At 49.4% G+C, this 71,062-nt stretch overlaps 1 long non-coding RNA gene and 1 pseudogene across 1 annotated transcript; one reads left to right on the top strand and one right to left on the bottom strand.

The window, feature by feature from the left end:
• Window positions 1-36,421: 36,421 nt before the first annotated feature.
• On the bottom strand, window positions 36,422-37,052 carry LOC139604356 (uncharacterized). Its single transcript, XR_011683952.1, has 2 exons — window positions 36,894-37,052; window positions 36,422-36,654 (listed from the first exon to the last, which is right to left on the bottom strand). It is a non-coding gene; the product is annotated as an uncharacterized lncRNA (long non-coding RNA).
• A 370-nt stretch (window positions 37,053-37,422) lies between these two features.
• LOC139604344 (synaptonemal complex protein 1-like) lies at window positions 37,423-59,446 on the top strand (annotated as a pseudogene).
• Window positions 59,447-71,062: the final 11,616 nt, after the last annotated feature.

Raw genomic sequence — 71,062 nt, 5'->3', positions numbered from 1 at the left:
ACCCAGTGCAGCCGCTCAGCCAGCAGTGCCAAGCCCAGCACTAAAGCACGTCCCTGAAGTGCCAAGGCCTGGACAGCAGCCCTGAGTGAGGCCTGGACAGCAGGCCCTGAGCCAAAGGTGGCCTCTGGAGGAACCTTCCAACCAAGGGTTATCTTTGTATCTGCTCCCTGCTGAGATATGCATGGTCATTAGCACTGTGATAGATGTAGCCACTCCTTAGTGAAACATGGATGGACCTTTGTGTATTTAGAAGCCAGAGAAGGCCATGAAATCTGACATCTGGCCTTGTGTGGGGCTGAAGGATCAAAGTCAGCTGCCTTGGCTCCTCCTTGAGGCCTGGCCAGGCTTTGGGAGGGAGCCAAGAGGAGGATGAAAGCAGATGTTGGCACACTAGCAGTGCTGTCAGTTTGTTCATGCAGCACTGCCAGAGCTGGGCCCTCTCCCAGCGGGCCTGGAGCCTCAGCTGGGGCTGGAGGCACCTGCAGGAATTGCCAGTGCCCAGGAGTGGCTCTGCAGCCCTTGGCTGTGACAGCTTCCCCAGCTGCTGTGTGCATCTGGGGGATGGGAAAGGCTGAGGGGAAATGCTGCTGCATCTTTCTTAACCACTGCAGGCAATCTTTGGTGGGGATGATTGGGTGCATTGCTGAGCTGCTCCTTTTGTGATTCTTTGCTGCTCTGAACTGCAGGAAATGACACTGATTCTTTCAGCTGGAGTCTGTGTCTTTGGTGCTGACTTTGGCCACTGGTCAAACCAAACTGGCCCAGTCTGGCCAGATCCCAACCAAATGTCACTTGTTCAATGTCAATGTGAGGCATCAGTGCCATCAGAAATTCCCAGATGGGAAGCCCTTCCCTGGAGTTCCCTGGCTCTGCAGTGGGCTGAGGTGGGAGCCCCGTGGGAGCAGTGGGGCAGTCGGGTAAAAGAAGCTGCAGCCCTGGATGTCTTCAAATGCATCCAAAAACTGCACATGGAAAAGGAAAAGGACTTGTGGGTTTGGGCAGACAAAGATGAATTTGTTAAGAGTCCATTGGAAACAGCACCTTCAGAGGGAACAATTAATGTTGGAATGCTCCCACATGGAGCAAGAGCAGAAGGTTTTAATCTTGAGCTCAGCTGCATTTGTACCAGTGAAATATCAATATAATAACTAGCTATATGTATTTATTGTATATTAAGACCATAATATATATATATATGTCTGTGTATTTATATATATATGTCTGTATCTATCTGTCTATATGTATATCAATATGTATATCTACATATGAAATAGTAATAATGTGAAATAGTGCTGACAATACTAATTTGGTAGCTTTGGCTGCTCAGGGATGTAACTCTAAATACCCTACAGAACAGGATTGGCCAGGACCCTACTGTCAGTGGTCAACTTTGTGAGATTGTAGACAAAGTAAAAAGGAGGAAGGGAGGAAATTGGCTATTTCCCCAGGGTTTGGTGATACTGTGATGCAGAGTGCTTTGTCTGTTGCTGTGAAAAATACAGGGATGAAGCCTGCAGGGTTTTTCATGTCCCAGACTATGCACAAGCTGCAGGATTGGTTGAACGGGTGAAGGGGTTGTTAAAAGAGCAGTTGAAAAAATGAGGAGATGGGAACCTTTGCCCATGGAGAACCCATCTCCCAGATGTGCTCCATGCCCTGAACAATGGCCCACGGGGGAAATGGAAACCCCCTGGCTGTGCACGGCTGCCCCCAATTTGCAAATCCAACCATGGGCAGTGAGACTTGGACTGCCTGGGAAATTGTTCTGGCTGTGATGGCCCCTGGCAGGGCCAGCCCAGAGGCTGCAGGGCTGGGCCTTCATGCATTGGAATTAATGAGGATGAATTCAAAGCAAATGAGAGCCATCAATACTGAAACAGGAATTCAGATTCCTCCAGGACACTTTGCTTTGGTAACTGCTCCCTTGGAGCTTGGCCTTGCAAAGTGTTCATGTCATGGCAGGAGGAATTGATGCAGAATATCCAGGAGAAATTACAGTAATTCTGTGAAACAATAGTGACCAGGATTGGATTATTCAACCCCATGACAGGGTAGCACAATTATTGATATTGCAATTTTGAGAACGATTGTGAAAAAAGGAGCTCCAGCTGCAATCACCACCGTTTGTGGAGATAAAGGGTTTGGATGCAGCCGTCCTAATAATGGAGCCAGAGTGTGGGTCCGGAGGCCAAATGGCCCTCCCGAGGCAGCTGAAGGAGCAGCTCCTGGGAAAGACAACTCGGAGTCCTGAAAGCTGGGCAGGAACAATGGGAATGTGTCCCTGCAGCCAAGGATTGTGTGTGAGAACAAGTAGATCTGACAGGATATTGTTTTACACATGCTGCCAGACCAAATCTCCCTGTTTGCCCCAAGGGCCCCTTTGGCAAATGCTCTGATCCACGGGGCTCCATGGGAAGGCTGCTGTGACACTGAGGGACTTGCACAGGAATTGCATCCAGGAGCCTGGGAGCCCCTCAGGGACTGGGACCCGGCCCCTTCCAGCCAGAGGGGAAAGGGCCCCCCAAGCCTTGTTAGCCCCAGACAACATGGGAAAGCTGAACAGCAAAGGGCCTGGGGGCATTATTCTGGAATTAAAAAGGCGCCAGCTCCATGGACAGCAGAATTCTTGTTCCTAACTCCAAGGAGATTGAGAAAAAAGAATGAAGAACGGTGTCACTGAAGTACTACTGATGTCTGTAAGGTGTACCTTGATAGTCAGCCAGAATCTTTGTCTGCCACAAACACCTCTAGTGTTTGACCAAGGGGTTAGTCATCAAAATGTAATGATGAGTTCTGATGGATTGCTGAGCTTCTTTTGTAATTCTTTGCTAATGATGATGTGCTTTGCTGAGCTTATCCTTTTGTAATGCTTTGCAGCTGTGCATGATATAAATGCAACAATTCCTTCAGTTGGTGTCTGTGTCTTTGGTAGTGACCCTGCCCACTGGTGAAACAGGGCCCCCTCTTGCCTAAGTGTTAGCTGGGAAGGCAAAAAGCCTCCCTCCAAAATTGCCCCCTTGCTCCTTGTTCCCCCCCTTCATAGCCTGAGCATGATGTGCTCTGGTCTGGGCTGTGCCCGGGCTCAGCTGGGGTCACCTGTCCTGGCTGTGTCCCCTGCCAAGCTCCCCTGCAGCCCCAGCCCCTCCCCAGCGTGGCTGGACGAGGGGCAGGACAGGCCTTGGCTGTGCTGCAGCTCAGCAAGAACAAAACCATCTCTGCGTGCTCAGCGCTGTGCTCAGCACCCGGCCCAGCAGTGTCTCAGTGCCAGGGGCTGTGCCCTCAGTGCCTGCCAGGGCTTTCCATGGCAACTGCCAGGCCAGGTGCCCCAGGTGTCCCCCCCAGTGCCGGTTGCCATGGAAACAGTGCCCAGCCCTGCCCCTTTCTGTCTGGCTGACCTGGCCTTTGGCCCTGGCAGTGCCCTTGGCTGCTGGTTCCTGGTGCCTGAGCGGCCAGCGCGGCACAGGGCAGGTGGCCATGGCACAGCCCCCAGCAAGGGATCCCCTCTGGCTCTGGGCACTGACACCAGCCCTGAGCAAGGGGCCCAGGGCAGCTTTCCATGCCCACCAACCATCACAACGGCTCCGGGCATTGCTTGCCATGGCACCAAACCAAGGAACGGGTCCCCGTGGCCGTTGCCATGGCACCTGCTGGCACCAACCAGTGTCACTGCAATTGTGCCTGGAACAGCCCTGGCACCGCTTTGGCCTCAGGGTTGCCATGGCAGCCCAGGGCAGCAGCAGCTCTGCAGGCAAGGGGCCATGGAACCTGGCTGCAGAAATGGCTCCTGGGGCTGCTTTCCAAGGAAACCTGAAATGATGGCGGTTGCCATGGCACCCAAACCCAGCACTGGGATCCCTGCACTGTCCATGGCAGCAGCCCCTTGCAATGGCCCACTGCCTGTTGGGATGATGATCCACCCTCACAGCTGGCCCAGGGCAGGGCTGGAGTGCTCTTGGTGCCACCTTGGGCTTGGCACACACTTGAGGAGGATGTCTGTTTGCAATGGTGGAACTCAGGAGTTTTAGATGGCTTCAAAACTCAAAGAAGGAAAATCCCTCTTTGCCTCAGTGCAGCCACTTCTCCAAGCAAAGCAGCTCCCAGGTGAGTGAGGAGAGACACCATGGGCTTGGGGAATGTGGAGCAAGGTTGTCCACACTGGCTCAGAGCTCAAGGCACAGCTTCTCTGAGCAGGCCAGACCTCCTTAGGACAGTCCCTGCATCAATAGCAGTCACCTCTTGTGTAATGGGAACAGCAATAAAAGACACCCTTGAAAATAGGAATACATATTTCCTAGAAGCTCTTTGAGCTATTTCTCCATAACTTTCAAAGGAAGCCCTCCTAATGAACTGCACTGGAGCAGAGGGAAATCAAGGCAGAGCCATGGTTTGTCAGGACTTGCTTGATCCTCATGAGCCTCACTGTGCATTTGGAGCTGAGCCCTTGAACCTCAGGGCCTGGGAGGAGATTGCACAAACCTTGCCAGGAGTCAGAGTCAGAGGAAACACCCAAAGTGTCTCCAGGCATTCATGGCTCCCACTCAGGTCCCTGTCCAACAGGGCTCCTCATGGACTCCTTGGAGGAGAGAATTGGTGGCCAGGACAGCACAAAAACCTCTCAGACACTCAGTGTGGAAAGGAAAATCCCAAGTACCTTCAACACCTTGAGTGTCTCAGAGCATGAATGAGCCCCACTGAGTGTCAGTACAAAGCTCTCCAGGGACTCATTAACGCAGATAATTGGGGCCATGATTGCACAAAGCTCTCCCAGAGTCTGGATCCAAAGGGAAACACCAAGTACCTTAAAAGAACTGAAGTACCTTGAAGCATTCATGAGCCCCACTGAGTGGTGTTACTGACAGAGCCTCTGCAGGGACTAATTACAGCAGGTAATTGGAGGCCATGATTGCACAAAGCTCTCAGAGACTGCAAGGCCAAAGCCAAACCCCAAGTCCTTTGAAAAAGCTGCAGCCCCTGCAGGGAGCATTCAGGAGCCGCCAGGGCCATTGCTGAGCAAGGCTCCCCAGGGACTCCTTGCAGCAGATCCTTGAGGCCACTGGGATGTGGGCCAGGGGGGGATGCAGAGGGCAGCACAAGGGGCTGGCAGTGCCCAGCCTGGCTGGGGCTGGGCCAGGAGGCCCCAGGGCCTCAGCACAAGGTGTCTCCTCCCAGCCCTTGCTGGCACAGACCCTGCTGTGCCCCAGGGCACCAAGCCTTGGCTTCTCTTTGTCCCAGCTGCCATCAGTGCCTCCAGTTCTCTGCTCTGCCTGGGGCCTGGGGACACTTTCTCTGTCGTGTCCCTCAGTGGGAGCCACTACAAGTCCCAGAAACTTTGGAGTTGGATTCTGCCTTGGAGTTCTGCAGAGGCTTCTTCAGCTCCCTCTCAGGGCCTGATGTTCAGGGCCTGAGCACAAAGGCCCAGAGGCTCCTAAAGTCCTTGTGCTGTGTCTGTGCTGCTGAGCTGGGCCGGGCTCCTGGCCCAGAGGCAGCTCCTGGCAAGGGCAGCAGAGCTGCAGAGAGACAGCTCTGGGCAGGAGCAGCTCCTGTGCACAGCCCAGCAGGGCTGGGGCACTGCCTGCAGCCAGCCCGGGCACAGCACAGAGGCACAGAGAGCTTCAAGCAGGCAGGGCTGGGAAGGGGCTGGGAAGTGCCTGGGGCACAATCACTGCCAGCCCTTGGCACAGCAACCTCTGGCTGCAGGACAATGCAGCTGCAGCTCCTGCACTGATCTCCTAAAGCTGCAACATCCCAATGCCTGCAGACTCTGGCAGTGCATCTCTGAGGATTTCTGCTGCAGGGGAGCTTAAATGCTCATGAAGCTCTCACATGCTGATCAGTCTCAGAATATTTCCAAGACAAGGATTTTGATGGAAATGAGGCAATTTCCTAAGACTTTGTCTTCAGATTCCTACTACTGGAGAGTGGCAGGGAGGGAGGATAAATATTAAAGGATGTTTATGAATTATTAGTTATGAATTTTGGCAAGTGGTGCCTGAGATCACCAAACTGTTCCTTTTAGTGACCAGCAGGCTCACAGGAGATCCCTAATGTGTCTTCAGCCACTCTGCCCATGGACAGCAGCAGCAGCAGCTTTGCTGGAGCCATCAGGCTCAGTCTGAGCTGTCCTTTCTCCAAGCTGCAAAGAGAAGCTGCCCCCAGGCAGTGCCCTGCAAACAGGCAGGGTTCTGTCAGGCCAAGGAGAGTGCACAGAGCTTTGGGCTCTGTGAGTGCTGGCACAGAGAGATCAGGCACAGGGAAACCCCTGCAGGAGGAAAAGCTCCAGGAAGCAGAGAGAAGATCAGGGAAGGAGAGAAAACAGAACCCAGCAATGCTGTGGCAGGGAGAGTTGAGAGATGTGCACAGGATCCCCTGCAGTGCAGCCCCTCCCTCTGAACAAGCCCCCTCCCTCCTGTGCCCCAGCCAAGCCTCTGCCCTCAGGCCCGGGGCTCCAAGGTGTGCAGCCCCTCCTGTGCAGGCAGAGCTGCAGCAGAGCCGTGGGGCAGCTCTGCAGCCCCGGGCCCAGTTCCCTCTGCAGAGCACAGGGCTGGGAGCAGCTGCCCGGCCCTGGGGGCTCTGGAGGGGCACAGCTGGCTCAGGGTGACGCTGTCCCCAGGGCCCGGCTCTGGGCAATGCTGTCAGGGCAGCCAGGGAAGGAGCTGCATCTCCCTTCAGCCAATGCCAGCAGAAGGACACTTGCAAGTCCCTCTGAGATTTCAGTCCAGGCTGGGAGCTTCACCCCAGCATGCAAACCTGTCCTGGAGCATCTCTGAGTGATAAGATCCATGGGCAAAGGCAGAGGTGTTGTGACCCTGAAAATGCTGCTGGGTTGGTGGAATGAGCAACGTGAGTCCTTGGCTACAAAGGTGGAGCTGGGCTCTGCTGGATCCATCTGCTCTCACAGTACCTGGGCGTTTGTAAGAGAAACATGGGAGTCTGAACATCCTCCAGCTGAGAAAAGTGAAAGCCCAGAGGAACTGCAAACAGAATGAAGTGACAGATCAACTGTCCCCAGTCTCCACTCATTATCTTGCCTCTGGGAAATCACTCTGTTCTACCAGAGGGCAGCAGAAATGCTCAGGGTTTCTGATATCCAAGAGTACCAGGAAGTCCATGGAAGGAGCTTAAAAAGAAAACATCAGAACTCTGAAACACAAGAGCATGTCCGTGTGTGTTGCAAAGGAGGGTGTGTGGGAAGTGGCTTTGATTTTGGTTACAGGTATCTCCTCTAACCCTTCACTGTCCTTTTCTCCATGAACAGGTGCCCATGTGCAGCCACAGCAAATGTCCAACAGCAGCTGCATCAGCCACTTCCTCCTGCTGGCATTGGCAGAGCCAGGGCAGCTGCAGCTCCTGCACTTCTGCCTCTTGCTGGGCATCTCCCTGGCTGCCCTCCTGGGCAACGGCCTCATCGTCAGCGCCGTAGCCTGCGGCCACCACCTGCACACGCCCATGTTCTTCTTCCTGCTCAGCCTGGCCCTCACTGACCTGGGCTCCATCTGCACCACTGTGCCCAGAGCCATGCACAATTCCCTCTGGGACACCAGCACCATCTCCTACACTGGATGTGCTGCACAGGTCTTTTTCTTTTTGTTCTTTATCACAGCAGAGCTTTCATTCCTGACCCTCATGTGCTCCAACTGCTACGTGTCCATCTGCAAAGCCCTGCACCACGGGACCCTGCTGGGCAGCAGAGCTTGTGCCCACATGGCAGCAGCTGCCTGGGCCTGGGGCTTTCTCACTGCTCTGCTGCACACGGCCAATACATTTTCCCTGCCCCTGTGCCATGGCAATGCCCTGGGCCAGTTCTTCTGTGAAATCCCCCAGATCCTCAAATTTCCAACCCCAGGGAACTTGGGCTTCTTGCTGTTGGTGCCTGTTTATCATTTGGCTGTTCTGTGTTCATTGTTGTTTTCTCCTATGTGCAGACCTTCAGGCCGTGCTGAGCATCCCCTCAGAGCAGGGACAGCACAAAGCCTTTTCCACCTGCCTCCCTCCCCTGGCTGTACCTCTGTTTATCAGTACTGCAGTGTTTGCCTGTTGTTGCAGGCTCCCAGCCAGGTCATAATTAGCATTGTCTCCATGATTGCAGAAGGCTGATCCATGGCTTTATTCTACTATATTATATCATATCACACTGTACTTATTAAGGAACTCCTCCCCTTACAGACAGTGCGATACAGCTTTGCCCTAATTGCTCAATCCCTGCAAACACCATGCAGTGGCCAGGCAGAGCTGTCAGCAAAGGAAGGGCCCAGCCAGGGGGGGCAGCCGGGGGATGCCGACAGCCTGCAGGGACAGAGGCGCAGGGCAGGGACACCGTGGGACAGCCTGGGCTGCACAGGGCACAGGGATGGGCAGCAGCTGCAAGACAGCCCTGCCAGAGCCAGCTTGGGCAGCACTTTGGCCATGGCTGCTGGGCCTGGGGCCAGGAGGGGACAAGTGACCCTTGCAGGCCTGGGGCCTCATTGCCTCCTTGTCCCGGCTCAGCAGCCTGGCAGGGGCCGCCCCACGCTCCTGCCCCTGGCATTGCACATCCCCACATGCCAGTGCCCATCCCGGGAAGAGCCCTGAGCCAGGAGGGAGGGACAGGACCTGCCTGGCCAGGCCCTGGGGCTCAGGCCTTGGCCCTTTGCATTCCTGAAACACATCCAGGTGTGCTCAGCACCAGAGACACCTTTGCCTTGCTTGTGCCCACCTGGCATCACTGCCTGCAGTGTTCTGCTCTAGCTGGAACCTGGGGACACTTCTCAGTTGTGTCGCTGGCAGGGATCTCTTCAAAGTACAAGAAACTTCAGTGTTTCAATAGAACTGAGTTCTTGAGGGTTTTGTGACATCACTGAGGGGATGGTGACATCACAGAACTGGCTGTGACATCACAGAGCTGGCTGTGACACCACAGAGCAGGATATGAGGCCATAGAGCAGAGTCTGCCATCACAGAGGGTGGCTCAATGGCATCCGAGAGTGGGCTGTGACATCACCTGTTGGCTGGATATCATCATAAAGCAGGCTGTGACATCACAGGGTGACTTTGTGACATCAGTCTTCTGTGACGTCACAGCACTGCTGTATGACATCACAAGGTGACATAGAGTTGGCTCTGTGACATCACGGGGGCAGTGTGACATCACAGGTTGCTGTGTGACATCACAGGGGCTGTGTGACATCACAGGGGCTGTGTCAGGTCCCTGGGGAGGTCACTCTGCCCCGGCCCCCCTCACAGTTCCCCCCAGAGCAGTCCAACCCTGCTCGTGCACAGCGGGGTCCCCTGTCCCCCCGGGTCCCCCCGCCCCCGGCCCCACAGCCTCCCCCAGAGGATGTTCCACGAGATCGACCCCAGAGCCTGACACGGGGATGGGGGGCCGGGGCCCTGGGGGTGGCACAGGGGGACAGGGACCCCCTGGCAGCGTCCCCGTGTCCCCCAGGGCCAGAGCCTGGGCCAGGGCTCCTTCACCCTGCTACCAACGAGGCCTTGAGAGCGCTGAAAAAATCCCCAGCAAGGGAGCAGCGAAAACCAGATTTAATCTTAAGGGACAGCACCACAAAGTTCCTTGGCAAGAGTCACTCTGCTCCTGACTGGGCACTTCAGGCACACCAGGGAAACAAAGCAACAAGAAAACCAAACAGAATCCAGGCAATCAAACCAGAAATTAACCGAGAACTGTCCTTCTGTGTGTGTGTGTGAGAAAAGGACAGAGAGGACAGGGATAAAAGGAATACAGCCTAAAAGTTTAACAGAGCTCAAACTTAACCTATACTGATACTTTCAACTTCACAAATTTGCAAAAGAGCAGAGTGTAACAGCATTTAACATAACTTAAACCTATGACTTTGCAAATTTAACAGAGGAATAACACCTTACAATATTTAACTTAGCTGATAATTATATTGAAGGTAACAACTTAGCAACTAAGAACAACTCTTAGCAGCAGTTAATTTCACTTAGACCTTGTGATTTAAACTTCCCTACAGGACTGACTGACTCAGCTATCCAAGGCACTCCAACCCCTAAGGGAGCAGCATTTCTGCCACATTTCCCCAGCACAGGCACTCCTGTGTGCACACAGCCACAAAGAGTCAGTGCAAGGCACCTGGGAGCAATTCCCCTGAGGGCAGGGAATGCTCACTGCTGATGCTTTGGCATCTCCCCAGCGGGCAAAGGGTTGAGCCTGGAGGAGTGGGGGGATCGGCCCAGGCTCTGTGCTTGTTCAGGATCCCCGAGTGCAGCAAACGGGAGAGTTCCCGGCTGGGAGAGGCCCCGCTCAGAGGGAGTCGCTGGCCCAGGAGAGCTCCAAGGGCTCCTTTTGGAGCGCTGTTTGCAGGGCCCCAAGAGAGGGGCTTCAGCCCCAGCAATGGCTCATCCTGGCCGCACTGGGCACCAACAGCTTTCTTTGGCAGGGTGAGAACAGGGATCTTGTGCCACTGAGGGAACAAAACCAGTTCCCAGGGCTGCTGCTAAAGGAACCAGGAGCTGGTTGGGCAGCAGCAGTGCCTGGAGCAGACAGTGTTTGTGATGAGCTGCAGAGGAGCTGAGCCCAGGGGCTGTTGGCCAAGGCCGAGGCCCAAGGAGCATTTCTCAGCTGGCAGGGCGGCCTGAGAAGGGCAGGGGGGAATGCACCAGCACAGGGCCATGGAACCAAGGGACCATTGTGTCACTGTGGGGCCCAGTGACACCAAGGCACCATTGTGACATTGCTGGGCCTCATGGAACCAAGGGGACCGTACTGACATTGTGTGGCTCCATGGAATGTAGGGATCATTGTGACACTGAGAGGCCTCATGGAACCAAGGGTCCATTGTGACACCAGGGGGCCTCATGGCACCATGGAGACCATTATGACACTTTGGGGTGTCATGGAACCAAGGGGCCATTGTGACACTGCAAGACTCCATGGAACCAAAGGTTCACTGTGACATTGCAAGGCCTAATGGAACCATGCAAAGTCAATTAAGACTCTTTACAGCCTCATGGAACCAAGGAGCCATTTTGACACTGAGAGGCACCATGGAATCACGGAGACCATTGTGACACTGAGAGGCACCATGGAATCATGGAGACCATTGTGCCCCTGGGGGTCCCCACAGAACCAAGAGGACCATTGTGATATTGTGGGGCCTCGTGAAACCAAGAGGCCTTTGTGACACTGCAGGGCTGCATGCAACCAAAGGTCCATTGTGACACTGCAGGGCCTCATTTCATCAGTGCTCCATTGTGACACTGGGCAACCAAAGGAGACCATTGTGACACTGCAGGGCTGCATGGAACCAAAGCTCCAGGGTGACACAGAGTGGCCTCCTGTCATCAATGGTCCATTGTGACACTGTGGAGCCAGAGGAGACCATTGTGACACAGCAAATCCCCAGGGTCCAAAGGTCCATTGTGACATTGCAGGGCTCATGGAACAGAGGAGTCACGCGACATTGTGGGGCCTGGGGAACCACGGAGACCATTGTGACACTGCAAGGCCTCATGGAATCCTTGGGACCATTGTGACACTGCGGGGCCTTATGACACCTGGGGGCCACTGTGACATTGTGGGACCCCATCGAACCTGGGGGCCAGTGTGACACTGCAGGTCTTCTTGTAATCAAGGGGCCACTGTGACACTGCTGGAACCCATGGAATCAAGTCACCATTATGACACTGCGGGGCCCCATGGATCCAAGGCACCATTGTGACACTCTGAAGCCCCATAAAACCAAGGGAACACAGAACAGCTCTGGCTGGTTTGGCCTCCCATGGGCTGCCTGACTGCTCCAAGGGACCTTTGCATGTAGAGGGTTACTTCTCATCTGCTGCTGAAACACTGGGGCTCTGTGCTTTCCTTCCCAATGGAAAAGAACTGTCCTTCTGCTTCAGGCACCCATGGCCAGTATTGGGATTTCACCTCCAAATTTGTTTCTATCCAGGGATTGTTCCCATAGGAATATTGCCAGGACAAATCTGGCTGGCAGTGGTTTCACAATGGTCACCTCTTATCTGTCCCCAAAACATTGGGGAGGCTCCATGCTGTCCTTCCCATGGGAAAGAACTGTCCTGCTTCTCCAGGTGCCCATGGTCGAGATTTGGTTTCCACCTCCAAAATTCCCTAAATCCAAAATCTGCTATTACTGACAAGTCTGGCCAGCCTTGGCCTACTGACACTCTCACCTGCCTTCCAAACCTTGGAATTCTGTGCTTTCCTTCTTATGGAAAAGAACTGTCCTTCTCAGCCAGGTGCCCATGGCCACAATTGGGATTTCACCACCAATATTGCCTGTTGTGACAGACTGGAGGAGATTGTTGGCTCCAAACATTTTGTGTGTGGGGGAGGAAGGGGCAGGTCGGGCCTTGCCCTGCCCTGTAAGCTCAGCCCTGCCCTGCCCTGTGACCCCAATGCCCCCAGGGGCCTCCAGTGGGTTTACGGTTTCTACCTGAACCGCGGCACACTGAACCCCCAGCACCGCCGTCCGAGCCTGGGCACTGGGGCCCTCTTGGCTCTACTCAGTGCTGCTGCTGTACTCGGGGCACCCCAAACCCCGGTAGGGACCCGTGTCCCCCCACTCCAGGGATTGTGCGCGACTCACACTGCCCCGATCCTCCCCGCACCCGGAGCTCCGTTCGGGGTTTGCGTGCCAACTCACCAATTCCTCTGCCACCCTCAGCACGCCCTGAGGGCGCCTACCAAGCCTGAAGGGGGAAGGCCGAACCCTTGCGTGCCACTCACATTTCTATTCCTCCCACGCCCGGAGGGGGGCCCACCTTATCCCCCTGGGAGGCGTCTCACTCACTCAGGCTTCTCCTGCTTCCCTCCGTTTCTGGCCGGTCCCCTGGCAGGAGTCCGGAACCGCGGTACTCGGAGGCCCACAGCTGCTTCGGGGCTCCGAGCTGCCGGGCCCCGTCTCACACACACTTCTTTCGCTTGCCTCCTACTCCTGACACTGCCTTTACTTACCCATGCTCCTCCACACTCTTTGCTCCTAGGCTGCTGCTGACCGATCCAGATAGGGCCAGATATCCCGCAGGCCCTCAGTCCTCTTTGGGTGTGGCCTGTCCCGGACCAGTCCCCCAGACTGTTATGAATGGCCCGTGAGCAGCTCTTTAGTGATTTCAGCTTTACTGGAAACAGTCTAGGCAGGGGACCCATGGGGTGTGCGCACACCACCGCTCCTCCCCAGAGGGCGTGGAGGAGGAGGAGGTCAGCTCCGTCCTCCAGCAGAGCTGGGTCTTCTTTCCTCACAAGAGTCTCTGAGTAGATGCCTGTTGGTTTCAGATTCATAATATTTATACTGCTCGTGGCCCACTCTGGTTAGGGTGATGAAGGCTAAAAGTTGTGACCAGGGTCTTTGATATTGTCTTATATTCCCTCTGTTTAGAAGTGTTATTTTGATTCTTTATTTGCATGGTGGTTCGTTGTTCTAGGGGTTTTTGTTATGTAATCCCTTTCTGCTAAGTCTTATGGGAGTTTCATATTTTCTTATTAGGTGACGTCATCATCCTCTTTATGGTCTCGGGTGGTTTGCCATTTTAGATGAGAGTGGGAGTAGCGGGGAGAATACCCAACAGTAAGGGGATTTACATAATTATAAAACCTTTAAAAAAACAATTAAAACTAACACCGACACTTTACTTAACTATAAAACATTAAACAAACCATCTATATCTATCATTGGAACTTTCTATTAACTCCATTAACAATGTATTCTCTACAACACTGTGGGAAGTTGTGGAACCAAGGGGATCATTGTGGCACTGTTGGGGCCCATGGAACCAAGGGGCCAGTGTGGAAACAAGAGGCCATTGTGAGCCTGTGGGGTGTAACAGCCCAGAACACTGAAATGCTGCAGGTAAACAAAGGCTCCTTTACTTGAGTTTGGTGCACAGCAGGAACACCAGCCAGATATTCTCAAGAGGTCAAAAGGACACAAAATGTTACTGGCAAAGTACAAAAACACAAGAAACTTTGGAAAAGGATTTAATGCAACATCCAATTACACAGAAGACACTTATCATAGCAGTAACTTCATTAACTTAGCTCATTCAACCTCAAAATCATTGAACACGTAAACTGCTGAGGTGCCTAAAAATGTTGCATATAAAGAGCATTAGAAAGAGAAGAAAGAGAGAGAGACAGAAAGACAGAAGCTCTATAGAAAGACACGCATATGACTATCAGTTCCTAGGGTTCCAGTGTGGGTGAGACACAAACCCCAGGAGAAGGCAGAGTCCATACCAGGGGCTGACCTTGTGCTCCGTGTTTTTAAGCCCCCGGGCCTTTGTGGGCCTGCCCCCAGGTGGGATTTCTGATCGCTCAGGCAATCAGGGCTGGGTTAGCACTGTCCCCACTGTGTGACTGACTGACAGCTCATCCCACAGTGTCTCAGGACATTGATCTCATCCAGCCTCTGACAGTGACCATGGTGACACCGCGGAACCTCATGGAACCATGGGTCGGTTGTGACCAGGTGGGTCCAAGGACACCACGGTGACACTGGGGAACCTCATGGGAACAAGTGGCCATTGTGATGCTGTGGATCCCAATGGAACCAAGGGAACATGGAACAGGCTGATGCCTTCAGTTTTAGCTGTCATATCTCCAGATTCTGTACTGCATTAGTCTGTAACTCTGGACTTCAGACAGAGTGTTAGCAAGTTCTCTTCACAGTGTAGTCAGACAAAACAATCCTTTTCCAGCCCCAGAACCAGATGCTGTTGCAGCTTCAGGCCCCAAAAGGGCAAACAACAGCAAATTTAGGAGAGCAAACTGGGAGGATGGGACTGCATCACCTGAGGCTGGAATTGGACATTTAACCCCAATATTTAAATGGACCAAACCTTATAAAAGTGGGAAAACCCCTGACCAGTCATCCATTTTGAGTGTAGCCTTGGCTGGGCTCTTGTCCTGCTCAAGGGGAATCCTTTGAAGGCCTTTTAATAAATCCCTACTTTATTCCTTTAACTCTGCCCAGCCTCTGTTCCAGGGAGCCTCTCCAGGCATCAAGCTGATCAGTGCCCGGAGAGCAAAGGATTGCTCAGGAAGTCTCCCTCACCCTCGGACAGCCCCATCTGACCAGGGCAAAAATCCAGTGGGGAGGAGAACATTATCTTGGACCTTGGAAGGTGTGTTCTGCCTTTGCTTTGCACTTCCTTTCCTTGGACATTTGTGACATCCACTTTGAGGAACTGAGGCTCATGGAGTTGGCACCAAATCTCCCATGGGGCTCCTCAGAGTGCACAAAGCCCAAAGGAGCTGCACCTCGACTAGAATTAGCTTCAAGAATTAATTTTGTCAGGAGTGAAATTAATGAAAAAGATTTCAATGAGCAATTACCTCAAATGATTTTTTTCCCCCATTTTCAAGATTTTCTCTCCTTAGTTTTCTTTTCATAAGAAGCAATATAACATTATTTTCTAATTGATATTGAAGCAGGGTGTTCCCTAAGGAAGTCTTGATTGGGAGGAAAGGTCTTCCTTGAGGTCAGGCACTGCCTCTATGGATAAAACTTTGCTTCTCACATTTTCAATACGGCCATTTCTCTCCTGGGCCTCTGGGCACCTGCATCCCTTTTCACCTTCTAGAAGGCAGTGAGCTGCGTCTCAGCTGCTTTTATTTTTTGGGAAGTTAATGATGTTTTCTGTGGTGGTGAAACAGCAGCCAAAGGCTGCAAACTGAATCCTGACCTGAGCTGACAGAAGCCATGAGAAAGCTGACAACTCTTTGTGAGAACAGAGCTGTGCAGCAGTGAAAAACAACTTGTTTTTCCTGAGAAAGAGCTCTAGGGCAGTGCAAAACAACCGACTTTCCCTGAAAAAGAGCTCTAGGACTGTGATAAACGCTAGCCACCCGCATAAACTGTTTTTTCACTCTTAGATAGAAAAATGAAAACTATCTCTCACAAACAACTTTTCCTGCACTTACACACCAGGGGTTTGAGTGACCAATCAATCACCTGTGAGTAAACAATCTCCAAACACATTCGGCACATCAGCACAAGACAGGAGAAGCAAATGAGATAAGAATTGTTTTCCTTTTCCTCTGAGGCTTCTCAGCTTCCCAGGAGAAAAATCCTGGGCGGAGGGGTTTTTTTCAGAGAATGTGAATGCCCCAGTGTTAGACATGAGTAATGAGATGGTTGGCTCTCCCAATTAGAGGGTGAACATGATCAGTATGTTAAGAGAAGTTGTACAGATGTAGAGTTCTGTTACTGCAATGTGTCCCCCCTGCCCAGCATTGTTATCCCAGGATGATCTTGGTAGTGCGGGCATTTGGGGAGGGGCAGATTGTTCCTAAGAGGCTCGGCTTAGCAACAGCTGAGCTCCAATCCAGTTCCAGGAAAGCAGTCTGCAGCAATGGACAGCGACCAAGAGTCAAGAGACAGCCTTTGGGAGGAGCTAGGGCTGCCTGTTGCAACAGCAAGGATATAAAAGGGAGAGCAGCCCTTGTGTGGATGAGCCAGCCCCGTGGTTACCAGCCACAAAGTGGGGGAGGCTCCCAGCACTGTCACTTTTTCCTCATTTAGTCCTTTGGTTGTAAGTTTTGTTAAGTTTTTAATAGACCTTTGAAAATTTTGAGAAGTGAGCACTCATTTCTCACAGGGAGAAAAAGTTTTAAAAGAAAGTTGTTCTGAATTTTTTTTTTCTTTAAAACCCAGGCCATTCCTTCCATGCTCACAGTGAACCACAGCCTTTCTCACCACCTGCACAGCCACCCCCCACTGAACCCACTCCCCCTGGACTCTGCACAACTCCCAACACACCATTTGTCTGGGGGAAAGCACAGACTGTGTCAAGGCAGCAGAGTCCAGACCTGGCCTGACTTCCCCGGACCACTGGAAAGGAGGAAATCCAGACCCACGGACACACACACGGACACAGAGCAAAGCTTTGCTCAAAGGGTTTATTGACTATTGATTGATTATTCTTCAGGGGAAATGGCCCAGGGCTCAAAGGGTTCAGGGGGTTCCTGCAGGGATGATCATCTCCTCATGCCACTGGAGAGGAAAAAGGACACTGGTCCTTGCCAGCCTAAAAGACAAAGCCCAGAAGGTGACCTCTGGAGCCCACTGGGCCATGGCTGGGCTTTGTCCCCAGCCCTGTCCCTGCAGGCACGGCTCACCTAGGCATCCAGAGAGGCAGCCAGGCGCTTCTGCCGCAGGAGAGCCCGCAGCTCTTCAGCCACAGGGGGCTGGGGACAAAGGCAGCGTTAGAGACACACTGGGGGCACTGGGCTGCACTGGGAGGCAGGGGAGAGCAGGGGCGCCTTGGGGAAGGGGCTGTGGGAGCAATGGGGTGCAGGAGCTGCTGTGCTGCTGCCCTGAAGCACTGGGCTCCTGGCCAAGAGGCACAGCTGGGGCAGGGGCTGCGTCCTGGCTCATCCAGGGGCTCCTGGGCTGACAGGGATGGGAATGCAGCAGGGCCCTGGGCAAAGGCTTCCCTGGGGAGCAGCCCTGGGGCAGGGCATTGTCTGGGCTGTCAGGAGGGGTGCACTGGGCTCTGCTGGGACAGACAGGGATGGCCTGGGCTGTGGTGGCCAGGCAAGGGGAGGCTCTGACAGCGGCAGAACTCGTGGTACCCACCAGAGGCGTCTCCAGGACCGCGACATTGTCTAAATCCAACTGCAGAGAGACCAGGAGACCTCGCTGGTCACTGGGATGTCCCCAGTGCCAGCAAGGGATGGGGGCACACCACTGCCCCCCAATGCCCTGAGGGGATGCCCTCCCATGCCAGCAGCCCACTCACCTCCCGCAGATCATCTTGGGTTCCTTCCAGGAGTGCCTGGAAAGGAGAACAAAGGCTGGGTCTGGACTGGACCTTGTGGGGCTGGGGGGGACACGGGTGCAGGGAGCAGGGCGCAGGCAGAGGGATGGGAATTCAGGGCCTCCAAGGAGATCTGTTTGAGGTGGGGGGACACCCAGAGACACTGATCTGGGGTCACTTGAGGGCCCAGGGGACAGGGCTGGGGGTGTGGAAGGAGCAGGGGGTGAGGTACAGGGGAGGAGAAAGGAACTGAGGTGTAGGGACATGGGTGGGCAAGGGAGGGACTTGGTGGTGACAGGAGAATGAGGACAGGTGGGGACAAAACCAACGGGACTGGGAGATGGTGTGGGAGTGGGGGTGAGTCAGGGAATTGTACAGGGGGACCCCTCTGCAGTGGCCAGGAAGAAAAGCAAAGGATTGAGGGGGGACATGGAAGGAAAGGCCTCAGGAATGGTCAGTGGGAGGGCGTTTGAGGACCCTGAATGGGACACACAGGAAGGACCAAAAGGGTGGAAAGGGAGGCCAGAAAGGAGGGCAGGATGTGGGGACAGCGTTTGGCTGGTGCCTCACCTTGGCCTGTGCCGGGGGGCACAGCAGGATGGAGAAGAGCAGGGCCACGCTGAGCACAGCCACCTTCATCTTCCTCTGGCTCTGGGCAGCGCTGCCTGAGGCTGCAGCAGGTGAGGAGCACCTTTATCCCTGCCGGGACTCCTCCCTGCACCCTCCCTGCCAGCCCCCAGGCCAAAGCCCGGCTTGGCACAGCCCCCAGCCCTGGCCACAAGCCCAGCCCTGGCACAGAGTCCACCCCACCCCACCTGTGGCACGGATCCAGCCCCCTTGCCCGGCATCCCTCCAGCTTCCTGCACGGGGCAGCTGCCCCTGGAAGGGCCCAGGCACCTGGGGGGCCAAGGGGGGCAGGCAGGGAGCCAAAGGCACCTGGGGACCCTGTGGGGACAGCCCCCAGTCCAACACAATCCATCCTCCAACAGCCCCCAGTGCCAGATCCCCCATCTCCTGCTGCCCCTCCCCTCCCAGAGCTTTCCCTGGGGGACACCCCAGAGCTGAGCCCGGCCCCAAACCCAACATGTGGGAGAACAAGGGGAACAAGGGACATGGGATCAGCCGGCCGATTGGCATCTCAGTCACTGCAGACACTGGGGAGCACCGGGCAATGCTGAGCACCTGCAGACAAGGCTGAGGCCTGGGGAATGCCTCACGAGTGACAATTCCCACATCCACACAACCCGATAGCCCTTTCCCTGCAGATGCCAAACCCCACCAAGCTCCATGCCCACAGCACTGTCCCGAGGGGAATATGCCCTGCCCTGCCCCTCATCCTGTCACACCTGCAGCCACCAAGCCCTCCCAGAGCACCTGGGTCATGGCCCTGGCTCTGGGCCCAGGCCAGCACTGGCCCTGAGCAGGATGTGCCCATCCCAGGCACATGGGGAAGTGGGCACCTGTCCCCAGGCAGCCACTCGGAGCTAATTGGGGTAACAGAGGTGCCCTGTGAGGAGGAGGAGGGGTGTTGGTGCCCTGCCAGCCTCTCTGACAAGCCCTGTTTACCCAGGCCCTGAGGCACCAGGAGCACATTCAGACATCTTGGGCTTCCAGGAAGGAAAATCCACAGTGAAGTGGTTCCTGAGAGCTGTCCATGGCTGTGATTCCTGTTGGACATTCCAGGGCATTAGTGAAGGGTTCTGCACATCTCTTTCCCCAGGGACAATGTGCATCCATCAGAGAAGTGTTATGGCCCAGCTGGGAAAACATTTCAGGCCACTGCCTTGATTGTTTGCTCTGGAACTCACCCAAGGAGGCGCAGGGCCCAAGGGGGAAGATTTTCCTTGGGGATTTTGCTGCTTTGTTCCCTTGGAGGAGAGACCAGAGTGTCCCATGGGAGATTCTTGACCAGATGGACAAGAGCTGTGATGTCATTGGTTTTCTGAGGTCACCTTGGAGAGAAATTGAGGCAGTGTCTGCAGGACACTTTGTCAATTCTTTTCTTAAAACACATCAGTGGTGCTGAAATGATAACAACTATGAGAAGGACACACAATAAACTTTTAAGAATGGGGGCCACCCACACAGGAGCATTTCACTGCATGAGAGTTCTGTCCATCATGTCCACAACTTTATTTTCAGTAAGAGTCTTCATTTGCTCTTGAATTTGTTTGATGGTGGCCTGGATCGATGTGCTTTTCCATGACAGGTTAAAACAACAAAGTCCTTTGAAATCTTCACAACCATGGCCATAGGAGAGCAGCAGGAAGCCGATGGCCGCTCTGTTCTGAAGGGTTGTGGGAACTCAGCACATCACTCCGGATGTCCAGAGTTACCAAGAGAACACTTGGGGGGGGCTTGGAAATCCTGGAATGGGTCCAGGAGCATCTGGTGGCTTGATTTTAATCCTTCTAAGGATGTGACACCTGTGTGAGGACGTGAGAGTCACTTGGGAGTGAGTGGTGCAAGAAAGATATATTTACAGGGTGAAATATAGATTTTAGGGTTTTTGGTACAGGGGGGTTATGGAGACAAGATGGAGGGAGCAGGGCGTGTCTTGTCCTTCTTTCTTCTTCTTGTCATCCATTTTCTCTGGTGATGTTGGCACTTGGGGATTGGTTCATGGTAAAGGTGCACTTGCTAATATGGGTGAAAGGTATTGGGAAATAAAGGTAAATATGATATACGTAGCTTTTAGTATAAAAAGACACGACCACCCCGTGGGTGGTCAGAGTGCCCTTGGCTGCCTTGCAGGTCAGACCTCTGTTGGGCAGAAAGAAAATTCTGTAGATAAGAAATAATAAACAATCTGAAGACTGAGAAACTGAAGAGTCCAGACTCGTCCTTTGAAGCGCGGGCCGCCCCAGAACCACCCTGCCCGTGTCCGGGCAGAGACAGACAGCCGAACCGGACAAAGGGTGGCATGTCTGGTGGTTTCCTTGTCCGCTAGAAGGTCTGATAAGGCAGCGGATGTAGCCTTGGTCTGCTTACTAAGCCAGCACTCCAGGTGAGAAAGCTCACCGAGGGCCTTCGCAGCTGCAACCCATGGTAGAAAGATGGAAACAGTGACCCTCTTCATCTTGCCCGAATTATAAATTTGGCCATCACAATTTTGATTGAATTGGGAGTACGATCTTTTCTGGGGCGCCAATTGAGTTTCTTGTTTCCAATTTTTAATTTGGGTAGTGTTTGGAGTGAGGGTAGTAAGCTGGCCAAGGCTGCAGGGGCCCCCTTTGGTCTTCGAGGGGATCCCTGCCCACACCCTGTCACCACAGATGAGAAACACTCCCTCGGGAAGCACTCTGGGAAACGGAGAGGACTTAGATAATGTTTTGGCAGTATAATTGCACCAGTCAACATCATTGTATCTCTTATCATTTGGTGATATATCTTTTCTCACTATCATCTGTGGTTCAGATTTCTCATGCCAATTTTGTTGGGGTGGCTCCTAGAAAAAGTTGACACAAGAAGTCGCTTTGAGGAGCCCGGTAGGTCTAGTTCTTGGAGCTCCTGTGGTGCATGGGGTAAGATCTTCATCCACTCGTCCCAGGTGTCTACCAGGGTGGGCTTCTTACCTGCACAGGCACATTCATTTGGTGACAGGGGAATTCCCACCAGACATGTAGACAGCGGGTCTTTTGCACCTCCCATGGCCATGCAAAAGTTATCCTGCTTGAGAGATTTCCCCAGTGTGACCCATAGGTTTTCTGTTGGTTGTGGCATGACCCATCCAACCGCTGTTTGGATGCACAGGAGCACAGTGACGGTGGCAGCAGCTGTTAAGGTATTTCGGGGTGTCCTGGGAGTGGCCATCTGGTCCTCCAGTGAGTCAGGTATTGACTGTTTGAGCACTGATAGAAACATGAATGGTCAAGTTAGATGTCACTGTAATTTTCTTCGTTTTGTCCCTATGGAAGGGAGGGCGAGGGATTGGCAATTGGGGCAGGTGGAGACAATTGCCTTGGCTTGGTCTCTGGAAATCTTAAATTGACCTACTAAAGCTGGAGCATTCTGAGGGAAGAATGCATGGCTTAGACGAGCCTGTTGAAAGACTTTGTGCAGCGGGGGAAATGTGGGTGGCACTTGCTGCCATTGCTAACAAGTCTGCTCTCCGCTTGCCCTCAGTGATGTATCTTGGCAGCTCTGTGTGCTACCGGATGTGCAGGATGTGATAAGGTTGCTCTCTGTGGGAGATGAACCAAATTAATTCAGAGAGCAAGCTGTAGAATTTTTTATTTTGGACTTCCTTGATCAGGGCACGCTCTGCCCGCTCTGCTATCCCAGTGACATATGCAGAACCTGTGACTGAATTGAAGGGTTGTTGGAATGTTCGAAACGCCCTCACAGCTGCAGCAAGTTCTGCAGTCTGGGGGGAACCTTCAACAACACTTGCTTACATACTATAGAAACCTTCTATCAAACCTTAAAAATTCTCTACAAATTCATTTCCAACATTACTGGGTCTGGCACTGCCCAGATCTGGTATTTGCTGCCACCTCCAGCGCCCAGATCTGGAAATTCCCTTGTTCCGGCAGAGCCAAGTCCAGCAATTTTCTGGTAAAGAAAGCCAAAATCTGGCAATTTCCCACTGCTGACACTGGCAATGCCAAGATCTGGTGTTTGCTGCCACCGCCCGTACCCCAGTCTGGACATTTATCGGTTCCAACACAGCCCAAGTGCAGCAGTTTTTTGGAAAAAGAAGACAAAACGCAGCAATTTCCTGGTGCCAAGACTGTCACCACCCACACCTGGTGTTTGATGGCACCGCCCATGCCCAGATCTGAACATTTCCCTGTGCCACCACAGCCCAAGTCCAGCAATTTGCTGGCAAAGAAAGCCATAACCAGGCAAATACCTGGTGCCTACACTACTCCGATCTCGTGTGTGCTGACACCACCAGTGCCCAGATCCGGAATTTTTCAGATGCCTGCACAGCACAATTCCAGCAGTTTGCTGGCACAGAAAGGTCACATTTGGCAATTTTCCAGTGCCAGCACATTCCCCACCAAGATCTGGTGTGCGCTGGCACTGCCAGTGCCCTCATCTGGCAATTTCCCAGTGCTGGCACGACCCAAATGCAGCCATTTTCTGGCAAAGAAAGCCAAAACCCAGCAGCTTCCCGGTGCTGCCACCAGCACCACTGTCTCTGTCTCTCTGGGAGCCTCTCAGGAACCCTGGGCCAGTCCCGAGTCGGCAGACACCGGGGGCAGCCCCGACACGGCCGACAGCGGGGAGACACTCTCTGTGCCCCGAGGGTACTGAGGGCACCTGGGCTGGCCGCCTTTGCAGCACAAGAGACACCAGAGACAGCGGTAGAAGAGAAAGGGCCCACTCTTAGCAGGGGTTAATCCAAGGTTTTATTCCAGGTGTCCCAAAGGAGCCCCTACACCTCAGGGGCCTCCTGCCAAGAGCCCGGGAGATGTGCCAAGGTTACATTTAAAGGGAGGTGGAAAGCCAAAGTAGAGAACATTTGACTAACCAAGAAGTGCCCCTAAGGGATGGGTCCTGGGGGATGGACATTTAGGACAGCGTATGGGGCAAGGCTTGGGGGGCTGACCCCTGGCCTCTGGCTGATCACTCGACATCCTGGACCGAAGCTTCTAGAGGGAGGGGATGGGATGCTGAGTGATTGACAGAGAGCCAGGGTGGGGATTTGGGGATGATCTCAGCAAGGGCAAAGGATTACACAGGGAAAGGGAGGGGGGTACCATCTGGGATGAACCATTTGGGAAAAATACGGGGATTCAAAACCTAAACTATCACAAAGTATTACAATGTATGAAAACACACTACAAAACACCACCCAGATCTGGTGCCTGCTGCACAAGTGCCCAGATCCGGAAATTTCCCAGTGCTGGCACAGCCCAAGTGCAGCAATTTGCTGGCACAGAAAACCAAAATCCGGCAATTTCCTGATGCCAATACAGGCGCCCAGACCTGGTGTTTGCTGCCACTGCCAGTGCTCACATCTGGATATTTCCCCGTTCTGGCAGAGCCAAGTCCAGCAATTTTCTGGCAAAGAAAGCCAAAATCTGGCAATTCCCTGCTACCGTCATTGGCAATGCCAAGATCCAGTGTTTGCTGGCACCACCAGTGCCCAGATGCGGGAATTTCCCGGTGCCAGCACAGCCCGAGTCGAGTAATTTTCTGGTAAAGAAAGCCAAAACCTTGCAAATACCTGGTGCAGGCCCCACCCAGATCTGGTGTTTGCTGGCACTGCCAGTGCTCAGATCCAGCAGTTTCCCAGTGGCAGCACAGCCCAAGTCCAGCAGTTTGCTGGCACAGAAAGACAAAACCCGGCAATTTTCTGGTGATAGCACCAGCAGCACCCAGATCTGCGGTGAGCTGGCACCGCCAGTGCCCACATCTGGCAATTTCCCTGTGCCAGCACAGCCCAAATGCAGCAATTGTCTGGCAAAGAAAGCCAAAACCCAGCACCACCCAGATCTGGTGTGTTGGGGTTGGTTTAAAAGAAGAGGGAGACCTTGGCTTAAGGCTGTGGGAAAACCCTCTTTAGTTGGGGTCAGCAGGAGCTCCCGCCCATAATCCTCTTGTTCAGTTATGCAGATTGTTACTAGAAAGTTCTGAGTTCTCTTTGCTACCGTTGGTTACATTTTACTGCAAAAATTGTAATATTCATAATCTTCCTTCCTCTTGGATCCTTCCCTCAGATCCCACCTTAACTCCTCCCCATATATCAATGTATAAATATCCCTGCAGGACCCTGGGCCCAGGCTTTTTTCTGCTTTGCTCTGTGTACTGTGCACGCCGTCCTGTTTGTTGTGTTTGCCTTCATTAAAGTTCTGTTTCCAGACAAGCAGATGAAAGCAGTCTCTGTCTGTAAAGTGGCCAGAGCTGGTTCTCAGGGAAACCACTGGCCAATGGTCCGGACGAGGACCAGAAGGTTTCACTGGTGTTTGCTGGCACTGCCAGCGCCCAGAGCTGGAAATTTCCCTATTCTGACACAGCCCAGGAGCAGCAATTTGCTGGCACAGAAATCCAAAACCCGGCCACTTTCTGCTACAGGCTCTGGCACTGCCCACATCTTGTGTTTGCTGTGCCAGTACCCAGATTTGGAAATTTCCCGGTGCCAGTAGAGCCCAAATCCGGCAGATTTCTGTCGCTGCCAACGACACCACCCAGATCTGGTGTTTGCTGGCAACGCCAGCGCCCAGATCTGAAAACTTCCTGGTGCCAGCACAGCCCAAGTGCAGTGATTTGCTGGCACAGAAAGCCAAAAGTTGGAAATTTCCAGGTTCTGGCTCCAGCACCATCCAGATCTGGTGTTTGCTGGCAGTGCCAGTGCCCAGATTTGGAAATTTCCCGGTGCCTTCACAGCCCAGGTCCAGCAATTTGGTTTTAGCTAGCTTAGGCAGAGAAGTTCCTGGGACTGGGACTTTCCTTTTTCTTGGAACTGTTTAAACCTGCTCTGGACTGAAAACCCAGAAAAACACCAGAAGCTCACACCTGTGGCCCACTGAGGTCTGGGACGCTGCATTCCAGCACCAGAGGGACTTAGAAGAGACCGAGTGAGCCAACTACAACCCACAAAAAGCACCTTCTGAATTTGCCATCCCTTCAGCACTGTCAGAGGTTTTATTTAATATTATTCATTTTTCATGCTGGTGAATACTTTACTTGATAAACAAACTGGGGTTTTATTACTTTTCCCAAGGGAAGTCTTTTTCTGAACTAGTAGGGGGAGAGGCCACTGGAACTTGATTTCTAGATGGACCCCTTTTGGAGGCTTCCTCCCAAAATTTGCCATAAACCAGCACAAACAGTCACAATGGAAACTTCACCAGTGGCACAACACCCCAGCCCACCAGGAAAAGAAAGGACACGTAAAGTTCTCCAAACAGTTGTCCTGCTTTGCTGCAAAAGTCCTGCTGCAGACACTGTGCAGTGTGGAAAGCCAAGAGAAGCTGCAGCTGGTGGCAAATCTTGGGACAGAAGCTTGACCTTGTTCTCCAGGAGAGATTCTTGGCAAGAGCAGACAGGAGCAGATTCCTGGAAAACTGAAACAGCTTTCCAGAAGAGAAATGTAAATTAAAGAAACAATCCAAGATGTTTTCCTTTATTTATTTCTCTGCTCCCCTTTTCCATGTTGCACTACTTCTCCATCCCAGTAATTCCAGATGCACTGTACCTCTAAGATCAGTGGCTTAGTGATTTTTAGACACTCTAAAATACCATGAGCCACACAGAGTTTTCCTTCCCCTGTTTTTACTGGAAGGCAACACTGGAGATGTAAGTGCAGTGCTGGGCTCAGGTAGGAATCCTAGCCCAAGGGAAGGTGTCCCGCCAGTGTTTGCCCCTCAGCCAGGCCAATGCAGAGCAGCAAGCGAGGGGATTGCTGTGCCAGTGTGCAGGAGTCAGGGCTCTGCACCTGGGCTCAAGGCTGCAAAGTTCCCGTGTTTGGACAGACTCAGGGGCTGTGCCCGGGGCGCGCGGGGCTCGAACGTGGGGCTCGTGGGGCGAGCGGGGAACGGACACGGGGACGAACGGCCCCGGTGCTTCAGTTGCAGCGGCGGCAGCGGCGGCAGCAGCAGCGGCGGCAGCAGCGGCAGAAGCAGAAAAGCAGATATTCTATAACGATCTTTCTCTTTCTATCCTTCTTTCTCTTTCTCTCTTTCTTGGTCTTTCTCTCTTTCTTTCTCTGAGTCTCCCTTTCCCGTTGTCGGGCACCCTTCTCCCGGGGTCCCTTGCCCGGCGTCCCTCTCCTCTCCCCGCCTCCCTCTCCTCTCCCCGCCTCCCTCTCCCCCTGCCGGGCCGGGCCATGCCCCCGGCCCGCCCCCGGCCCCGGGCGGGGCTGCCCCGTGCCCGGCCCCGCCCGTCCCGCCGCGGTCTCGCCTCCGCCCGGCTCTGGCCCTACTGGCGGTGGCGCTGCTGGGCGGGCATCAGTGCCGTGTGCGGGGGCGGCATCGCCGCCCTTCGCCTCCGCCTGGCCCGAGCCCGGCCCCGGCCCCGAGGCAGGCTCCAGCCCCGAGCCCGGCCCCGGCCCCGGCTCCTCCCGGGGCCCGCGGAGGACACAGGCGGCGCGGCCGCTGCCGCCGCCTCCGCTGCGGCTTCCCCGGCCCGAGCTCCGCCGCTCGGCAGCGCGGCCGCCGGCCCCGAGCCTCCCGTGCCGCGTTGCGAGGAGCGAAGGCCTGGGCATGGCCGGCCCGGGGCGGCTGAGGGGCGCTCGGGGGCCGTTGCTGGCCCCGGGCCGAGCGCTGACAGCCGCGTCCCGCCCGCAGGGACGGCGCCCGAGGCCCTGCAGGAGCGCTACCGCCTGGGTTCGCTGCTGGGGCGCGGAGGATTCGGCAGCGTCTTCGCGGCCACGCGGCTCTCGGACGGCGCCCCGGTGAGCGGCGGGGCCGGCGGCGGGCGCAGGACGAGGGGGCGGAGGAGGAGGAGGAGGAGGATGGGGCTGGGCAGGGCGGGCGGCGAGCTGAGCCCGCTGCTGTCCTTGGCTTGCAGGTGGCCATCAAGAGGGTGCCACGGAACCGCGTCCGGCACTGCGGCGAGCTGGTGAGTGAGCGGGGCCAGGGGCAGCAGCCGGGGCTGCCGGGCGGGGATGAGCCGAGGCCCGGCACGGTGGAAGCCGCCAGGACGCCTCGAGGGGGAGCGGGCGTGGGCGCAGCGCAGGGCGCAGAGCATCCCGGGCTGGCTCAGGGCTTCCCCAGGCCTGGCACGGCATCGGCCCCACTGAGGGCATCGTGCTCCTCCCGCAGCCCGACGGCAGCAGGGCCCCGCTGGAGATCGTGCTGCAGGCCAAGGTGTCCACTGGCTTCCCCGGCGTGGTGCAGCTGCTTGAGTGGTTCGAGCTGCCCAACCACATCGTGATGGTGATGGAGCGGCCAGAGCGGTGTCAGGACCTGCATCGTGTCATTCGGGCACGGCGGTTCGTGCCCGAGGAGGTGGCACGGGAGCTGTTCCGCCAGGTGCTGGAGGCCGTGCGGCACTGCACCAGCTGCGGGGTCCTGCACCGCGACATCAAACCAGAGAACATCGTGCTTGACCTGGCCACCGGGCAGGCCAAATTGATCGACTTTGGCTGTGGCACCTACCTGAAAGACACAGCCTACACCCACTTTGCAGGTGAGCCCACGTAAGGGTGTACTCCTGGTCCCGGGATCTCATGGCCCAACATCTCCCAGCCCAAGCTGGCTGTGGCAGCGGGGATTCTCCCTTTTGCTGCCAGTCAGGGGACTGAGTCTTCAGCTGAGTTGCTTTAGAGCGGGGCTGGGTGGGCAGCCATCTTCCAGCCCTGCTGGCAGCCTTTGCCAGCCACTCTGCCCAGGACTGGGGCTGGGCTGGGGCAGCCAGCCCGACCAAAACCCCCGTGGGTGGGGGTAGCAGAGAGGGGGGTGGAACCTGTGCCCCAGCCAGTTTGGTGTGCAGGCGAGAGGAAGGGCTTGCACTACTCAACTCGCCCTGTTAGCCTTTGCTTCCTAATATTTTAGGGGCAATGCAGGCAGGGAGGATAAGGGCATGTTTTCCCCAGCACAGAGAGGGTTTTTCCTTTGCTTGTCATGGTCAGGCTTAGCCAGGGCTTCCTCTGCCCTCTTCTGACACCAGTGGCTTCTTTTCCAAGCCTTAGTTTGTGCACAAGTCCCAGGTGCTGGCGAGAGGGCAGTGGTCACCCTGTGTGCCACTGATGCAGCCCCCGCAGGCCCAGGGATGCTGGGGCCAGGCTCTGGGAGCAGCAGCATCCCCCTGCTGAACTCCATTTGTATTCCATAGGAACACCGTCCTACAGCCCCCCGGAATGGACCCACTTTGGCTGGTACCATGGCGAGGCAGCAACGATCTGGTCCCTGGGCATCCTGCTGCACCAGATGGTCTGCGGGGAGCACCCTTTCAGGAGGGGCCGGAACCTCAGCTGGGGCCAGCTCCCGCTGCCACAAGGGCTCTCTCAAGGTGGATCCTCTTCTCTGGGCACGGGGGGAATCCCAGTGTTGGGAGCCAGCAGTGGGCTCGTGAACATCCCGCTCTGGCAGCTGCTGAGGAGGTGGCACATGTCCTGCTCTCCTCCAAAACAGGGAATGGATGGGAAAGTTTAGGCCCAGCCCTGAGTGCATCCAGCAAGGCCTGGGCATGGCAATAGTGGGGCAAAGCGGACAGGGGCCTTCTCTGGCTGACCGGCAGTTTCTGCTTTCTCTGCCCAGAGTGCAAAGATCTGATCAGGTGGTGTTTATCCGTGAACTCCTTGGAAAGACCCACATTAGAAGACCTGTTCTCTGATCCTTGGGTGCAGGATATTTCTCGGCCGTAGAAGAAGGGAGAGAGCCACAGGCACACTTTGATGCAGGGCCCTGGTAAGTTGCAGCTCCACACATGCCATGGCAATCAGAAGCAAAGGAACCCAGACCTTTTTGTGCTGCCTGTGTCACTGCACGGGGGTCATGGGATGGGCACACGCAGCCCTTGTGCTGCAGCTGAGCTGCTCTGCCCAGCACTGGTGGCCGCCATCCAAGCTGGTTTTGCTTGTGCTGATTCCCTGACAGCTGGGGCCCTGGGCAGAGCCCTGAGAGCCTGGTCTGCCCCCAGGGAAGGAGCAGGAGCCCCTGGAGAAGCTGTACCGGGTGGGGATGCTGCTGCTGCTGCTGCTGCTGCTGCTGCTGCTGCTGGAGACAGCCAGGATGACATAAAGGATGAGAAGCTCTTCCTCAGCCTGGCCACTGGAGGCTGAAGGTGATGGACTTTGATTCTGGCACCTTCTTCAAAGCCAGACTCCACAGGGAATTTGCAGATGAGTCCCCACGCGGGGAAATGCTGCCAGATTTGGGCATGGCCCAGCCTGGCTGGGAAGCAAAGGTTCCCCCTTTGCTGGGGCAGATGCAACTCATTCTTCAGTCGCTGCCCAGCTGCTTTTGGCAGGGCTGGGGCATGGGCTGGGCTGGGTACAAATGGGAGTGGGCTCCTGGCCCTGGCAACAGCCCCCAGCAGCCACCGTGGCCTGGGCTGGGGCTGGGGCTGGGGCAGCCAGCCCGACACAAGCAAAGCCCCATGGTGGGAGCAGAGGTGGGACTCCAGAAGCTGTGCAGGGGCTGCTTTGCTCTGCAGGCAAGGAAGGGCTGGGCTGCTGCACTGCCCTTGTTTGCTTTGGGATCACCGTGATTTTGGGGGGCAGTGCAGGGTGGAAGTGAGAAAGCGTGGGCTTCCCTCACCCATGGCTGGGTTTTTCCCTACCATGTAGGAGTTGGGCCTTCCTCAAGGCCCTGACAGAGATAAGAGTTCTTCCCATTTTTCTTGTTCTCCCTTTTTGTCTCTAATCTCTTTTCAAGAATGTTTTGTTTGTTTTTCCAGAGGAAGCGTTCCAGGTGGTGCAGTGTGGATGGGGAAGTGCTTGGGAGCAGCTGTGGCGTGGATGGGCGGTGGCCTTGGAGAAGGCTGAGGCCATGGTTTGGGAGCAGCTTTTCTTGCAGCCGTGGCTGGCGTGAGGTGGGTCCCTGTGTGCTTGGCAGGGTGGGATCAGAGCTTTTGGGAGATGGCAGCGAGCACAGGAGCATCCTGCTCTGGGCAGCTGCTGAGGGCTGGATGTGCCGTGGCTGGCTGCAGGCTGGGCACATGTCCTGCCCTCCTGCTCTGCTGCCAAAGGCAGCAGGGATGGGCAGCTCTGGGCACAGCTCTGGGCACAGCCAGCACGGCCTGGGCACCGCAGGCCTTGGCACAAGGGCACAGGAGCCCTCAGCTGACGGGCACTTTCTGCTTTCTCTCCTTGCAGCCGGGCTCTGCGGCTGCTGAGGCTGCTCTGAGCTCTGCCAGGGCTCTGCTGGGCTCAGCCCTGGGCCCAGCTGGGCTGGCTCTGCCCTCCCGTTGCTCTGACAGCTTTGCATCAGACGAGCCCCTTGCGAGCACAGTGCCTGAGCTTTCTGCTTTGGCAGCTGAGTGAGACTCTGCTGCAGGCCCAGAGATTGCAGCTGGGGACACACATCCAATTGGCAAGAACCCAAACCCTCCACAGTCCCAGCTGAACGCCTGGATCTGCACAGGGTGTTTGTCTGTCCCATTCTTCCTTCTTGATTGGCTGGAATTGTGCAATTGCACTTTCTTCCTCCTCTAGAAGTGCCTGAGTGGGCCAAAGCTGGCGAGTGGGCCGTGTTCCTGAGGCAGTGCAGTCTGGAGCTGTTGGATGGAGAATTGCTCTTCTGCACTGCCAAACCAGAGTAAGAACCCCTAAGTGGCACGTTGTGTCTCTAAGAAATCCCTGACAGTTTCAAAGGGAATGTGCAGCTCCTTCCCAGGCTGAGAAGGAAGGGCATCTTCTAAAGGATTTGGGCTTTGACAGAGTTTCCATTCCCAGTCCTGCTTGGAGCGGGAAGGGCACAAAGCAATTTCCTCTTGCTTTGAGCACAATTTCAAATGGCAATGTTGGAAACAAAGCCCAAAATCTTTTAAAAGGCTTCTGAGGTCAGTAAGATGGATCCATGCCATCAGCACATTTACAATGTAAATAACTGAGTTCCCCTTTAAAAAAGATCATTTACCTCTTAATGCAAAGTTTCAGAACTTTTTCACTAACACTTGGGTTTTGTTTTCATCTTTCACATTTTATATAGTTTTTCTTCTTTTTCCTTTTTTTCCTTTAAATAGAAAACATGTCCTACAGAAGGAATGTCCTTTGCTCCTGGTTCCTGTGTGGAGCAGCTCCCTTGCTGCTGGCTGAGCTGCTCAGGCAGAGCCCGGCAGCTCCTGGCCCTGCAGGGCTGAGGCTTTTCCCCGTTGCTGGGCACAGACTGATGGAGCAGCACTGCTGAACACGGGCACACACAGAGGGCCCAGCAGCAGCTGCCTTTGGCCAATGAGGCTCCAAGGCCCAACCTCTGAGCAGCCAGGGCTGGAAGAGACTGGCAGCATCTGATCCCTGACTCTGGGCCAGGGCTGCACAATGACCCCACAGCAGCAGCAGCAGCAGCAGCAGCAGCAGCAGCAGCAGATGGAGCTGACTTTCAGCACAGCCCCTGGCCCTGTTCCCTCCCGTGTGCAGCGGTGTCAGAGCAGCCTGAGGCACCTGGGAGCCCCCAGTGCCAGCAGGGACTTGAGATGGCAGCCCTGGGCTCCTGGAGGCTGTGCAAGGAACGGAGCTGGGCACTCCCTGTCCATGGGGAGCTTGCAGATGGAAAAGGCTGCTGTGCCCAGGCAGCTCCAAGGGCACAGAAAGGAGGCTCTGGAGCACTGGATCAGTGCCAGTGCCACAGTCCTGGGCAGCAGCCAGCCAGCCCTGGGGGAACAGAGGGCACAGCAAGAGGGACAGAAGCAGGCAAGGGCAGAGACTGGGAAGAGCCAGGCCTGCGAGCAGGAACAGCTGCTCCATTGCACTCTTGGAGAAAGCTCTTGGCTGCTTCAAAGTGCTGAAAGGCGTGAAGGGCAGAGAGGAGGCCACAGCAAACAATGCTCCTGTTTGCACAGCCTCCCCTCTGCGTGTCCCAGAAGGAATTGCATGGACTGGATTCGTCTCTCCAAGTGCTCTCGTTCAGCATGAGCAGCTCAGCACCAGGAGCTGAAGGAGCTGAAGCCTCAGGCCACAGGAGCTGGGCAAGAGGGAACTTCTGGAGCAAAGTAATGCTGCTGAAATAGCCCCAGCTGAATGCAGCGGATATCATCATGGAATCACAGAATCCTTTCTGTTGGAAAAGCCCTCTGAGCTCACCCAGTGCAGCCGCTCAGCCAGCAGTGCCAAGCCCAGCACTAAAGCACGTCCCTGAAGTGCCAAGGCCTGCACAGCAGCCCTGAGTGAGGCCTGGACAGCAGGCCCTGAGCCAAAGGTGGCCTCTGGAGGAACCTTCCAAGCAAAGGTTATCTTTGTATCTGCTCCCTGCTGAGATATGCATGGTCATTAGCACTGTGATAGATGTAGCCACTCCTTAGTGAAACATGGATGGACCTTTGTGTATTTAGAAGCCAGAGAAGGCCATGAAATCTGACATCTGGCCTTGTGTGGGGCTGAAGGATCAAAGTCAGCTGCCTTGGCTCCTCCTTGAGGCCTGGCCAGACTTTGGTAGGAAGCCAAGAGGAGGATGAAAGCAGATGTTGGCACACTAGCAGTGCTGTCAGTTTGTTCATGCAGCACTGTCAGAGCTGGGCCCTCTCCCAGCAGGCTTGGAGCCTCAGCTGGGGCTGGAGGCACCTGCAGGAATTGCCAGTGCCCAGGAGTGGCTCTGCAGCCCTTGGCTGTGACAGCTTCCCCAGCTGCTGTGTGCATCTGGGGGATGGGAAAGGCTGAGGGGAAATGCTGCTGCATCTTTCTTAACCACTGCAGGCAATCTTTGGTGGGGATGATTGGGTGCATTGCTGAGCTGCTCCTTTTGTGATTCTTTGCTGCTCTGAACTGCAGGAAATGACACTGATTCCTTCAGCTGGAGTCTGTGTCTTTGGTGCTGACTTTGCTCACTGGTCAAACCAAACTGGCCCAGTCTGGCCAGATCCCAACCAAATGTCACTTGTTCAATGTCAATGTGAGGCATCAGTGCCATCAGAAATTCCCAGATGGGAAGCCCTTCCCTGGAGTTCCCTGGCTCTGGAGTGGGCTGAGGTGGGAGCCCCGTGGGAGCAGTGGGGCAGTCGGGTAAAAGAAGCTGCAGCCCTGGATGTCTTCAAATGCATCCAAAAATTGCACATGGAAAAGGAAAAGGACTTGTGGGTTTGGGCAGACAAAGATGAATTTGTTAAGAGTCCATTGGAAACAGCAGCTTCAGAAGGAGCAATTATTGTTGGAATGCTCCCACATGGAGCAAGAGAAGAAGGTTTTAATCTTGAGCTCAGCTGCATTTGTATCAGTGAAATATCAATATACTAAATAACTATATGTATTTATTGTATAATAAGACCTTAATATACTTATATATAGTTGTGTATTTATATATATATATTATATATATATGTATTTATCTGTCTATATGTATATCAATATGTATATCTACATATGAAATAATAATAATGTGAAATAGTGCTGACAATACTAATTTGGTAGCTTTGGCTGCTCAGGAATGTAACTCTAAATACCCTACAGAACAGGATTGGCCAGGACCCTCATGTCAGTGGTCAACTTTGTGAGATTGTAGACAAAGTAAAAAGGAGGAAGGGATGAAATTGGCTATTTCCCCAGGGTTTGCTGATACTGTGATGCAGAGTGCTTTGTCTGTTGCTGTGAAAAATACAGGGATGAAGCCTGCAGGGCTTTTCATGTACCAGACTATGCACAAGCTGCAGGATTGGTTGAACGGGTGAAGGGGTTGTTAAAAGAGCAGTTGATAAAATGAGGAGATGGGAACCTTTGCCCATGGAGAACCCATCTCCCAGATGTGCTCCATGCCCTGAACAATGGCCCACGGGGGAAATGGAAACCCCCTGGCTGTGCACGGCTGCCCCCAATTTGCAAATCCAACCATGGGCAGTGAGACTTGGACTGCCTGGGAAATTGTTCTGGCTGTGATGGCCCCTGGCAGGGCCAGCCCAGAGGCTGCAGGGCTGGGCCTTCATGCATTGGAATTAATGAGGATGAATTCAAAGCAAATGAGAGCCATCAATACTGAAACAGGAATTCAGATTCCTCCAGGACACTTTGCTTTGGTAACTGCTCCCTTGGAGCTTGGCCTTGCAAAGTGTTCATGTCATGGCAGGAGGAATCGATGCAGAATATCCAGGAGAAATTACAGTAATTCTGTGAAACAATAGTGACCAGGATTGGATTATTCAACCCCATGGCAGGGTAGCACAATTATTGATATTGCAATTTTAGGAACGATTGTGAAAAAAGGAGCTCCAGCTCCAATCACCACCGTTTGTGGAGATAAAGGGTTTGGATGCAGCAGTCCTAATAATGGAGCCAGAGTGTGGGTCCGGAGGCCAAATGGCCCTCCCGAGGCAGCTGAAGGAGCAGCTCCTGGAAAAGCCAACTCGGGAGTCCTGAAAGCTGGGCAGGAACAATGGGAATGTGTCCCTGCAGCCAAGGACTGTGTGTGAGAACAAGTAGATGTGACAGGATATTGTTTTACACATGCTGCCAGACCAAATCTCCCTGTTTGCCCCAAGGGCCCCTTTGGCAAATGCTCTGATCCACGGGGCTCCATGGGAAGGCTGCTGTGACACTGAGGGACTTGCACAGGAATTGCATCCAGGAGCCCGGGTGCCCCTCAGGGACTGGGACCCGGCCCCTTCCAGCCAGAGGGGAAAGGGCCCCCCAAGCCTTGTTAGCCCCAGACAACATGGTAAAGCTGAACAGCAAAGGGCCTGGGGGCATTATTCTGGAATTAAAAAGGTGCCAGCTCCATGGACAACAGAATTCTTGTTCCTAACTCCAAGGAGATTGAGAAAAAAGAATGAAGAACGGTGTCACCAAAGTACTACTGATGTCTGTAAGGTGTACCTTGATAGTCAGCCAGAATCTTTGTCTGCCACAAACACCTCTAGTGTTTGACCAAGGGGTTAGTCATCAAAATGTAATGATGAGTTCTGATGGATTGCTGAGCTTCTTTTGTAATTCTTTGCTAATGATGATGTGCTTTGCTGAGCTTATCCTTTTGTCATTCTTTGCAGCTGTGCATGATATAAATGCCACAATTCCTTCAGTTGGTGTCTGTGTCTTTGGTAGTGACCCTGCCCACTGGTGAAACAGGGCCCCCTCTTGCCTAAGTGTTAGCTGGGAAGGCAAAAAGCCTCCCTCCAAAATTCCCCCCTTGCTCCTTGTTCCCCCCTTCATACCCTGAGCATGATGTGCTCTGGTCTGGGCTGTGCCCGGGGTCAGTTGGGGTCACCTGTCCTGGCTGTGTCCCCTGCCAAGCTCCCCCGCAGCCCCAGCCCCTCCCCAGCGTGGCTGGACGAGGGGCAGGACAGGCCTTGGCTGTGCTGCAGCTCAGCAAGAACAAAACCATCTCTGCGTGCTCAGCGCTGTGCTCAGCACCCGGCCCAGCAGTGTCTCAGTGCCAGGGGCTGTGCCCTCAGTGCCTGCCAGGGCTTTCCATGGCAACTGCCAGGCCAGGTGCCCCAGGTGTCCCCCCCAGTGCCGGTTGCCATGGAAACAGTGCCCAGCCCTGCCCCTTTCTGTCTGGCTGACCTGGCCTTTGGCCCTGGCAGTGCCCTTGGCTGCTGGTTCCTGGTGCCTGAGCGGCCAGCGCGGCACAGGGCAGGTGGCCATGGCACAGCCCCCAGCAAGGGATCCCCTCTGGCTCTGGGCACTGACACCAGCCCTGAGCAAGGGGCCCAGGCCAGCTTTCCATGCCCACCAACCATCACAAGGCTTTTGCCCAGAAAAAGGTACTTGGACATCTGTAACTCTTTGTTCTTATTGTCTCGTATTCTCCTAAATCCTAATTGTCCTAAGTTTTATTACTTTAATTATATTACTGTTTTATAAAACAATTTAATTGTTTTATAGCAATTTTTAAAAAGTTTAAAAACAAGTGATTGGTGTTTTTCACACAGTGCCCAACACACAACATCCCATGTACTGATGTTTCTGGGGGAGCCATTTACAACACCAGGGGCTCACAGGATGTGAAAAACGCCAATCACTTGTTTTTTAAATTTTTAAAAGTTTCATAGTAATAAAATGGTTAGAAAAAGAGCAATATAATTCGAGTAATAATAACTTGGCAAATTTGGATTAGTACAATATGAGACAATACAAACAAAGAGTTACGGATATCTGGGTACCTTTTTCTGGGCAAAATAAGCCTGAAAAAAGACAAACTTTAAGAGAGGATTAACCCTTAAAGACAATAACCTGTTGCATATTCATACACCTCATACATGATGCATAAATTCCATTCAAACCAAGGAGTCTGTTCAGTGTCAACTTCTTCCTCTGAATCCTGACGGCGTCTTCAGGGCTGAGCAGGCAGGAAGAAGTTCGTTTCCTCTGATAGGAAAGCAATAAATTCTCTTTCTCTGAAAGATTTAGGTGTCCTGTGGCTGCTATCTCGCTGCAAGTCCTTTCTTTAAAAAAAAAGTATCTCACATAGCATAGTTTTTATTTTAACATTATGTTATAACCTAAAACTAGATTTAACACAGTACTTAAGAAAATTAATACAGCATAACTTTCTGACATAACACATATAATATTCATTTGAATATTTGCGAAAAGCCAATCATAAAATACGCATTTTTCCCACAGGAGGACTGGGCTCCCCCATTTATTCCCTGTACAGGCGGGACCCCTCTTCCCCTCAGACCTCTCCCGCCTTCCCCGCGACGGCCAAAGTCCCGCTGTGCTGCCCCCGGCCGGCGACCACGGCGACATCGCCAACCCGCCCGGGCCCCCGGGCTGCCCCGAGACCTCTCTGGCGTCCACGGGCGACGAGCAAGCCCCGCCGATGGCCCCGATGGCCCCGATGCTGCCGATGGCCCCGCCGATGGCCCCGATGGTGCCGTTGGCCCCGCCGATGGCCCCGATGGTGCCGTTGGCCCCGCCGATGGCCCCGCCGATGGCCCCGCCCGATGGCCCCGCCGATGGCCCCGCCGATGGCCCCGCCCGATGGCCCCGCCCGATGGCCCCGCCGATGGCCCCGGCGATGGCCCCGGCGATGGCCCCGCGGCCGCCGCTCTGTCCGGCCGGGCCGTGCCCGGGCCGTGCCCCGCGAGCTCCGCTAGGCGGCGCCCCCGCCCCCGCGCTGAGGGGCCGCTGCCGCTTCCCGCCCTTCGCGCCCGCCCTCAGCGGCCGCCGGCAGCTGGGGCCGCTCCGCCCGCCCTTTGATCGGAGCCATGGAGAAGGAAAACCGCTTTAAATTGTTCATGCCGCTGCGCCTGAGCGCTGGGCAGGTGTCTGCGGGCAGATCCCAGGTGAGCGCTCGGCCGCGGGGCCGCTGAGGGCGGCCCCAAACCCCCCCTCCCCGGCCGTCCCCTCGGGCTGTGCTGCTCTGGAGGCCGCGGCTGAGGAGGGGACGTGGGGAAAGCGCTGGGGCCCTTCCCCGGGGACACGGGGACAGTGCTGGGCCCGGGGAGTGCCCGGCAGAGCCCCGGGCTGGAGCACACACACACCTGCCCCTTGCCCCGGCACAGCCCCGGCCTGGAGCACACACACACCTGCCCCTTGCCCCGGCACAGCCCCGGCCTGGAGCACACACACACCTGCCCCTGCGTGGGCCGGGACGGCTCCTGCACTGGACTCGCGTTTCTGTGCGTATGCCTGGAGTGGCAGGCATTCCTCTATCTCCGGCTGGGGTCTGTGTACAAATCACAAACGGGACGGGACTGCTGAGGAACTGCCTTGAGCTGTTTTCTTTTCCAGCATCAGTCTCATTACATGGTGATGACAATGGGAAGATGCCAGCAGCTCACATCCCAGGCAGCAGACCAAGAACTTAATGTTACAACTTACTTTCAAAGGTTTTTGACCAATCACACAAAGCAAAAGCATATTGACAGTAGTTCTATCCAACCACTGTAAGCACAGGTACCTTTGGTGCAAACAATGCTTGCCTTTTTTGAATACAATACCTGCTGCTTGTAAGCCTTAAAACACAATGCAGAGAGCTCCATTATTAAGCTTAGAACTTCCTAATATCTCCCTAGATAAACTTTTCTGTAACTTAGGGAGTTATTCTAGACAAGCGTTAATACACAGACCATTGTTCTATTTGCCCTTACTTTTCTACTTTTTAAATAATTTTTCTGCTGACCTATCTCATGGCTCCTGCTTGGCTCTAATCACAGTTCTGCTGTCTCTGAGGCTGCCTTTTGCAGCTTTCCCAAACCCCTCTGATTTGATGGATTCCCACAGGCCCCACTCAGATGCTCGCACTGGTGTTGGTGTCTTGGTCTCACCAGATCAGGTGTGCAGTGAAAATGTTCTGTCTCCACACTGAGTTATGGGAATTCAACAAGTTATTTTTTCATGTTGAAGCTCCTTATGAAATATGTTGAGATTCAACAGGATATTCTGACAGCAGATGAGTTAGCTGTTTACAGGATGAACTTCTGTGACTTAAAAACCTTGTAAAAGGGTATTTTCATGCTGAAACATAATCAAATATGGTCTAGAAGTGCCCTTGGAAGCAAAGCAAGAAAGAAATGTCAACTGCTGGTCTTCAAAAAAGTAATTTGTCTCCTTGAGTCCTTTGCCATGCACCAGGGCCCAGCCAGGCAGGAGCTGCTGAGTTCCCTGCATTGAAAGCTCCCCTTTGGCCACAGTCTATAAATCAAACTGCAGGACACCAACAGTTTGATCAACCACTGGGCAGGAAGAAGTGAGTTCCAAAGCCATTACCAATACCTTGGGCTTTGAAATTTGTAGGCAGCTGTTTTATTAATGACCAATTCTATTTTCACATCATCTGTAGGGATTTTTTATGGATTTTATAATTCTTTCTTTACAAATCTACCCATAAGGAACTAATGTTTAAATTTGTGCAGGGTTTGAACAGATGCTCAGATGATGACTTTAAGCTGCCATTTGATGTGTCGAACCGTGGCGAAATCACTGATTCAGGTACGATTGGAATATTTGCCATGCACCTTCTTTAGATTTTTATATCTTGTCAAGGTTTAATTTTCATGAGTAGTCTCACAGTTTCATATCTGTAACTGTTAAATACAGTTTCACTGTTACTTTTTTTAGAAAGACATTGACCAAAATCTCTTCATGTTTCAGATACAATTTCACAGCAAGTGAAACTTTGCTCTGAAGTAGATGAAGAGGTCAGCTAAGTATCAACTCTGCACATCTAATTCCTTGGGGTCTTTTGAATTTGTTCCCAAACAGTGCCTAAAGCATAATTCAGTAGATATTTCAGGGCTAAAGGAAGTAGTTAAAAGGGAATAATGTTTTCTGTCTCCTGTTTAAAGCTGAATCACTTAGAGGAGATATTTGTGATTTAGTGAACATGCCTGGAAACAAATCTTTAAAAATTAAGGTGATTGCAATATTGCTGTTGTTCTTTCTTTGTTTGAAGTGCCTGTGAAGTCCATGAGCTTTAATTAGAGTAAGATTTAAACACTTAAGTATCCTTGTGGAACTGGTTCTGAATATTCTGTTGAGGGGCAGAAGGATTGAAATCAGAGTATTCTTTGGAAAACTGAAGTAGATTATCCCCATTGCCTTGTCTGGCTTTGTTTTATCTGTAAAACAATGAATTGAGTGGTTTCCAACCTTGTCTGGCTTTGTTTTATCTGTAAAACAATGAATTCAGTGGTTTCCTCAAGCACTGGATTCTTTTGACAGTGTCTTTACCAGCAGATCTCTGCTTTAGCACAACTCAGTCCAGCTCATTTTTTTTGCAATAGCTTCTGTACTTTGCAGCTACAAAACACTCTTTGCTACCACAAAATAAAACACATTTCTTGCACTCTCCCTGCTGATTTTCATATCCCTGACAACTTTTTAGACTTTTTAATCCTAAGCTATTAAAGTACCATCAGGACTGGAACAAAACTGTGATGCAGCCAAAACAAGGATGGTGTTTGGGGGTGTTGTAAGTGAACCAAAGGGCCCTTTGGGCTCATGTGTTGCTCTCCCTGCCTCAACCACTGGCCCAGCACTGCTTGTAGGACACTTTCAAGGTGTTCTAAGGGCACAAGGGTGGTGGTTTTCCTTCCTGCTGCGTGTGTGAGCAGAGAACTGCTGGGACACTTGGGTATTTGTAAATCCCTGGGTCCAGATGGGATCCATGCCAGGGTGAGGAGGGAGCTGGCAGATGAGCTTGCCAAGCCTCTCTCCATCATTTATCAAGAGTTGTGGCTCACTGCTGAGGTTCCAGATGATTGGACACTGGCCAGTGTGACACCCATTTACACAAAAGGTAGGAAGGAGGATGCTGGTAATCACAGGCCAGTTAGCCTGGCCTCAGTGCCAGGTGAGATAATGGAGCAGTTCATACTGAGTGCTATCCCACAGCACTCACAGGATGGCCAGGCTATCAGACCCAGCCAGCGTGGCTCTACGAAGGGTAGGGCATGTCTGACCAACCTGGTCTCCTTCTGTGACCAGGTGACCGCCTGGTGCATGCAGGAAAGGCTGTGGATGTTGTGTATCTGGACTCCAGCAGGGCCTTTGGCACTGTCTCCCCCAGCACACTCCTGGAGAAGCTGCAGCCCATGGCTTGGACAGGAGCACTCTGTGCTGGGCTCAGAACTGGCTGCATGGCCGGGCCAGAGAGTGATGGTGAATGGTGCTGCATGCAGCTGGCAGCCAGGCACCAGTGCTGTCCCTCAGGGCTCTGTACTGGGACCAGTTCTGTTCAATGTTTTTATAGACGACGGGGATGAGGGCATCGAGTCCTTCATTAGTAAATTTGCAGAGGACACTAAGCTGGGAGCTTGTGATGATCTGTTGGAAGGAAGGAAGGAAGGAAGGAAGGAAGGAAGGAAGGAAGGAAGGAAGGAAGGAAGGAAGGAAGGAAGGAAGGAAGGAAGGAAGGAAGGAAGGAAGGAAGGAAGGAAGGAAGGAAGGAAGGAAGGAAGGAAGGAAGGAAGGCTCTGCAGAGAGACTTAGATCAGTTGGATGGATGGGCAGAGTGCAGCAGCATGAAGTTCAGTAAGTCCAAGTGCTGAGTTCCACATTTTGGCCACAGAAATCCCCTACAACGTTCCAACCTGGGGACAGTGTGGCTGGACAGTGTTGAGGCAGAAAGGGCCCTGGGGGTGCTGCTGACAGCCGGTTGAATATGAGCCAGCAATGTGCCCTGGTGGCCAAGAAGGCCAATGGCTCCTGGCCTGCATCAGGAATGGTGTGGGCAGCAGGAGCAGGGAGGTCATTCTGCCCCTGTGCTGGGCACTGGTGAGGCTGCACCTTGAGTGCTGGGTCCAGTTCTGGGCCCTCAGTTTAGGAAGGATGTTGAGGTGCTTGAGCACATCCAGAGGAGGGCAACAAGGCTGCTGAGGGGTTTGGAGCACAAGCCCTGTGAGGAACGTTGGAAGGAGCTGGGCTTGTTTAGCCTGGAGAAGAGGAGGCTTAGGGGTGACCTTATTGCGCTCTCCAACTGCCTGAAGGGAGGTTGTAGCCAGGTGGGGTCGGTCTCTTCCACCGGGCAGCACTGACAGAACCAGAGGACACAGTCTCAGGCTACAGCAGGGGAGGGATAGGTTGGATATTTGGAGGAAATTTTTCACCAAAAGAATAATGAAGCACTGGAATGCTCTCCCCAGGGAGGTGGTAGAATCACCATCTCTGGATGTGTTTATAAAAAGACTGGACATGGCACTTGGTGCTATAGCCCAGGTGTTGGGGCAGAGGTTGTACTCGATGATCTGAGAGGTCTCTTCCAACCTCATTATTCTGTGACTCTGTGATTCTCTGTGTGTTCATGGCAAGATCACAGGTACTCTTGGGCAAAGCCTCTGAAGCTGCTTTTACTTAACTCAGCAGTGTCTGTCAGAAGGAGAGGACAGAAATGGTGTGAAGAACCTGCTAGAAGGAATTTTGGCTTCACTGATAATTCTGGCAAAACTTTATTGATTTTGGTGGACTGCAGTTATCCATGTCTTTAAGCCCATCTATTTGGTGATGTCTAAAGGGGGTTTGGGATATTTCATTGTATTTGTTTCTCCTGTGTGCTCTGTAAAGCCTTTTGATACATACATAGAGGATGCACAAAGATTTGTGCATCCTGTGCATAAACTTGGGCTCCTGATCATATATCAACTTATATCACCATCTGTAGAAAAATATTACTCTTGTGAAGTTTCTAAGAGATAAATACATTATCTCCAACAGTATGAATTAGATATTATGTACTATTAATTAGATAGTATTTGAGATTAAATTGTGGAACCTGTTTCAATAGAATACAGAAACAATGAATGAATTGTTCTCAAAACTCTACAAAGAGGCTGAGAAGATCAAGCAGTGGAAACTGACTGTGGAAACTGAATTAAACCAGAAAGAAAGAAAGCTCCAGGAAAATAAAAAGACTATTGAAGCACAGAATAAAGCCATTCAAGAACTGCAGGCCAGTATTGTATAGTATACATTCAATAAACAAAGTTAAGTGCTTCCTGATTCAGTATGACACTATTATTGATACAATTAAATCTTAAAGACTGTTGCAGTTTGGTTTGTGCCTTGAGAAAATGATTATTTTGAGAAGTTGCAGGCACCTGTCCCATGTGAGTGTTTGTCTGAAGAATATACCTGTAAGTGCCTCATTTGCTGGTAAATTATTGTTCATTAATGATTGCATCTTTCATGCAAAAGATGACTCAGCATGTAATACCAGCTAAAACAGACTTCTGTCTACTGATGCCCCAAATTACATTTTCATGAGGGATTTGGGAAGTCAAAGTGCATTTCTAATCTATTTTTCAATAACAGTGTCTTTTTGCATTTATTCCCTATGAAATTAGTTTGAAAATGAAAAACTCCATTTGAAACTGGAAGATGAGATATGTGAAAATAAAGATCTCTTGAAAGAGTAAGTAATAGAACCAAGTATATATTCTTGTGGTGGAAAGAATCAGTTTCCATGTGGGCAGTTTTATGTAGCTGTTAAATTTTGAAGGTCATTTCCATTGTTACTCCTTAGGCACACAAAGTACTGTGCACTCCTGTGCAAACAGGATATTTTTTCCCTCCTTTAGAGCTGCTGCTTCGAGGCATCTGTGTAATGTGCTCAAGGAAACCTGCACTCGCTTCACAGAGAAGACCAGCAAACGTAAATGCTTTTTTAGCTTTTATTGATCAGAGTAAATGTACTTCTAGCTTGCTCTAAATTCACAAACAGAAGAAAGAAGAAGAAATTTCTCGTGCTGTTCAGAGAAGTTCTCCAGTTGGGATCGACTGGATGTGGCTCTCAGAGTGAAAAGTGAATTTTAAGTGGCTCACAAAATTGGAAGTGAAGCCCCAGGTCTAACAGACTTTTGGTGTGTAATGCTGAATGCAGAGGGCTTTTGAAGCCAGTGAAATTGTTTGCTGAAAGGTGCCAGCCTGGGAGCTCTTTGGGTGCCCAAACAGTGACCCAGGGTTGAGGCAGTGCCCACAGCCCTGACTGGCCCTGGCAGCTGCTCCAGAGCAGGGCAGAGCTCCTCAAGGCTGCTCAGCCCATTGAAGGTTTGCAGGGCCACCCACACACTGGGAATATATTAAGACAGAAGAAGTGACCCTTCATGCCTGTTTTTAGGCAGTAGAATCTACTCTAAATTCCCAGCACTCCCTAACAAATTTCCAGGGCTGACATTTCCTGTTTTCAGCCATCACACATTTATGGGGAGAAAAGGTCTTAACCCCAAGGTACAATGAGTAACTGGAATTCTTCTCATGAAACTGAACAAGCCAGAACAGTTGGATAACTTAATGAAGTTTAAATTCTTGAGGTTTTAAAATATGTTCTTGATTGGAAGTTCTACTGTATATGCAATTTAGAATTGTTATTCTAATCATTAGAATTTTACTAACTTGATCCTGGATACTTAAGAAGTGTTGATTTCTTTTTAGCCTTAATTCTACAAAGACTTGTATATGGATGTACTGTTCTTTTTTGATAGCTGTTTCTATTACTGTTCTCTTTTTAATTGTTTTCTTAGGAAAAAATAGTATCAATTACAAAAGTGGAAGAAGGAAAATATGGACATGGAGTGTTGCAATTTTCTAATGACAGCTCTGTGGTTATAGGTATCTGCTGATAGGAAGAAATTCAGTGCTAAACCCTAGATTACAGTTTAGAAATACTAACAGTGTTGATACATTATTATTCAACAGCATTAATACTATAATAATTAATATGGTCACATCAACTGATCCAGAATTACACTTTTCACAGAAAAAAATATCTTAGGAAGGAAATTTAAAAGCTGAGCTTGCTTAATGTTTCAATGAAATGCACATTTTCCCTAAATTCTGTAACTTTTGGCACCATGTTTCATAAGGACTTATTTAATAAGTATGGAGCTGGTAATTCCTTTTTTAATTCCTTATGCTGATTAAGTATAATGACTTGGACAGCTGGCATTCTTGTTCAAAAGAAAAACTTTCTCATATGTTCTTGCTTTGATAGATGAACAGGAAAAGGCAGAAACAATACAATTGTATGAGGAACTTCATAGCAACATAGAAGTAAGTGACCGAGCTTGATGAAAGGAATGTGAGTTATGTGAGCTGAGCTGAGTTCCATGTTTATGTTGGGATACTGTTTGTATCCATCATGTGTGGGTATCATGTCATGTGTGATGCAGGAAGTTGGGTTTTCAGTCCCTTTTCAAGAATGATTTTTGTGTTCCATAAAACACATTCAATGGAGAAAGTGCAGCAGTGTGTGGGATGTGGATCCCTGTGATCTGTGGGATGGGTGCTTAGTGCTGGGTCACTGCCACAACTTCTGGCTTCTTTCTGGGCTCTGTTTCACCCACCTGCTGGTTCCTCAGAATGGCTGAGGTGGGCAGCAGCCCCTGGAGAAGTTCCAGGGTTTCCAGTATTGAACTTCAGATATTAAATTTTGTTTTTAGAGACTGACAGCGGCATTTGAAGAGCTTCGTGTGCAAGCAGAGAACGACAGATTGGAAATGAGTTTCAAATGTGAGAATTCAGTTTATTGTGTTTATGCAGCTGGCTCAATTTTGTACTTCATAGCTTGTGTTCCACATGCAGGGCCAGGGCAGACAGATGTGAAGGGCTGGAATGGTGAGCAGGTCACCCTGAGACACTGGGACCCTTCTTTTATTCATGCAGCCTTTGTTCACTGCCTGGCCCCTTCTGTTGCTGTTCCACTGGGCCAAATTTGGAACTTTATTTTTCAAACAGTCACTCAACATTGAAGTTTTGTCTGTGAAGTACAGTCTAGAGATCAATACTTACTTCACATAGTTGGTTTATTTAGATGATAATGCACTAGTGTATAGCTACAGAAACTTTAGCTAAATGCTCTCTCTCTGTATGTATAGCCTGGTGTGTTCCTGTTTCATTTTCACATGCTCTTTTCTGTTTGTATTTTGATTATAAAATCAAACATTGCCTCAACAATTACTCTTGGGAAACAAAAGGTACAGCTGTACAATTCCAAGCAATCTTAAAGTGGAATTTGTATTGAACTTGGAGTATATTTCAGCTAGAATGTTAACTGTGGATGTTACTGTATCTCAAAAGTAAAAGAAGAAGCAGAAAAAGTGGACAAGTTTGAAAAAGAATGCAAACTGGAAGTCAGTCAAAAGGAAAAGCAGGTTTGCTCATTTTACCATCTCATATGTAGAGCTTTGTTTGTGACTAAAGGGGCAATGCAAGAGCCAAGAAGTGTTTCTGGGTATTAGTAAAAAAGACAAAATAACACCTGAAGCTGCATTTAAGTCAAATTCTGCTAAGTTTAGTGATCTTTCAGTACCTTTAGTCTACTGGAATTTATGGTTTGATTTTGAATTGGAGAACTTTTTTCTTTAGAGTAATGTGACTTGATCGATATTTGGCTAAGATTATATCTAGCCAAATATTTTCTATCTGTCTGTCTATCTATCTCTCTATCTCTCTATCTATCTATCTAATCTAACTTGAATGACAGCATAACTTGAATGACAGCAAAATATCTGCTTATCATACCTGGGGTACAAATGAAAATTAGCATCTGTCCCTTTTCCAGACTTCATGATGATATTTCTTGCATTTTTCTAGATTTCAGCTCTCGCCATAGAGAGAGATGAAAAAGATGATGTCATAAAAGACATCAAGGCTCAGCTGCAGACGTCACAAAATAAGATTGCTGACTTAATGGAAGCAAACTGTAAGAGTTCTGCCTGCTGTGTTCAAATGTAATTGTTTATAGAATTTAAATGTAATTGTTTATGATTGTTTATTTATGATATGTAATTGTTTATAGAAGCATAGGAAACAGGGTCATGATAGCTTTATTCTGTTGCTGGTTGGCAGCAGAATTTTGGGGCCTTGAAGGCCTTATTTTTGTTTGGAGCAGGAGCTGCTCCTGTGGGAGCAGGACTGGCAGGGTCGTTTTTAGGGTGAGTCAAGCACTGAGAGCTTTGGAAGATTGCAAGGGGAAAATATGTTGCTTCAGTTTTGCAAATTTACAGTCAGGCAGATGTCACTGAGGAAACTTACTTTTCAGAACTTGATTTTCAATATTTTTAAGCCATCTATATTCAAATTTTATCCATTATTTTATAGTATATGATGTCAGTACCATTGGTCTTTGTTAGATTCTTTAAATGTATGTAATTTTCCATTTTTAGCAGTACTTTTTAGTAAATATCCTCTTTTTAAAAATATTAACATCTTTTTTTGTTTAGTACATCATGAAGAAATGTTAAAGGAATCCCAGGTCAGTAAAGAACATTTGAGGGCAGAGCTGGAAGAGGCTAAAATGTCATTGCAAAAGGCAGAGGTACCCCTTGCTTATAGTTTTACAGTAGAAACAGACTAGAGGAGTATTTGCATAAATAATTATGGATACTTTAGACATGAAACAGCTGTAGCTGTTTGTTGCAAAACATGTTTAGAAATGATATCATGTCTTGAAGGTTACTCAAAAGAACTTGGAAACTGAGCTCCAGACTAGAGTGAAAACATTAATTCAGGTTACTGGAGAAAAGGAAGAGCAGGAGGAAGAATGTAAAACAATGAAGGCTTTGCTTGCAGCCCTGACAGAGGAGTTGGAGACTTCTGTTGCCAATTTGAAAAGCTTGCTGCAAGAAGAGCAAAATAGGTAAATGAATGAGTTTCAATTCCAAGAGTGATCTTACAGGTTGCAGTCTATGACAAAATCAAGAACCATTGGAAATGAAGCTGAAATTTGGAGGTTTTTTCCACACAGTGGTCTAAATGCAGAGAATTGAATGTAAATTTTTTTGTTGGTGATAGTTGATACTGGTCTATAAAAAGTAAATTTTTGCCCCCTCCAACTTTCATAACTCTGTCTTTAAGAAATAGAGATTTCTGTAGGTATATATTTGTTTACTTTTATGTCTACTGTTCTGAGGTTGTAAAAGTGTAATTTGATATGTGCTGCAGGCAGATTCATCATCTGCCTGTTGAAAGGTAAATGTTCTTAAAGTGCTTGTGCTAAGACTTTGTCTTATTGTCCTTGAAGTTTCAAATTCAGTGAGTGCTTTGTACCCTACATTTGGGGTTTTTAATTTACCATTTTCTTAGGTTAAAGAAATATGAAGATGATTCAAAGCTGCTTACCTTGGAGCTCCAAAAGAAATCTGCTGAACTGGGTAAGGCTTGTAGAAAGGCAGAAAATGAGCCAGGCAGTAATAAAAATGCTTTCTGCTGTTGTCTGGAAATGGACTGTCTCTAGTAGGTGGAGAAATGATTTTACAGTACCTGTACCTATCAGGAATGCCTGAATTTATTTTGACTCAGCTGATCCCTTTTCTTTGGGGGTCATTGGTGCTGGCAGCAGCCAAAGGGCAGTGCTGTGCAGAGCTCCAATAGTGAGACCATTCCTGCATGAATTCTTCTGGAGGTAATTTTGGTTTCCAGCTAAGAGCAGCAGCACTGCAGGTGCCAGGAGTGACTTCTGCAGCAGAGATAAAACCCTCCCATTGAGGTTTCTGGGACCCTCCCCGTGCTGGAAGTGGAATGATGCTGGCAGGGGTTGTCTTTAAATATCATAAATGTGATATCCTGTGCTTTCTAGGGATGTGCTCCTTAGTCCCCAGAGTGAGAGCTCTGCCTTGCTGCTGAGAACTTGCAAAAAATACCAGCACTGTCAATGTGCACATAGAAACCATTTGGAAGTCAGTAACAACTGGTTTCCTTTCTCAGCATATCCATGTGGTACCTTCAGCAGTTCAGATTTTTTTCTGGAACAATGCAGGTGCATCAATACTTGCAGAATACTCTAGTCTAACAGTCCATGGTTTATTTGAAGCTATAATTGTGGAAAACATAGAAAGGCTCTAAACTTTATTTAAGATAAATATTTAGTTTCTCTTCCGATAGAGATTTGCTAATGTCTGAATCATTTTTTCAAGTCTATATTTAGAATAAGTCATAAATTAGCTTTTCAGCTTCTTAACTTAATCCAACAAGTTTTGAGAACTGGGTATTGCAAAGGGGTAAATGTTTTATACTGCCTGCTAAATATGAAAAATCATTTCTGTTCCATTAATTTTACATTCCATGTGCTGTAGAAGAGATGACTAAAGTAAAATGTGATAAAGAAGTGCAACTTGAAGAGCTGTCAGAAACTCTGGTAAATATTCATTTTATTAATCTCATGGCATTTGCTCTTCATATGAAATTCCTCTTGCTTTGTAAGTATCTTAAATGTCATAAATAAACACCATCTAGTCTACCTTAACATTTCTACTAAACTTTCTCACACACAATTTCAGTGTTTTCTTCGAAGAAGTTTTTTATTGCCACTGTTTTTCTTGTCTCCTGTGCTTTTAGTTTTTCTTGTCTCCCATGTTTTTGGTTTTCCTTCTCAAGGTTTTTGTTATTTCCTTCTTTGTTCATGCCCATTCAAATGCCACTCCCTCTGGATATAAAGTTTTCCCGTTTGTTCTTCCTTACAGGCAGGTAATTAGCTCTGGCCTCTGTGAACCCTGCTGTACTGTGACACAGGCCCATTTTCTGTCACAGAAGTCTCAGCTATATGAAATACACTCTGAACAGAGGTTTCTTTTCATTATGATTTTAGATTTACAAGCCTAACAAGAATCCATATCAACTCAAGTTAAGATAGTGGGAAATCAGGTGTGCATTTCACTGTGTTTGCTTGTTGTTCTAATCTGTGCATTGAGTGTTCTGAACTGAGTTTCACTCATTTTCTAAAATGGGCAAATTGGAGGACTTTGACTGAAGAAGAGTCTTGAGGCTACTGTAGAAAATATGCAGAGAGAGAAAAATGTGGAGAGAGCAATGAAAATGCTCTCCAGATGAGAGAGGTCTGAAGTAGGGCAATAGTAACATGTTTTTAGAAATAGTGAAGTTACACATCATGACTTGGACACAAGTTTATGCATAAGAAACAGCACCCAGAGCAGTGTCCCACCCTAATTTTGCAGCCCAGGTAATTGAACTCACAGCAGGGGACAGACATGAACAGCACTGGTGTCACAGTTCACTGTCTCACAGCACTTCCAGATCCCAGCAGAGATTGGAAAGATCCAACCTGGATAATCCATGCCATGGATGTTGTTGGGTTCTTCTGAAAGCCTTGTGCTCTTAGTTCATGTCTGATAAGCTCCAGCAGTTGGAGTTTGCACATGGATACTCAAAACTCTTCCTTTTCATTTTGCAGAAAGAATTCCAGGATTTGAAAGCACAGCTGACAAGTACAGCTGAGAAGGAACAAGATTATTTAAAGCAGCTTGTGACTCTGAAAACAGATCTTGAACAAGAGGCGTATGACCATTTTGAAAATATAATATTTAATTCGTTTTGGTGGAGCTGCTTTAATCCACAGTGAAATGAACTAGGATTCTTTTCTAATGAAAGTTTTGAACCACATATATGCCATTAATTCTAGACTTACATTTCTAAATTCCACTTTCTCTATTTGTATGTATTCTGTGGCATATGTAGTTGTTCCATATCTCTTTGACTTATTTAACAAGAAGAGAAAGTTTCTGAATTCATGGTTAATCTTGCTTTGAACTACATCATCTTCACTAACCATTAGATTTATATAAAAGTTGACTCTGATTTTCTTTCCTTCTTCTGTCACCTTTTTACATCTCTCTGACTCTGCTGCAAAGCTTATATTTGTAGATAAAGGCCTGGACTTCTTTCAGCATGGAATAAGACTTGATAATGGGTATGTTTAATTTAAAAAGAGATTTCAAAAGGCATCTTCTTATTCCTCTTGGCCATTTGTTTGAAATTAGGTTAAGGAATGAACAACTAACAGTGGATCTCAGTAAGCTTTCACTAGAGAAAGAACAAACAGCACAAGAGAAAAATGCTGTGGCTGCAGAAGTCAAGAAACTGCAAGAACAACAAGAGGCAAGTTGTAAACTTCCAGGTTTCATGAAAGGACAATACTCAATTTGACAAATGACTCAGTTTTACAAATTAGATGATGAGCTGCAACATGACTTGGGTCTGTAGAGTACCTGAGCTGTTTTTTGTGTTTGAGTTGGAAAGGAAGTGTATTTACACTTGTGAGCAAGGCAGGTCAGTGTGCTTTGGATGTCTTTGAATTTTTTAAGAAGTCACTTTGAATTTTATTTCTTTGCTGACACATGGGTCTTTATTTAGGATAGTAAGAAAAAAGAAGAAAATACAAAGCAGTTAGTTGAAAATCTAGAAGAGGCAAATAGCCAGCTAAGGCAAGTAAAAACAAATATTAAGAACTGATATTGTGAAAGGAAGTAGACTCAAATAGTTAGTTGTGTTCAAATGCTGCTTTCTGGGATTTTTTGATTCATGTTTTTTCTAGATTATATAGCTAAACAGAAACTATTGAGAATTGCTGTTGGCCAAGTAGAAATTTTCTCAGATCAGAAATACCAATTGCTGCAGGAACAGTGTTTGCCATCATTTTGTATTACATAGTAGGAGCTGTCTTGTTGTGCATTAGACACCTCAGGTGAGAAGGCAATGAAAATGGAAGGTGAAGGTTATGGATTAAATGTGACAAGGCAAAACTGGGTAAGAGTTACTCTCTGTATCACCAGTTCAATAGACAGGCAGCTCCCATGTTTCACAGCTGCATTGCAATAGTCCAGGTGAGGATGTATTTTCCTTGGCTTAGCTGGAACATCTTTTCCTACTTCAAAAAAGTATGGACAGTTCACACATTGACTTACTGGGCATGCTGCTGCATTTTAAGAACATTTTCATTGTGCAGCTTATGAAGTTCCCATCAACATTAGCAGCTCTTTTTAGAAAATAAAAGAAGGGTTTCTTAGAAGTACTGAAAATAAGTTAAAGGCAAGAAGGAAATATTTACTAATGCTTGTTAATTTGGCACTTAGAAATGAACTGGAGTCTTGGAAGGAGAAAATGGCAAAGACAGGTGAAGAGATGAGAAGTACCCTGGATGAAAGAGAAGAAAATGTATGTCATGTGTCATGAAAATATCTTACAGAACCTGTAGGAGAGCATTAAATGTAAAATCTGTGTTGGGATTTTTCTGCAAAGCTCTGCCTGGGGGATGTGATCTCTGCCAGAGGTTTCTTCTCTCTCAGCTGCTGCCAGCTGTGCCATTGTGTGTGCCCATGCTGAGCCCTGGTATTTCAAAAGACAAGCACAGTCACGGGGATCTTCACTCTTTGCTGCAAGTTTCATATTAAAGATTTGGTTCTTTTCAGGCAAACAGAGAACCTGCTTTTCTGATTTTTCATATACCCACACAGTGATGGATGGGCTCTGGATTAGCTTTTTATATGTAGTGTGAGTTTTAGCTTAAATAGATTCAAACATTTTTACTTTCTTTCTATTGGTTCAAAGCAACTTGGGGTTTTTAGCAAATTTCAAAATTTCATTGTAACAGTCAAAGATTTACAATTGTCATTTCAGGTAAAGAGTACTGAAAATGAAATTTCAAGAAAGGAAAACCAAAATTCTAGAAAATAATTGGGACAATTAATTTTTTCATGGATGTAGGGAACTTCCTACAAGTGTATTTTTAAATTGTGAAGATATTGGGGTATTTTTCTTCTTCTTTCCTAATTCCATAACCACTAAGGAACTGGTTCACTGCTATTGATTAACAAGTTGTGGTACTTTATGGCTAAAACTCTGATTATTCTAACATGTCAGCTGGTGTTGCAGTCCCATTGGAACAAACCAGACTGGTGCAAGTGCAGGTTTGAGAACATTTACAGGAATTGCTCACATAGGGAGTCATTTGTAGAACTTACTAATGAATGTCTGAAATCTCTCTTTCAGATGGACAATTTAAAGCAGCAGGTGGAAAATAAAACCAAATGCATTGAAGAGTTGCAGCAGGAGGTGGGTAGAGATTTTCATTTCACAAATACATAAACACATTATGTTTTGGGTTGCCTTTTCAGCAGGGTGTGTCTGCTGTGATGTCTTTAGATACACCTATGTAATTTAAAAATTCTCCTTTCTTATCCTAACCCTGAGCAAATTAGGGAGTCATCTCAGGAATCACTTGATTTGTTAAATGTGCCTTTATTTGAAAAGAGCAATTACAAAAATAATACCTTTAATGAACTTCTACTCTTTTTCATTTAGTGCATAGTGTTATTTTTGTACTTGTAATAAGTATCTCAGTTACCACTTGTAGAAAATAATTCTGCACTGGCACAAACTGTAGTAACTTCACTGTAAATATAAAGAACTTGTATTTTTTGTCATGACATCTTCACACCTTCTGTCAGCAGCATCTTAGTTGTAATTCCCATTCTGCACCTCATTTGTTATTCCCTGCTCTTGCTCAGGAGGAGCCTTTCTTAAGGTCCTGAAGAAACAGTAATTATCACAGAAATTAGTTGAACATTCATTTGTTTGAAGAATTGTTCTGGAACCTGAGCTGCACAACAGAGAGTTATTTGCCTGATGAAAGCTGGAATTTCTTGATGCAGTTAAACCATTACATAATTCTATTTACTTATTAAGGTACAGTGCTTGTTTTGTTTTATTTCACCAGAATAAGGTGTTAAAGAAGAAACTTACTGCAGAAAGCAAGAAAAGCAATACTTATGAAGGGAAGGTAGGTTTAAATAACATCATGTAGAAGATGAGGTGAGTGTTTTTAAGTGCCACTGTAAGTAATGATAATACTTGTTCAATACGTTCTGAGCTGCTTTGGGATCTGGGATACAGACTTTGCAGGAATGAGCTCACAGTTTTTAGAAGATGCTTCCATTTGTAATCATTGGGCACTGACTGTTGGACATTTAAGAGATGGATTCACATTGCAATTAATGATGTTTCTAATCTGTTCCTTTTTTTTTTCCTTTTGTTGATAGTGGACTGAACAGGGTTCAGCAACCTCATTGTAACAGAAAAGCATTTAAAAGACATATACATCTATGTATATATATATATTACTTTTTTAAGGCTGTTCTTTAAATGTGTTCTGCAGTGGCAATCCCTCTGATGGGAATATTGTGTCCAGCTTTGGGTACTGCACTTGAAGAAAAGTGGACTTTTTTGAGGATATTCATATGATAACCTTAAAAGGAAAAACTGTAATCAAGATGCACAGCTGGGAGAAAAATGTACCATAAAAGCTGTGAAAATCTGATACAGATTTACAAGAGAGGGAATCAAATCTCCATCTGTGTTTGTTTTTTTCTGAGGCATTCACAGCATTTAGGGTGACTGCTTAGGGCAGTCTTCCCCACTGGGCTGTTGCCATTCTTTCTTTGAGTATTTTCCAACTCACTTCAGGCCAAAGTTCAACTCTTTATTAAAAAAAAAGCTGAACTTTTAAATAGGAAACACTTTAATCATATACCTGAACAGTAACAGTGTGTTTGTGCTCAAAAACAAGAGGTAAGAAAAAATCATTAACACAGTAATTCCTAAACAAATAACAGCAGCAATTCTGCATTCTCAAAAGGTGAATAAATTGCAGTTAGAGATGGAAAATAGGAACAAGCAACATAAGGAAGCAGTTGACATCTATCAAAAAGACATAGAAACAAGAAAAGGAAATGAAAATAAACTTCGTGAAGAGGTGAGAGGTGTTAATTTTTACTGCAATTTAATTTTTTTTAATTTAAAATGTTTTTATGAAGCTTTATTGGCCAGAGTCCTTGCTCTTCCATTTCAGACATGAATGGAATTTGTGTATGCCTGTGAGCAAAGCTTCAGTACATGAGGTGCTTAGGCTGACGTATTTGAATATGTCTTTGAAAATAAGAACTCCATTAAAACTTCTTGCTTTCAAGATATAGTTCAAAGAAATTCCACCCTTGGTATAAAGTCAGCATAGTTAAATTAGATTATAACTTCTCCCATATTAGTATTTTTCTGCCCACACTTTTTTTTTGATGGCAATGCTAAGAAATGTTAGGGCAGAGTGCTTGAAATGGCCTTTTGGTTTGAAGTGAACTTGCCTGCCATGGCTGTACCTTTGATCCTGCCCATTTTAACAATCTGCAGAAAAGATGAGGGATTTGAAAGGGATCTTAAAAGCAAATAAAGCCCAAGTGGGACTGCAAACTTTGCACCCACAGGGGAAAGAAGAAATTAAGATTAAAAAGAAATAGATGGTTATGTTGATGAATGAAATGCAATTTATTACTGACAGGTAGAAAAGATGAGGTTGCTTTGTGATGAAACAGCAATGATACAGAGAGAAACTGATGCCAGATGTCAGCACAAGATAACTGAGATGATGGCACTGATGGAAAAGCACAAGGGAAGAGATTTTCCTGCTTGCTGTGGTTTGCAGTGTGTGATACCATGTTAACAGCATGTTTATAACTTGTGATACCACGTTCATGACCTTTCCAAAGCAGAAACAGGCCTGAATCTGGGAAAAGGAAGCTGAACACATGCTGGACTTTGCATCATCTAAAATCAAATTCATTTGAAGATTTTCAAAAGATTCCTATGGGCAGATAAATTCCATTCATCCAAACTTCTGGGATTTTTAGATTTTTTTCAGTTCAGGCTTCCTTTGATACCATCTGAGTGCAATATTTTTCAGTATCAGTTTGGCTCTTTCTCTGAGATGCCTTAGTGACTGTCAGCAGTTTAGCTGACACATTTTAGTTTTCCTTTCTGTTCCTCTATTTTGCAATATCTTTAGCAGATACATTAATAAAGCTGGCACAGCTGGCTCTTAGTGCTGAGCACATATTGCTGCACAGAAATCAAGCACTCTCTGCCAGTCCACAAAATAATACTTGAATTGAGCATTTTCTGGTTTACAGTTTCTGCAGAAGCATCAATGAATCTTTTCTTTCTGAATCTTAAGAGCCTGGTTTGAAAGAAAGGATGTTTTAAGACTGGATAACTCTATAATTGTAACATTTAGTCACATGTTCTGAGTTTGTTGTTGGTTTGGTTTTTTTAACCCAGAATGAATATGATAAAATGGTTGAAGAAAAAGATGCAGAGTTAAAAGTCTATAAAATGAAACAGCAAAAGCAGTTCTCATCAGCAAGAGCACTGGTAAGGAGTACTTTCCAATGTGCAGTAATTCAGTGAAGGGGCTGATGTCATTGTGGAGTGGTTTTATACTGGCTAAGGGCCAGGCACACACAAAAAAACATTCACTCATTTTTCTCTGCTGTAGTTGAGCAGAGGAGGGGAAAGAAAAATTCAAGTTGAGATAAGGATTAGGAGAAAAACACTTTGAAGGTAAAGCAGATTCAAACCTAAATAGCATCAAAAGTTTTATTATTAATAGAATTAAAAATGGGTAATGAGAATTAAAATAAACCTTTAAAACACCTTTTTTCCCAATCCCTGCCTCTTGCCCAGCGACAGCACAGAGAGACAAAAGATGTGATCTTCAGTCAGTTTGTGACTTCTAAAAATCTTTTTTCAGGTTGCTTAGAGAGTTTCTTTTTCCTGCTGTGCTCTGGGGTCTTTCCCACCAGAGACAGTTCTCTGGGAACTTTTCCAGTGTGGTTTTAATTTTTGCCAGTAGCAGTCCCACCCAAGCTGCTGCAGCAGATCTTATTCTGGGCACTAAAAACTCCAAATGTTTCTAGAAATGAATTGGAGTAGCAGTGTGTTTGTGTCTGGTCTTGCAGATAGTGTGTCATGCTCTGACTTCCCACTTGGAATAGGAAACTTTTGTTTTAAATATTTCGATTGTGCCCTCTCAGCCCTGTTCTCCCAAGTGTTTTAAGGTCTTACCTTGAACATTTCTGATCAAGTCCCTGTTTCTTATAGTGCTTCAGTCTTTTTAAACAAGCTAAAGCAAAGCTTCAAGTATAGGGCTGAAAAGCAAATAGAATTCTCTTGTGTATCTAATGAGTGTCCCTGTTAATTACTGTCTCACTTGGGACTGTTTTCTTTTTTCTGGGCTGTGCATAGTTAACCCTGTCCTTTATTTAATGGTTTGTAGGAAAATGAGCTGTCATGTTTGAAAAGTGAACTGGCCTCCCTTAAGGAACAACTGAAAGCAGAAATTGAAGAGAAGGTGGAGTTTTTTATTCACTGAGCAGTGGGGGTGAGAGGTGTGGCCTGGGCTTGTGCTGTGGAAGGAGTTGGATAAGAAATGAAACTGAACAGAAAAACAGGGACTTTTGAATGCTGGGGTTGTGCTAAACCTGGTCATATATTTGTGTGAACTTTGTAACACTCTGTGATTATAGATTATATATAAATTAACAACAAAACAAAACTCTCCTTTAGTTTAGTTAATTTTAACTAGCTAAAGCAAAAAAGTTCCCTAAACTGTAGGGTTTTTTCAGTGACTTTTGAATGCTGAGGTTGTGCTAAACCTGGTCATATTTTTGTGTGAGCTTTGTAACAGTCTGTGATTATAGACTGTGCTCTGTAATTACACCAAGAAGATTTTTAACAACTGAATTCAAAGAAATATTTCCTTGCTGTCACATAACTCTTTTGTAGGAGAATCTTGTAAAAGAGCACTCTCACAGTATGATTCCTGAAAGTGAAAAGAAACACAAGGTAACTTCAACTTTTTAATTGCTTTTAAAATTTGGTAGTGTTTATATGTGTAGAATCAATTGAAGTGCCATGATAATTTATTTGCATTCAACAAAAGACACTGGAATGCTTTGGACTTCAAACTTTTTAAAGATAATAAAAATTTATGTTCCTGGGACTCCTAAACCTTGTTTAGATCTATACAGTGAATCTACTCATGTAAAAATAGAAAGTCTCCAAATTATATTCCTAAAATAAAAAAGATAAAAATAAAAAATATCTCCTTCAGTGCAGGAAGCCCCTTGGGCAGTCCAACACTGAAGTTTTGTAGCTCCTAACAGTGAATTTTTCTTGTTGCATTTTTCTGCCTGTATTTCTTACTTCTCTGTAGATGATTTTTTTTTCCCCCTGGGATAAGAAGGGATTTTAAAGGGTCCTACCATTCCATGGAGATATTAGACAGCAGTTTCTGGAAGGGCTCCCACTGTGTAATTTTTCTTGCTCAGTTGTTGATTTTTTTATGTCTCTGGAATTGTTTTACTCAGTCTTACAAGTGTCCATTTGAAAAGGCACTTTTCCTCTATGGAAGAGAACAAAGCTGATCTAGCTGTAAAAATGGTCAAAGTGTCAAAGTAGTCCTGACTGCAGAACTTACCCTTCTTCCCTGTCAGGAGTTCACTTGTGGGTTTCATATTGGAGCAATGGAATCCAGCACCACTTTGATGTTATCTGTCTGAAAAAGGACTGCACTGGACCATTCAAGGCTTCTTAGTTTAACTTCTAGTGAAAAGACTATTTTAAGTAACACCAATCTTGATATAGCTATCAATCTTTCTCTGAAAGCCTTTCCCTGCAGTTTTGTTTGTTCCCATTTTCTTTGATGTTTGATATGGTCCACATGTAGTGGCTACAGTTCAGAATAACCTGAATTTCTGCAGATAAGCATGAAGAACTGAAATACAATGTGCCATGAAACTCAGCTCTTCCATAGCTTCCCCTTCATTCTCCTCATTTGGCAACAAAAATAATATAAAAAATGCTATTTCCACCCCACCCCACTTTGTTTGGGTCATTGCTTCATGTTTGGATGGAAAGAGAAGAGTTCCACCATTTCTCTCAGGTGAATTCTTGGACACTCAGACTGTAAACTGGCTCCTGAGTTTGGCTTTAGATTCCATTCTTACCCCATAAAATAAAATCTAAAAATAGAAACGTTTTCTTTCCCAGACATATGCTATCAAGACTCCTCCAATGGATAAAATGCACAGTGGAAGAAGCACAAACCTGCCTTCAGAGCAGAGCAGCAGGAAAAAGCAGAAAGTGCTTGTGCAGCTGGACACTCAGTCAGACAGCTCTGAGCACACTGACCTCCTGGTAAGAGTCAGAGAGCAAATCCTGTGCTGAGCACTTCTTTGTGCTCACTGCTGGCTCTGAGAATGAAAATAAACAGTTTGGGCTTCCACATTCAAGCCAATATTTATGTGTATATTTTTAATTGATTGGTTCTTTCTGGAATTGTATGTACATAATTAACATTCTTTTTATTGAACTGTTTTGCCTCATAATGACATCTTAATTTTTTAATTTTTCATAGTTTAATATCCTTAGGGGGAAAGAAAAAGTAGTTTTTAATATAGTGTGAGTAAGTAACTTTTTCATTTATTAGAGCATAGTCTCGGAAGAAGAAATGTTTAAAAATTTGTACAAAGATTATCCACAAGCTTCACAATTACATTCCACAGCACCAAAAAAGGTATGTTAGCCTTTCCTAAGATTAAAGCAAGCAGTTAATCAGATTGTTTACAGAAACTAAAGGATGGCTTTATTTTCCTTCCTAGACCCCAGCTCCATCCAGTGTGAAATCTCCAGGCTCTGCTCTGAAACTCAAAACCATGAGGAGAATGCGCGAGGCGGGCTGGGCTGCGCTCTCCAAAATGGACAGGAAAAGGAAAATTAAAGATGTTGTAAAGTTCTTTGCTTAAAATGCAGAAATACCCAGTGCCCTGGCATTGCTTGCAGGGTTGTTTTTCTCTCAGAGTTAGTGCTTTGTTGCATTTTTCTGTCATACTCAGTGTGTTCAATACTGTGTTCATTCCTTTACACATATGAACTTTATAGATCTATAACTGCAACCCCTGCAGAGCCTTTTCCACCTTTCCTCCCTTGTGCTTCAAAATGTTGGGACAAAAATTGGCCAATTTTAAATTTTGAAATAAATAGAACTGCATAGAAAGTTGTTTCAAAGCTGTTTCTGGCATTAGAAAGTCTGGTTTTAAAGAACTTCTGTTCTTTTAAATTTACTCCATTTTTCTTAACACATAAATACATAGTGGAAGAAATGTTGCTGTTCAATGTATGTTCTTTTACGTGAAGTCCTCTTGCTTTTTCCTGCATTTTAATGGCTGTTAGACCTGTCTTTTTAGACTGTTTTGTTTTCAGTATGTTAAAATGGTTTTGAAACTTCTAAAATTGCAGTAGAATTGCTTGTATTTAAAAAGATTTCAGCTTCATAAGGAGTAAAAGATGCAGAGTATAAGATTGTGAAAACAATGTTAAGATGCCATTAAATTGTTTATCTGAAATATCAAGTATGGGACTATTTGTTATTGCTTTAAGTATTTGAACACAGACAGAAATCACCCACCAGCTTTCCTAGGGACCAGCAGAAGTGTAAGGATAGATTAGAACATCTATTTCTGTATTAATCCTTGATTAATCTTGGTTTCACAACAGCGACAAACCCTACTTCAGAGCCTAGACATAACAAGAAAACTACAAGTACATGTTAAAATATAATGCAAAATCAAAAATCCCAAATGCAGGTGAAGTGGGAAGCAAAATAGATTTGTTTTCTTCTTTTTGTGTAGTCTTAGGGATAGGCCAGTAGTTTGGGCTCCTTATGTTGAGCTGTTGAGCAGCGATGTAAATGAGATTTGTTATTGTATGTAGCTAACAAATATTGTGCAAAGATCTGGAAGAATCTGCTGTGCTTTCCCCATGAGCACTTGAAAGTGAAAAATGGAAGTTTGTACTGCCCACTTCTGGACTCAAACAGTAACTAATCAACTAGAGCCTTGGTATTTCCTAGGGACATGAATCCATGGGATATCACATCATTCTCCTGATCCTGTGAGTGTGTCCTGTGAGGTGTTGTGTAAATCACCTGAAAAAGTACAAAAATATTGCCAGCAACACTGCAGAAAGCTTGCAGGAAATGCAAGCAGCAGGGAAGGGTGAAAAATCCCATCTGCCCGTTTCTGTGCCTGATTTTATTTATGGACTGAGGGTGCCCTGCTTGCTGCCATGGCCACAGTGCACAGCTCCATCTCTCCTGTCTCCTTCTCTGGCCTCAGGCCCAGTTCCTTGGAGCACCCCATGGGGGAGAATCCTGGCAGTGAAAGAGACAAAGAGCCCAAACTCCTGGGCTCAGACTCAGACAGGTCCATGGGGGAAGGAAAAGCTGTGCAAGGAAGCAAAACCAGGAATTCATTCCCAGCTTCCCACGGGCAGGTGGGTGTTCATCCGTGCCCAGGTGAGCAGGGCTCCAGCCCAGGCAATGGTGACCTGGGGACACAAATGCCATCACTGCCAGCATCCCCCCCCTTTCTGCTTCTTCCCCCTCTTTCCAGACTGATTCTTCTTCCACATGGTCTGGGAATGCCCTGGGGTCAAGTCAGGTCACTGTCCCAGCTGCGTCTCTGCCCCTTTCTGGTGCTCCCCAAGCCCTCGCTGCCAGGGCAGGATGAGGAACAGGAAAGGCCTCGGCTCTGGGCAGGAACAAAACCCTCCTGGAACCTTCCCTCTGTTTCCAGGCCAAATCCAAGCCCTGCCCCAGAGAAGCCCCTGGAAGGAAGTTCAGTCTCCCCAGCCCAAAGCAGTCCCCAGTGCCCATCCCCAGCACCAGGCACTGCCTTCCCCAGGGCGTCTCCTCTAGGAAAGGGATGGCTCAGCGAGCACCAGGCCGATGGCGATTGCAGCTCGGGGGGAAAACAGGCGGGAGGGGATCCCTGCTTGGAGTTCCAGGGGTGCTTTATGGGCCAACACACCCGAGGGGTCCAGGCACCAAGAACCAAGAACAAAGCAGGGTCCAGGCTTTTATATGGGACAAGGGAGGGGGAGCTTTGGTGTCGCCATGATATTTTCTGAAACTGAGAAGCTGAGAAGCCTCACAGGAAAAGAAAAACAAGAATTATCTGCTGCTGTGGAATGCAACAGGTGCATCTTTGATTGGTCCATGTTGGTTGTTTCTAATTAATGGCCAATCACAGTCAGCTGGCTCGGACTCTCGGAGAGTCATGAGCTTTTGTAATCATTCTTTTCTATTCCCTGCTTGCCTTCTGATGAAATCCTCTCTTCAATTCTTTTAGTATAGTTTTAAGATATCATTTTCTTTTAAGATAATATATATCATCAATAATAAATCAGCCTTCTGAAACATGGAGTCAAGATTCCCGTCTCTTCCCTTGTCCTGGGACCCCTGCAAACACCAGCGCACTTTGGGCCTGAGGGCCAATGGGCAGAGGGAACAAGGGTGGTGCAAAGGCGGGACAAAAGGGCAGCAACCAACTGGGATTCAGGGGAGGAGCTGCAGGGAACAGGAACCAATAGGAAGGCAGGAGTGGGGAACATTCTAGAACTGGGGAGGAGAACAAGGATGATGGAACTTGGGTCATCAACATGTAAGGGACACGATGCCACCAGGACACACACCAGGGGACAATGTCACCACACCTGTGGGGACGCTGCCACCAGGACGCCTCCAGTGTCACCCAGCATGGGCCCACATGGCCCCTGTGGGTGACACTGACCCTTGCCCTGTCCCCAGGGGCAGTTGGGGTCCCCTGAGCGCGGTGGCCCTGGGACACCCTGGTGGCTGTCACTCTCTCCTGGGCCACTTGTCACCAGCTGAACAAGTTCCCATCCTGCCCTGGTGGGTGGTGACATTCGGCTGGGACACCACAATGGTGGCAGGGGGGATGTGGTGGCAGGAACTGCATCAGGCAGCGCCATGGCTGAGATGAAGGTGCTGGGGCACTGTGGTGGCACAGGTGGTGGCCTTGATGCTGTCCCAGTTCATGTCCCCATCCATGTTCATGTCCTCCCATGTCACCATCCATGGATGTGTCCCCCCCATTTCCCTGTCCATGGCCACTGCTGTTGGATTGGCGGAAGAAATGTGGCACCCAATATGAGTGATCAGCAAGTCTCGAACTTTATTGAGGATTCACAAATATTTATATTGGTATTAATGAAGCTTATACATATTGCAAAGCTGAGCTCATTATTGGTTAATTACTTATTGGTCAACCACACCTACTTCTATATTCTTATGGTTATTTTGTTACTACTTCTATATTCTTGTTGTTATTCTGCTGAAACTATCCTCATATTTTTGGCAAAAGATCCTCTCCTCTATCCTGTTGTTGCACCAAGGGCACAATGTCCTTATCAGTGGTTAGACACTGACTGCTGAATCCTAGACTTGCCTCCTTCTAACTGAGCCAACGGTATTATGTCGACGTGACCTTTCTCAGCTAGCCAACTGTCCACAAAGCTCTCCACATTTCCTCTGTTTTTCTGTTGAACAAGCATGGTCTGATTAAATGCAGCAGATATCATCTTTTGCACCATGTTCTGTAGGCATATGCAAAAGCACAGCAAAACTAATACTACTAACAAAGCTATAATGCCCACTATAATGCTGGCCTTAACAATACAGCGTAACCATGATCCCAGGCCTAAAGATTTGAGCCATCCATCAATACCAAGGCCTGATTCTACCTGTAGGTTTCCAGTTAACTTCCACAACTCAGAGAGTTGTGAGTGAATGGACTGTGAATGATCAGAAAGATTCATGCAACACATGCCCTCAAATTCTTCACAACCATGGCCTTGTGCAAGTAAAAGAAAATCAATTGCAGCTCTATTTTGAAGCATTGCATAGCAAATAGAATCAACATCAAGCAAAAGACTAGAAAGTGCTAAAGAGGTGGCATTGGTTTGCTTAGCAAGCCAACATCCCAACTTGTTTAAAATAGCATGAGCACCTGCTGCCAATACCCCTAGAGTCAAGAAAGATGCTGCAACTCTGGCCTCTGGGGACCAGAATTTTACATCATCCCTGCAGTCTGCAGCAAATGCATGAGCCATTCGTTTATTGCGACGATGACAGCGGCTCATGTTAAGTATCATGGACGTGTTGGGTGTGAGTAGAGACAGCCGTCTGTTGCAGTGTGTCGCCATTTCCTGTTTCAACTATCCAAACCTCCTCAGGTGCCCCAACCTTTCCCCCTCCACCTTTTGCCATCCTGCCTAGGAGCTGCCCATTAATCTTCACCTTCCAGCAAGGCGTCGTGTGATTGGCAGATGCCCCCCAGGCCTGGGCTCATTGGTTTGTCCTAGCGTCCACATCCCCTGACCCTTCCCCTGCTCACACCTGGTTGGCCCTCACCTGTCCGTCCCCTCCCCCTGTCCCCGGGGCTTAAAAAGGACACGAGACCATGTGGCCGGGGTGTCTGTCTGAGGCTGTTACCACATTCAGAAGTCTACAATAAAACTCTGGATCTAAGCTCCACAGCAGAACCTGCTCCTTTTCTCTTCACCGTCGTCTGAACCTTTTCCACCAAAGGTAAACTGAGTTCCTATTTTGCCTGGACTTGTTCTGAGCGCCCAGCTGCAGCACCCAGCCAGCCAAAGGCACCTCTGCGGTGAAAACACCACAGCTGCCGCCTTTAGTCCAGCAGCGAGGCCTGACAAAGCCAGGCAGGACACACCCCAGAAGCATTCGGGGTCTATTATTTAATAGAGTTCCAGAGCAAACAGTCAAGGCAGTGGCCTGAAATGTTTTCCCAGCTGGGCCATAACACTTCTCTGATGGATGCACATTGTCCCTGGGGAAAGAGATCTGCAGAACCCTTCACTAATGCCCTGGAATGTCAAACAGGAATCACAGCCATGGACAGCTCTCAGGAACCACTTCACTGTGGATTTTCCTTCCTGGAAGCCCAAGATGTCTGAATGTGCTCCTGGTGCCTCAGGGCCTGGGTAAACAGGGCTTGTCAGAGAGGCTGGCAGGGCACCAACACCCCTCCTCCTCCTCACAGGGCACCTCTGTTCCCCCAATTAGCTCCGAGTGGCTGCCTGGGGACAGGTGCCCACTTCCCCATGTGCCTGGGATGGGCACATCCTGCTCAGGGCCAGTGCTGGCCTGGGCCCAGAGCCAGGGCCATGACCCAGGTGCTCTGGGAGGGCTTGGTGGCTGCAGGTGTGACAGGATGAGGGGCAGGGCAGGGCATATTCCCCTCGGGACAGTGCTGTGGGCATGGAGCTTGGTGGGGTTTGGCATCTGCAGGGAAAGGGCTATCGGGTTGTGTGGATGTGGGAATTGTCACTCGTGAGGCATTCCCCAGGCCTCAGCCTTGTCTGCAGGTGCTCAGCATTGCCCAGTGCTCCCCAGTGTCTGCAGTGACTGCGATGCCAATCAGCCACCTGATCACATGTCCCTTGTTCCCCTTGTTCTCCCACATGTTGGGTTTGGGGCCAGGCTCAGCTCTGGGGTGTCCCCCAGGGAAAGCTCTGGGAGGGGAGGGGCAGCAGGAGATGGGGGATCTGGCACTGGGGGCTGTTGGAGGATGGATTGTGTTGGACTGGGGGCTGTCCCCACAGGGTCCCCAGGTGCCTTTGGCTCCCTGCCTGCCCCCCTTGGCCCCCCAGGTGCCTGGGCCCTTCCAGGGGCAGCTGCCCCATGCAGGAAGCTGGAGGGATGCCGGGCAAGGGGGCTGGATCCGTGCCACAGGTGGGGTGGGGTGGACTCTGTGCCAGGGCTGGGCTTGTGGCCAGGGCTGGGGGCTGTGCCAAGCTGGGCTTTGGCCTGGGGGCTGGCAGGGAGGGTGCAGGGAGGAGTCCCGGCAGGGATAAAGGTGCTCCTCACCTGCTGCAGCCTCAGGCAGCGCTGCCCAGAGCCAGAGGAAGATGAAGGTGGCTGTGCTCAGCGTGGCCCTGCTCTTCTCCATCCTGCTGTGCCCCCCGGCACAGGCCAAGGTGAGGCACCAGCCAAACGCTGTCCCCACATCCTGCCCTTTCTGGCCTCCCATCCCACCCTTTTGGTCTCTCCTCTGTGTCCCATTCAGGGTCCCCAAACGCCCTCCCACTGACCATTCCTGAGGCCTTTCCTTCCATGTCCCCCCTCAATCCTTTGCCTTTCTTCCTGGCCATTGTAGCAGGGTCCTCCTATAGAATTCCCTGACTCACTCCCCATACTCCAATAATCTCCCAGTCCCGTTGGTTTTGTCCCCACCTGTCCTCATTCTTCTGTCCCTACCAAGTCCCTCCCTTGCCCTCCCATGTCCCTACACCTCAATTCCTTTCTCCTCCCCTGTACCTCACACCCTGCTCCTTCCACACCCCCAGCCCTGTCCCCTGGGCCCTCAAGTGACCCAGTCTTTGGGTGTCCCCCCACCTCAAACAGATCTCCTTGGAGGCCCTGAATTCCCATCCCTCTGCCTGCGCCCTGCTCCCTGCACCCGTGTCCCCCCCAGCCCCACAAGGTCCAGTCCAGACCCAGCCTTTGTTCTCCTTTCCAGGCACTCCTGGAAGGAACCCAAGATGATCTGCGGGAGGTGAGTGGGCTGCTGGCATGGGAGGGCATCCCCTCAGGGCATTGGGGGGCAGTGGTGTCCCCCCATCCCTTGCTGGCACCGGGGACATCCCAGTGACCAGCGCGGTCTCCTGGTCTCTCTGCAGTTGGATTTAGACAATGTCGCGGTCCTGGAGACGCCTCTGGTGGGTACCACGAGTTCTGCCGCTGTCAGAGCCTCCCCTTGCCTGGCCACCACAGCCCAGGCCATCCCAGTCTGTCCCAGCAGAGCCCAGTGCACCCCTCCTGACAGCCCAGACAATGCCCTGCCCCAGGGCTGCTCCCCAGGGAAGCCTTTGCCCAGGGCCCTGCTGCATTCCCATCCCTGTCAGCCCAGGAGCCCCTGGATGAGCCAGGACGCAGCCCCTGCCCCAGCTGTGCCTCTTGGCCAGGAGCCCAGTGCTTCAGGGCAGCAGCACAGCAGCTCCTGCACCCCATTGCTCCCACAGCCCCTTCCCCAAGGCGCCCCTGCTCTCCCCTGCCTCCCAGTGCAGCCCAGTGCCCCCACTGTGTCTCTAACGCTGCCTTTGTCCCCAGCCCCCTGTGGCTGAAGAGCTGCGGGCTCTCCTGCGGCAGAAGCGCCTGGCTGCCTCTCTGGATGCCTAGGTGAGCCGTGCCTGCAGGGACAGGGCTGGGGACAAAGCCCAGCCATGGCCCAGTGGGCTCCAGAGGTCACCTTCTGGGCTTTGTCTTTTAGGCTGGCAAGGACCAGTGTCCTTTTTCCTCTCCAGTGGCATGAGGAGATGATCATCCCTGCAGGAACCCCCTGAACCCTTTGAGCCCTGGGCCATTTCCCCTGAAGAATAATCAATCAATAGTCAATAAACCCTTTGAGCAAAGCTTTGTTCTGTGTCCGTGTGTGTGTCTGTGGGCCTGGATTTCCTCCTTTCCAGTGGTCTGGGGAAGTCAGGCCAGGTCTGGGCTCTGCTGCCTTGACACAGTCTGTGCTTTCCCCCAGACAAATGGTGTGTTGGGAGTTGTGCAGAGTCCAGGGGGAATGGGTTGAGTGGAGGGGTGGCTGTGCAGGTGGTGAGAAAGGCTGTGGTTCACTGTGAGCGTGGTAGGAATGGCCTGGGTTTAAAAGAAAAAAAAATAAATTCAGAACAACTTTCTTTTAAAACTTTTTCTCCCTATGAGAAATGAGTGCTCACTTCTCAAAATTTTCAAAGTTCTATTAAAACCTTAACAAAACTTACAACAAAAGGACTAAATAAGGAAAAAGTGACAGTGCTGGGAGCCTCCCCCACTTTGTGGCTGGTAGCCACGTGGCTGGCTCATCCACACAATGGCTGCTCTCCCTTTTATATCCTTGCTGTTGACACAGGCAGCCCTAGCTCCTCCAAAAGGCTGTCTCTTGACTCTTGGTCGCTGTCCATTGGTGCAGACTGCTTTCCTGGAACTGGATTGGAGCTCAGCTGTTGCTAAGCTGTGCCTCTTAGGAACAATCTGCCCCTCCCCAAATGCCCGCACTACCAAGATCATCCCGGGATAACAATGCTGGGCGGGGGGGACACATTGCAGTAACAGAACTCTACATCTGTACAACTTCTCTTAACATACTGATCATGTTCACTCTTTAATTAGGAGAGCCAACCATCTCATTACTCATGTCTATCACTGTGGCATTCACATTCTCTGAAAAAGTCCCTTCCCCTAAGATTTTTCTCCTGGGAAGCTGAGAAGCCTCAGAGAAAAAGGAAAACAATGCTTATCTCATTTGCTTCTCCTGTGTTGTGCTCATTTTCAGAATGTGTTTAGAGATTGTTTACCCACAGGTGATTGATTGGAATCTGGTGTGAGTTATTTTGACTCATTGGCAAATTATGGCCAAGCTGTGTCGAGACTCTGGAAAAAGTCATGAGTTTTCATTATTATCTTTTGAACATTCAGCAAGTGTCCTTTCTGTATTCTTTAGTATAATATAGTATAGTATTTTTTAATAAATTATAGTAATATAAAGTAATAAATTAGCCTTCTGAGAATATGGACTCAATGCAAAATTCCTGCCTTCATCGGGCATCCCTGCAAATACAACAGAACACGCCCAAAATTCTTGATTTACTCAAAAGATTTTAACTGCTAAAAAAAATCTTCATATATCACAAGTATGTTGAAATTATTTATTGGTCTTGAAATTTGGTTCCCTGGTGGGATGAGGCTGCTGGGTCTACCTGTCTATGGAGCACTGCGGGGCTGTGGGGTTTCCTGGGTGAGGGGCCCTACACGGTCACCTGTAATGCCTGGCCACGGTGGGGTGGAGCCACCGCGGTGTCCTGGAAAAGGACGAGTGGTTCTACCTGGCTCTGGGGTCATTCTTGGCCTCTGGGTCCATCGGCTCCAGCAGGACTTGGGTGAATTTTGGGTTGGGCCAGGTGGATCAGTTGTCCCCGGCCATCCTGAGAGCTCAGCAGGGCTCAGTCGTGTTCGCTGACTCCAGTTCCAATACTGAAGGAACCACTGGTGCCAGCACTGCCCCAGGGAAGCCTCACAGCAGGGCTTTGTGCACTCTGAGGAGCCCCATGGGAGATTTGGTGCCAACTCAATGAACCTCGGTTCCTCAAAGGAGATGTCACAAAGGATTGTTTTGTCTGACTACACTGTGAAGAGAACTTGCTAACACTCTGTATGAAGTCCAGAGTTACAGACTAATGCAGTACAGAATCTGGAGATATGACAGCTAAAACTGAAGGCATCAGCCTGTTCCATGTTCCCTTGGTTCCATGGGGACCCACAGCGTCACAATGGCCACTTGTTCCCATGAGGTTCCCCAGTGTCACCGTGGTGTCCTTGGACCCACCTGGTCACAACCGACCCACGGTTCCATGAGGTTCCGCGGTGTCACCATGGTCACTGTCAGAGGCTGGATGAGATCAATGTCCTGAGACACCGTGGGATGAGCTGTCAATCAGTCACACAGTGGGGACAGGGCTAACCCAGCCCTGATTGCCTGAGCGATCAGAAATCCCACCTGGGGGCAGGCCCACAAAGGCCCGGGGGCTTAAAAACACGGAGCACAAGGTCAGCCCCTGGTATGGACTCTGCCTTCTCCTGGGGTTTGTGTCTCACCCACACTGGAACCCTAGGAACGGATAGTAATATGCATGTCTTTCTATAGAGCTTCTGTCTTTCTGTCTCTCTCTCTTTCTTCTCCTTCTAATGCTCTTTATATGCACCATTTTTTGGGTCCCTCAGCAGCTTACGTGTTCAATGATTTCTAGGTTAAATGAGCTAAGTTAATGAAGTCACTGCTATGATAAGTGTTTTCTGTGTAATTGGATGTTGCATTAAATCCTCTTCCAAAGTTTCTTGTGTTTTTGTACTTTGCCAGTAAAATTCTGTGTCCTTTTGACCTCTTGAGAATATCTGGCTGGTGTTCCTGCTGTGCACCAAACTCGAGTAAAGGAGCCTTTGTTTACCTGCAGCATTTCAGTGTTCTGGGCTGTTACACCCCACAGGCTCACAATGGCCTCTTGTTTCCACACTGGCTCCTTGGTTCCATGGGCCCCAACAGTGCCACAATGATCCCCTTGGTTCCACAACTTCCCAGAGTGTTGTAGAGAATACATTGTTAAAGGAGTTAATAGAAAGTTCCAATGACAGGTATAGATTGTTTGTTTAATGTTTTATAGTTATGTAAAGTGCCAGTGTTAGTTTTAATTGTTTTTTTAAAGGTTTTATAATTATGTAAATCCCCTTACTGTTGGGTATTCCCCCCGCTGCTTCCACTCTCATCTAAAATGGCAAACCACCCGAGACCATAGAGAGGATGATTACGTCAGCTAATAAGCAAATATGAAACTCCCATAAGACTTAGCAGAAAAGGATTACATAACAAAAACCTCTAGAACAACAAACCACCATGCAAATAAAGAATCAAAATACCACCACTTAACAAAGAGAACATAAGTCAATATCAAAGACCCTGGTCACAACTTTTTGCCTTCATCACCCTAACCAGAGTGGGTGAAGAGCAGTATAAATATTATGAACCTGAAACCAACAGGTGTCTACTCAGAGACTCTCGTGAGGAAAGAAGACCCAGCTCTGCTGGAGGACGGAGCTGACCTCCTCCTCCTCCACGCCGTCTGGGGAGGAGCGGTGGTGTGCGCACACCCCATGGGTGCCCTGCCTAGACTGTTTCCAGTAAAGCTGAAATCACTAAAGAGCTGCTCACGTGCCATTCATAACAGTCTGGGGGACTGGTCCGGGACAGGCCACACCCGAAGAGGACTGAGGGCCTGCGGGATATCTGGCCCTATCTGGGGCGGTCGGCAGCAGCCTAGGAGCAAAGAGTGTGGAGGAGCATGGGTAAGTAAAGGCGGTGTCAGGAGTAGGAGGCAAGCGAAAGAAGTGTGTGTGAGACGGGGCCCAGGATCTCGGAGCCCCGAAGCAGCTGTGGGCCTCCGAGTACCGCGGTTCCGGACTCCTGCCAGGGGACCGGCCAGAAACGGAGGGAAGCAGGAGAAGCCGGAGTGAGTGAGACGCCTCCCAGGGGGATAAGGTGGGCCCCCCTCCGGGCGTGGGAGGAATAGAAATGTGAGTGGCACGCAAGGGGTCGGCCTTCCCCCTTCAGGCTTGGCAGGCGCCCTCAGGGCGTGCTGAGGGTGGCAGACGAATTGGTGAGTTGGCACGCAAACCCCGAACGGAGCTCCGGGTGCGGGGAGGATCGGGGCAGTGTGAGTCGCGCACAATCCCTGGAGTGGGGGGACACGGGTCCCTACCGGGGTTTGGGGTGCCCCGAGTACAGCAGCAGCACTGAGTAGAGCCAAGAGGGCCCCAGTGCCCAGGCTCGGACGGCGGTGCTGGGGGTTCAGTGTGCCGCGGTTCAGGTAGAAACCGTAAACCCACTGGAGGCCCCTGGGGGCATTGAGGTCACAGGGCAGGGCAGGGCTGGGCTTACAGAGCAGGGCAAGGCCCGACCTGCCCCTTCCTCCCCCACACACAAAATGTTTGGAGCCAACAATCTCCTCCAGTCTGTCACAACAGGCAGTGTTGGAGGTGCAATCCCAATTGGGGCCATGAGCACCTGGCTGAGAAGGACAGTTCTTTTCCATAGGAAGGAAAGCACAGAGCTCCACGGTTTGGAAGGCAGGTGAGAGCCTCAGTAGGCCAAGGCCAGCCAGATTTGTCAGTAATAGCAGATTTTGGAATTTTGGAGGTGGAAACCCAATCTCGGCCATGGGCACCTGGAGAAGCAGGACAGTTCTTTCCCATGGGAAGGAGAGCATGGAGCCTCCCCCAGTGTTTTGGGGATAGATGAGAGGTGACCGTTGTGAAACCACTGCCAGCCAGACTTGTCCTGGCAATATTCATATGGGAGCAATCCCTGGACT

Source organism: Agelaius tricolor, unplaced genomic scaffold (assembly GCF_023055355.1).
Source record: "Agelaius tricolor isolate 1412-34295 unplaced genomic scaffold, bAgeTri1.0.p SCAF_50, whole genome shotgun sequence".
Classification (NCBI taxonomy): Eukaryota; Metazoa; Chordata; class Aves; order Passeriformes; family Icteridae; genus Agelaius; species Agelaius tricolor.
This window is presented reverse-complemented; position numbering and strand designations above follow the sequence as displayed.